Source organism: Arachis stenosperma, chromosome 6 (assembly GCF_014773155.1).
Source record: "Arachis stenosperma cultivar V10309 chromosome 6, arast.V10309.gnm1.PFL2, whole genome shotgun sequence".
NCBI classification, from domain to species: domain Eukaryota; kingdom Viridiplantae; phylum Streptophyta; class Magnoliopsida; order Fabales; family Fabaceae; genus Arachis; species Arachis stenosperma.
Window position 1 is genome coordinate 134,728,918 of NC_080382.1, and position 72,089 is coordinate 134,801,006.

General features: G+C 32.3%; 2 protein-coding genes and 2 long non-coding RNA genes across 11 annotated transcripts in view; 2 read left to right on the forward strand and 2 right to left on the reverse strand.

The window, feature by feature from the left end:
* Nucleotides 1-6,795, reverse strand: part of LOC130933237 (transcription factor UNE10) — a 7,975-nt gene extending 1,180 nt beyond the window's left edge. The window contains exons 1-5 of the mRNA XM_057862791.1: nt 6,457-6,795; nt 5,584-6,325; nt 4,897-4,998; nt 4,735-4,800; nt 1,840-2,250 (exon numbers count right to left, since the gene is read on the reverse strand). Of these exons, the coding sequence (XP_057718774.1) occupies nt 1,840-2,250; nt 4,735-4,800; nt 4,897-4,998; nt 5,584-6,325; nt 6,457-6,560 (1,425 nt within the window). The 5' untranslated portion in view covers nt 6,561-6,795. The remainder of the gene's footprint in view (nt 1-1,839; nt 2,251-4,734; nt 4,801-4,896; nt 4,999-5,583; nt 6,326-6,456) is intronic.
* Nucleotides 6,796-15,587: 8,792 nt separating this feature from the next.
* LOC130934705 (auxin efflux carrier component 6-like) lies at nt 15,588-37,722 on the forward strand. The gene is given in 7 exon segments (XM_057864247.1): nt 15,588-15,902; nt 15,904-16,025; nt 16,662-17,095; nt 17,098-17,157; nt 36,247-36,454; nt 36,584-36,669; nt 37,643-37,722. Coding segments are annotated over 7 exon segments (1,305 nt in total).
* Nucleotides 24,832-30,726, forward strand: LOC130934968 (uncharacterized). Of its 8 annotated transcripts, none has more exons than XR_009067772.1 (11): nt 24,832-25,297; nt 25,719-25,784; nt 25,916-26,048; nt 26,130-26,456; nt 27,048-27,141; nt 27,944-27,993; nt 28,131-28,179; nt 28,507-28,639; nt 28,849-29,020; nt 29,922-30,048; nt 30,469-30,726. It is a non-coding gene; the product is annotated as an uncharacterized LOC130934968 (long non-coding RNA). The 8 variants fall into 8 exon arrangements; XR_009067771.1 differs by lacking the exon at nt 25,719-25,784 and having other exon boundaries at nt 26,130-26,244; nt 26,317-26,456; XR_009067774.1 differs by lacking the exon at nt 25,719-25,784 and having other exon boundaries at nt 26,130-26,486; nt 27,048-27,859.
* Nucleotides 37,723-41,622: 3,900 nt separating the features above from the next.
* LOC130934969 (uncharacterized) lies at nt 41,623-45,766 on the reverse strand. The gene is made up of 4 exons (XR_009067776.1): nt 45,309-45,766; nt 45,009-45,157; nt 44,076-44,186; nt 41,623-42,740 (listed from the first exon to the last, which is right to left on the reverse strand). It is a non-coding gene; the product is annotated as an uncharacterized LOC130934969 (long non-coding RNA).
* Between the last annotated feature and the right edge of the window lie 26,323 nt (nt 45,767-72,089).

The following is a 72,089-nucleotide window of genomic DNA, read 5'->3' on the forward strand; positions in this document are numbered from 1 at the left end:
TAGATAAGTTAGTTATAGATACGAATAACTTTGAACAAATGTCATCGAATGTCGGTATCAATAATGTATCTGATACTAGCTAGCTAGTTATATCAACTTAACAGAATATATGTACTCTTATTCTATGGGTTGCAATGAGAAAACCCCCTTTATAGTAGTAGTCTATATGTGATTCCTTTCAAAAGAGTGAAAAGGTGTATGTTTTCTAACTTTAATGTCGAGTTGTTTGGGATTTGAAATCAAGGGATGCTATTTCTAACTCTAGTGATCAATAATTGTCTTAACTACTTTAGTGAGTGAAACTGATTTGTTTTAGGTTTAATAAGATTTAAGAGTATTTTCTAGCTCTAAGTCGTCATGGGGTTGAGATCACTTAAAATATTCTCCACCAAAAAGGCAAAAGATTTGCCTTTGAAATAAAAGTTCACCACAAAAATTGATGGTACAATTTTTAAAATATAAACGTTTTATGTATTCTTTTTTTGTATATATACTTTTTTATATTTTTTATATAAAAAATGAAAAAATAAAAAATAAAAAATCTATACATAAAAAATGATACAAATATTATTTATTTTTATAAAATTTACAAATTAACATCTTGTGTGCATTTTTTTGTTTATATTTTTATTATATAAAAGCAAATTTGTTATATTCTTTTATTTTTCATACTAAAATATAAAAGATTTAAAAATAAATATATAAAAATACTCATGTAACTTTTTTTCATATGCAAGAATGCTAGAAAACTGGTCCTTAATTAATTAACTTTGTCGCTGTCCTAAAATCTCAAAACAGAATAGTAATAACGCTATGAATTTGATTTGACTTGTATGCATAACTTTATCACTAGTGTCTCTCAAGTTTCAGTGTCCAGTCAGTTCGCAAACAGCAATGAACCACCATGTTATTTTCAACCATTATTCGAATTTTGAACTTTCCACCCTTATCCCCGAAATAAGTCCCTAAATTTGACTACTAAATCAAAAATCAGAGTTGATTATTCTAATCGAAGCATAGGCCAAATAATGAAAAAACACACACATACACATATGATGTTATCATCATCAGTTCTCATGCATATCAATTTTTTTAAACAAAATTAACATTAATAGTTGAAAATTCTAATTAGAAATTAACTAAAAAATACTCTAAAAATACTTATCATAATATCAAATATAAGAAGTTTGTATTAAGAAAATTTAATAATTTTGTTAAACATTATATACAACTAAAAAAATTGTCTAAAAAGAAGAGCGTAATCTTAACTAAGGTACTAAGCAAAGCCATTCTGATAATAAACATTACTCTATTTTTAATAAAATTATGGATAAAAATTAATATAAATATTAAAGATATAATTATTAGTATGTCTATTTTTGTTAGTTTAAAATTTTGAAAAAAGTAGTTTATAACATAGTATCAAACTTCTATCATTAAAAAATTTAAATTTTGATGTGTATTATTCTTAAAAAAAAAATAAGACAAATAGAAAAAAAAAATTGATTATATTATTTGTACACTAAAATTAATCATTAAAATTAATCACAATATAAAATAAAGTATATATTAAAATATAAATATACATTAAAAATAAATTAAATTATGTATATATTTATATACAAATATATTGGTAACTAATTTTAATAATTAATTTTAGTATACGAATAATATTTTTAAAAGAACACTTATACGAAAATGTCTGAAAATTCAAAAGAAACTTATATGAAATAACATGTTAGAATATAACAATTTATGCGACTCATTCAATCCATTTAAACTTGGAGAAAAATAATTTTATGGCAATAAGTATAGATTAATTATGGAGCATTTGCTCACCTGCGATGGACATCCGAAAAATGAGGATAAATGTTCAGGCATGGCGGAGGGTGTAGGTCCTTGAAGTCGGTCGGCAGCTCCAGTTGCGGCGGCAGCAGTGGCGGTAGCAGCAGCATCCCAAGAAGGCATAGGCATGAAGGGAGAAGGGTGGAGGACTGGAGGGATTCCAGGAGGGATATTAGTGCGACTAAGGGTGTTCATATCCATCCCCATGCCCATCCCCGCCATGCCCATGCCCATGCCCATCCCCATTCCCATGCCCATGGGAGCCATCATTGACATTTGAAGCTGTTGTTGCATGGTCATGGGAAGCATCATGGATGACATGTTGATCCTGTTCACCATCTGCACTTGTGCTTGCAACTGTTTAAGATATTCTATCACTTCATCCAACATTGAAGCTTTGTCCGTCTGTTACAAAATAGTATCAACTATTCCATAAAGCTAATTTTGTCGTCATGTTTTAATGTCTAATCATAATTAAATAGGTCAATTATGTACATATATACATACACATGAAGAAATTCCATATGGTAATTATTGCATATAAAAAGTTTTAGAATGTGTGCTACTTGCAACTTGCTAGTTGATATTACATCTTTTGACTTATTGATGATATATGTTTGATTAAATAAGTAGCATCGAATTAGGTTTATGGTTTGAATCTTTTAAGTAAGGAAAAGTATGAGGAGCCAATGAAATATTTATACAATGTGTACAATGGAGGTTTATGGAGTATTAAAGATATAATCATTAGGAAAAGTATGAGGAGCCAATGAAATATTGTTTAAATTTAACTAGTTTAACGAGTATAGTTAGGAATTTAATTTTTTTTCAAACAACGTCAATTAATTTTTTTAAATTTTTTATTTATTTTAAATTTTAGATCTTAAATTATAAATTTTTAATTATAAATTTTTAATTATAAATTTTAATATAAATCTAAATTTTAAAGTTAGTTAACTAAAAGTTATTTTTTTATATTTTCTTTTATATATATATATATGTCTGTGTATGGATGTGTTATGTGTACGTACTTTTGCTAATGCTACTACTGCCATAACTGTATTCAAATTCTAGAAATTATAATATCTTTCAGTTTGGTGGTTTAATTCATGGATGAGCTGTATCGAATCTGCAGGAGGCAGCTACTGTTGAAATGTTGACTTGAAAACTGAAGTCTTTTTCCTTTTACATGCTTCTTTTGGAGTTCTTATCCAAATTGTGAATATCATTTTCTTGAATATAATTTTTTATTTATATCCAAATGATTTGGAGTTTTGGCAATTAATTTTGCTGCCTGATGAGTTGAGGCATTAAATAACATAAGGCCCTACCATCACTGGAAAGGTTTTCTCTTGGAGCAGTTGTGTGTCTCCTCACTAAACAGGCTTGTGATATGATATGAGAAATAAAAGTGTCACAATAATTGTGTAAACTTGTGTGGATACAGATACATATGGTTGCAAGCACACACTCTGGAATTCCTATAGCCATATATATATATATATATATATATGATTGGAAAATGCTCCTTAAGCTTCAATTATTCCTTTATGAAGGATCATTTTCAAAAATAGAACTTGAATTATTTAGTTCAGGCTAGCTAATAGCTATAAGGTAATCTAATAATAATAATAATAATAATAATAATAATAATAATAATAATAATAATAATAATAATAATAATAATCAAAAGTGTCTTAAACACTTTAAACCTTATAAATAGAGTTTATATAAAACAACGCTACATGTATTAATAAAATTTATTAATTTTTTGTTAATATATAAAAGTATTTTTATACTAAATTTTAAATTTTAAATTTTAATAATAAAAAAAGAGATATTCATTTAAAATTTCAACTAATATTAATAAAATGTGTTTTTTTAATATTTTTCTTTTTTAATATTAGAATATTTTTCAAAAATTAATTTGATGTATTGGCAGACAAAAGTTTTGGTAAATTCTCACATACAGAATAAATATATACATAAAATACAGAATGCGAATATATTTGATAGTAAAATTATATTTTATTTACAAAAATGATAAAACTTACTTGATTTATTATTAATGTTTATTCTCTCTATACTCTTTACACAGATTTATTTGGCTAAATTTTTTTGATATAAAGAGAGTTAGTGTATAATGTATAGTTATTGAAAATATTGGTGTTTTTTTAAATATAGAGTTAATCTTTTTTAAATTATTATTGAATAAATCAGACTAAATTTGTTGAAAAGTCAAAGTAAAGAATAATGGATTTAACTTAATAAGTTTTGTTTTAAAAAAGAAAAGAAATTATTTGAAAATCATTTTATCGTTACTGGAAGGTCCAAAGAACTCGAGAACAAATACATCAACTCAAAGAGACCCTATGTGAACTGGGTTTTGTAGGGTGGAATTTCATGGGACCGCTCTATCAACTATAGTAAAATAAATGAAAATAAAATTGGAAAAAAATTCTGTTATATCAAGTGCCACTTGCAAGTTGCCATGCATTGAAATCTTTTAACTAAAAAAAGTAATATCTTATATTCTTCAAAAACAAATGTTCTAAAAAACCCTGATGTCATAATATCATGTATAGTTTAACGATGATGTTATATGTATATTTAGTCATTAAAATCAGTCACTAATATAAAATATATGTTAAAATATAAATATACATTAAAAATAAATTAAATCATATATATATATATATATATATATATATATATATATATTATATATTGATGATTAATTTTAATGTATAAATAATATTTTTGATAATTTAATTATTTATTGGTATTATTGGAACCATTAAATAGATACTAAATAACTGGCTCACAAATTATTAGGTCAGCAAGAAAAGCCACTAGCTATAGTTGCAACTACTGTTGTATATTACATACCTTGCTAGAATTTGGGACCAGCTTTTGCAATGTCTTCATCCTTTGGTTTATCTTATCCCTCCTTTTCTGAAAAGCAGATACACAAGGAACCAATGAACATGGAAATCTTGATTTTGTTGATAGAAATGGCATCGTAGACAAGTTGCTGCAATAATGTCTTACCCTTTCAGATTGGTTGTGTATAGCTGCGGCTCTACTCCTTTTAGTGGACAGAGAAGATTTTCCAGTTTCTTTCTTCTTCTCCTCCTCATCTCCATCCTCTCTCTTCACACAATTTCCATAGCAAAATTACAAATCATAAAATTGAAATATATATATAATATGGAAAAAATTTAACTAAAAATAGAGGTACAAAAATGTATAGTTTTTTAGCTAAAAAGTACCTCTCACACATTTAGATACATTTTATAAAATAATTAATTAGATATCAAAAAAGAAATAAAAATTTCTGTTTTTAATTTCTTTTAACTATATAATCAATTTTTTTAGAGATATATTATTTATGTATTTTTTATCATTTTAATTTAAAAAAAAATAATTTTGTAATATAATATTAAAATTTTTATGATTCAAAAATTTAGAATTTAATTCTTATTAACCTAAAAATAATAATTTTATGTAACACTACTAAAAAAAAAGAGAAAGAGTAATTAGTTTTTCTTTTCAAGTTAAAACTACAAGATTTTAATCAACTCCTTGCAAGGATTAAGCTCATTTTAACTTTTGTTTATAGCTTAATAAATTCAATTTGTATTGATTTATATGTCTATAAAATAAGTGAAAATGATAATTATTATAAATAATGGGACATATTAATGTTAATTTTTACAAGTGAAAAGGCGTACGTACCATTGATCTACTGTGGCAAACGGAATCATGGTCGTCAATGGTGTTGGTCTTGGTGCACTGCTTTGCAGAGCTTGTATTTTCCGGCGACCCCATCGACGTCGAAGTAGTGAAACCCACTCCGAACTCCCTCTCGCACGTGTCAAGTGTCACGTGCCGGCTTTCCCTCCCAAAGGTGGCGCTGCCACTCACACTCTGATCCCTGCTACTCATCTCATGTGCCGACACCGTCGGTGCCGGCACACGTCTCACCATGGCGGCGCGCTTTTCAAGGGCGCCTCCATCTTTGGCATCACCGCCGCCCATACGTGTGGTGCGACCCGCCATGCACGGTCCAAGCCCTCCGGAGATGGAGTCCATAACTTGCGGCGTTCTTTGCTCCTCTACCCGGTTTGAGCACGGTACCAGCGCGTCCATGGTCATGGTGTTTGAAGTTCCCGGAGAAATAACGGTGGCCGGGACACGGTGGGGATCAACCCATGGGACTAATAGATTTTCATAGACACCGCCTCCGTTGCCAGCACCGCCGAAACCGTGGAAGGTTGTTGATTTGGCGTTTTGGGGTGTGGTAGTTGCTTGGTTGACTATGGATTCCAATGTGCCACTTGCACGAGGCTTTTCCCATGTGTACTTATTGGCGGTTGTTGTAACCGCCGAGGATTTCGTCGGCACTCGCGGGAACCCTAAGCCATGCATTGATAGCTGTCCATTTTCCCATGTTAGTTCTGCCACTTCATAGTCTAACCTGTGCGATTCACATCAAATTTAATAATTAAAAATTATTAGATGACAATTTAGTCAAAACAGTTATTTTTATTGAATAGGTATCTAGACTTTATGCTATTTATGAAGAGAGAAAAGAAGAAAAAGTAATACATGGGAACGTCAGGGATGGTTGAGTTGGAGTTGGAACGTAGAGAGGGTCTTGGGGGCGGTGGATTGGTATCCTCCACCTCCCAGCTGGGAACACACTGGCTCATCTCTTGATGAAGAAAGAATAAGAATTGATGAACACAACTGTGTGTGTTTTGGCTTTGTGCTTTCTCTTACATGATGGAAGGGGAATAGTAAGTAGTGTATGTGTAGTGGTGGGTGTGGGAGAAAGAAAGAACGAAAATATTGATTGGTAAATGATGGGATACGATGTGATATAGTGGCGAGTAAGTGAGCCCCCCTTAGATTATTAATAATATGGGAAGGGAATGAATATAATGCAGTTTGTGGATTTTATTTCACAATAGGAAAAGAGTGAATCTAGTCCATATGTATTGGAGTGAGAAGAGGCGCTAAATTTTCTAGGCATAGTCACTTTTGTTTTGTCGTTTCAATGATTCACGATTTGTCCGATCCCTTGCACTGTCAGATACTCGTATATAAGGATATACTACTCTATCGTATGGCAAATTTAATTTCATCAACTTTTTTAAGTCACTATGTATATCATTACCTGTTAACAAAATTTTTTATTTGTATAATAAAATTAGCCACAAAATTTAATTATTAATATTAAATAATAAATTAAATAATATATTAAATACGTCTAATAATTAATTTTAATGTATATTTAATATACTTATAAAAAAAATTTTAATTTTGATGTGTAGAAAGTATAAAACTTTGTTACTACACATTTTAATAATGGCTTATTTTGACATTCCTACAATATATTTGATTACATAATTTTTAAAGCTACTTTCTTTAATTAACAACTCTTTTGTTATTCAATAATAATAAATAAATAACACACAATTAAAAATCTTTCAGTTAAATATTATTTTTGCTAAAATTTTGTCAAAAAATTTGGCAAATAATTATGATTTTCTATAGATTCTGTTACAAAATTTAAATCAACAAGATATATTTTGTAGATAATATATAATGCTTGCCATATTTTTTAAAAATTCAAAGACAATTTACGAAAACAACAACAAAACCTAATTATCTTATTAGGTGATATCGATTATATGGATTAAATGATGTCATTAAATTTTTATATATTATGTCTAGAGTAAAATTATTTATACACATAGATCAAATTCAAAGACAATTTACTGTATATTTTTCCAAAAGTATCCCAAAAAATTGGCATGTACTTTTGTAGAAGATGGGAAAATTTTTTGCATGTACAGAATTTGCAACAAAATTTACAAATACACTTCGTAACAAATTCCTCATATTATATATTCAAAGATAAAGTTGCAAGTCCTCTTTAATTTGCAACAAAAATTATCGTTAAACATTGTAACAAGATTCACAAGTAACAAGTTCGTAGTAAATTTTGAAAATAAATTAAAATATAAAACATTCTAGTTCACGTAGCTAAAACATTCGTAGTAGAATCTATGAAACAAAATTTGCAACTATTTTAGGGACAAAAGAGTCTTAACTATTTGCCTGGTTGATATTTCTTCCCTCACAAGGAAACTTTTCTTGGTGTCTATTCATTAAAGTTGTAGATGCTTTTTTTTTTCTCTTCAAAATAGAAACCTAGTTTGCTTCTTTTGAACATGAAATCATGAAGCATGTTATGGTTGGAATAGATGTTTCTAAATCACTCTCACAACTTCCATGCAACGTTTGACTTACTTTCAGTCCAATTCAGATGCAGTTATGTCCATTACAATTCTAAATAATGTTTTTAGCTTTCTTACGAGTCAAACAGAACATGATTCAGAGCACTAAAACTCAAGCTATATGATCCAAACATGAAAGCATAGTAAATTGTACAATTTTAAAGATATTTCCACCAAAACTCAAATTGAAGTCAAACTCAGTTGTCATGTAATAAATAACATATAGTTAAGCATAACAAAGGATTAGGAAACTAATTATGAAGGATATTGCTTGTATATAATTTCAAGACACGCTTGACTTATCCCTGTAAAGCCTAAAACACTGTTAAGTACTTATTACTCACCCACTTTAGTACACAACAGAAGAAAAGGGCAGTTCATAGGACTTATTCACTCTCTCTGCACTAATTGAGATGTTGGAATTTGAAATAATTTTATGTAATATATGTAAATCAATAGCCAACAACTTGGTTGGTTGAGTGTTTCCCATTTTATGGATAAACAACTGTCTTAAAAGCAAATGTTTGTCAGGTCCTATTAATAACACTATTTGACAAATCTACCAAATCTTTTAATAGTAATAACAGAAAGAATATCATTTCTACCAAGGATAATTTTATCAAACATTATTTACTATGTAATTTTTCTTTAGAATATCGATTTGGATTAAAAGAAGGAAAATAAAATTCTAGAACAAAATATAATCTATCAATTAAAGGAAAGTTACCAAGTACTGGTATATGCCAAGAGGCTAGTTTGGGTTAGATCTTAGATTAGTTAATTTAACCTTTCCACTTCATCAATTGAAATTAGAGATCAATGGAAACATTCAATTTGTTGCAAATCAATCCTTCCTTGCAGTGGCGGAATTTGAAACGAAATTTTGGAGGGCCAGCTAGAAGATAACTGTCAAAATATTTTTGATATGGACCCATTTAAGATAAATTCGTCTAACATCATCTCTCTGATTTGGGTAATATTGCCAAATTTGAAGCCATTTTCAGGGCATCGTTCCAAAGAATTAAGGTCAAACTCATCCGATACTACTCTTTAAACTTTTGAAGGTTGTATCTTACTTTCTTCGTGATTCATCATTAAAGTAGAAGAACTATCTACAGATGTTGATATTGTAAAAGTTATATGTTTTCCTTCTTAAATATTAGCCTTCTTCTTAAAAAATGCATCATCAACTCTTTGATTTTTTATGATTATTTTATATAAAAATTTGAATATATATCCGGTAAAATATGTAAAAAAGAAATTAGAAGGACAAATATTAAAATTTATAATATTTATTGAATTTTTTATCAATTTATACAAATACAATAATATCAATACTTATTGAATATTCTAATATTTTTTATCATATAAAAAAATTAAATTAAATAAACAGTAAAATATAAAATAATATTAAATTACATAAATAAAAATATCTAATTTTTTATATTTGAACTCAAAGGTAGAGGGAGTGTTGCTTATTGAATAGAGAGTTGTAAAATGCGAATACACTCAATTCAGTCCAAATTCGATATGTTTTGAATGTTTAAAACTAAAAATTATTGTGCAATAAAAGCAAAAGATAAAGATTGAACTTTAATATTTTAAGTTATAATAAAATATTTGAGCCAACTAAACTATTTTTTATTTTTTGAAAAAATATTACTAATTTTTTTAATAAAAGTTTGGGAGGCCGTGACCACCCCTTATCTGAACTAAGTTCTGCCACTGCTTCCTTGTTAAATATGTTAATTTCTTAAGAATGTTTACATAAGAGTTGTTTTGTTTAAATTAGAGATAAATGTGTACTATTTCAAAAAAAAAAAGAAGTTTTTCTTTTTGGCGTCAAAGAAGAAGGTATACCAAAAGGTACCATAGAGATCATTTCTCTTCAAACAAGTAGAATATTTAAGAACAAGTTCTAATTTAAAAATTTCACACAATAACAATAATTATCCATAAATCTTGAATATCATGACATGTGCCTTAGAGCAAGCAGCACATTATGCACATACACAAATGTGCCCATTCATATATGAACACTACATAATGCCTATCATAGGCCAATTCACAATTAGCTCTTGACTTAGAAAATTGTAGATACTGAAAACCAAAAAGCAAAATCACTGTTAAGACCGTAAGTATTTTGTGAAAGTTCGAGGTTTTTAAACTCTTCAACTTCTATATTTATATACTAGCTACTAAAGCGAAATACTGATTCTAATTTAACTAATTGATAAGACACTTTACTGAATATAATACCAACATTCTTTCTCAGTTACAATGTTACATCATATACACAATTTGTTATAAATATAATTTTTACAAGAACTTCTGAAAAAATTTATAAAAATATCAATCAATTGATTATTAGAATTAATAAATTGTGAAAACTTTTTTAAATATAATTTTCTGCCTTATGAAATGACAATTCACATCTATGTATGTAGTTCTTTTATGGAATACTGAACTAAAGTTAATATGAAGTGCTGCTTGATTAATATAACTTCAATTCTAAAAGGAATTGTTTAACAGAAGCCACTAATGCCATGGCACGATGCTCAACCTCTACACTTGATCCGACAATAACACTATTTTTACTTTTTCAATAAAAAAAAGACAATATCCAAAAGTAGATAGTCTATGAATAAGAGTACTTCCATAATCTGCATCCCAATATCTGCTTACTTGAGTATTTTTTGTTTATCTTTATACAGTAGTTTTTGGTATGGAACTTTTTTGATATATTTAACAATTCGTATTATAGTATCCCAATTATCAGGATAGGAAAACTGCATAAATTAGCTCACTACACTAACTGGATATAAAATATCTGATCTAGTAATAAGGTAGCTAAAACAATTTGATAAGTCTTTGATATTTTCTAGGATTAGAAAAAGGTTTCCCTTGATCAGATAATAATTTGATACTAGGATTCATTAGACTACCAACATGTTTGGAATTCAACAAATCTGTTTCTTCCAATATATCAAGGGCATATTTTCACTGAGATAACATCATCTTTAGATTCAGCAACTTCAATACCAAAGAAGTTTTTAGAATTTACTTAAACTCTTAATTTGAAAGTGATGAAATACATATTTCTTTAATATTGTTATTCCCTCGTGATTATTACCATTAATGACTATATCATCTACATAAAAAAATCAGATAGATGCATTATCCAAGTGAGTTATATTGATAGAATACTTAATTTTAACGTATATTTTATATTGACAGTTGATTTTAATGGTTAATTTTGATACACACTTAATTAACATAATTATTTTTCTTTTTGGTCAATTGAGCTTAACTTATTTTGTTTGCCTTACATGACATACATACCAACTCACACACAACATTACTGCTAGTACATGGATTTTATATTCTTCACTCAAACTCGAACACTGGTGCAGTTGTCAATGAAGTAAGTCTGCCATTTGTCCAAGCCTCACTTGCAAGTCTTTTTTGTTTTTGGTCATACATCTTAACGCACACTAGCACACACTCCTTCCCTCTCCATGGGTTCCCTAATAGCTACTTTGTAGTCGTAGCTAAGATTAGAATCCTATGCACTCTCTAGCAAGACATAGATAAATGTCACTAGACCAAGTCTTAGAGTGCTCATTTAAGATCATGTGTGTCTCATTTACTAATACAATAGCCTAAGGCCTAATTATATTGATGAGAAAGTCTAGGAGGCCACAGAATTTGTGGTTTTTAGCCATTAATTAACTATCAATAATATTTTTAGTAGTGTGAAATTGCATTTAATAATGTAGAATTATTCAATTTTCTTTTAATGGTTAAATGGTGGCCAGAATTTAATAAAAGTACTGACCTAGCACTCTTCTTATATTGATTGCTGATCGATCCAACCGAGAAAAAGAAAAATCTCTCGGCTAAAAAGATAGGAAAGAAACAGAATTGTTGGTGTTCACACGTAGATCCATCCCAACTTTCAAGCCCAATTGATATATTCTCTAACCTGTCATAGTTAAAATTATGTCTCACCATGTACAAAAAAAAAAAGAAAATATGTCTCACCACACCCCTCATAAAAAAATGAAAATGAAAAAGCATGCATAAAGGATTCAAATTATGCAGAATTTTATAATTTGAAAGTAAAAATTGATATTTTTAAAATAAAATAAAAAATATTTTCACAAATTAATGGGTTTCTAAGTTTCGAATTCAAACTAAAGAGACCAATATCTTAGCTATATATATTGTTTAAATACCAATGTTATGAGCATTAATTAAAATTTATCCAAATGCCAAAAGAAAAAAAATAAATTAAATTAAAGTGAGTTACAAGTGTTTACAAATGAATAGTACTGCGACATATCAAGAATGGTCCCTGCAAGCCAAACCATTATAGAGCAGACAGAAACATAAATAGATAAAGTTTCTGTCCTTTCGGATTTAGAATGTTTACATATTTATTAGAGAATAGAACTCATACAGTTTTGTTAATTATTAGCTTAAAGCTCTTCTTATTTTTATCAGTTTAGGTAGAGGAGTTTTATTTCAGCAAGCATTTTAGTATCAAATAAAGTAAACATCTTATCCTGATGTTGATGAGTTTAGGGAGAAAGAGTAATTAGAATAATAATTTTTGTTTTTTAAGTTATGTTAAGTACACAAACAAACGGAATGAGCAATTACTGATGATTATTCAAAAATGACAAAATAAGAAATGACAAATTAAGATAACCAATGGTCTAGTTTTGTTTAATTTATTAATTACTTTACGACTTTATTAAAGTGTGATTTAAACAGATGATGCATACACAGACATCCTTAAATAAAATTGGTATTAATATTTATTACTAGATGAATGATATTTTGTCTACTTTTATGCACAGCTTTTCTTTTTATCCGACAAAGTAGAAAAAGACAAACTTCACATGTATTTCCTCTTCTTAATTATTATGGTTTAGAGTCATATATATACACAAAAGTAAACAAAACATCATTTCTCTATCTTATGTTTCTTTTGGCAAAGAAAAGCATCCCAGGAAAGAAATAGAGTGGGAAGAAGTAAAAATAAAAAAGGATTTTGATTGGAAATTTAATTTTCATAAGCCTGTTTGGTTGAAAAGAAATCAAAAGAAAAGAAAGTACAAAACTGATAAACTTCTCTTTTTTTTTTGTTTGAGAAAACAGTGTAAAAAAGTTATTTTATCTATAAAAAGGTATTATTTAATATTAATTAAATTAAATATATCCAATACAGTTGACATTCTATATTTATATAAATTTTAATAATGCAATTATACAATGGAACTATTATATATTTATTTGAATTTATTAGAAATAAAATATTATTTTTATTAATAAAATATTCATAACATATTTTCTTAGAACAGAAATACATAAAAATGATATTAATATTTTTGTTACAAAATAAATAAAAATAAAATAAAATAACATGAAAGTAAAAACAAAAAACTTCCTTCCTTCATCGATTTATGCCCTATATATATATATATACACTTTTTTTTAATTAATTAAATCCTCTATATATACACTATTCAGATAGTATTTAATTTTAGAAATTAAAATTAAAATTTTAATTTTAAAATTAAAATACAAAATTTTAATTTTTTTAATATCTCAATAAATTAAAAAATTAGAAACAAAAAAATTAAAATTTCTTAAAATAAAAATAAAAATTTTAATAAAATTTATTTTTAAAAATATTTTTATTTAATTTTTTAAATTTTAAATTTATTCTTCTGTCTTTATATTTATCTAACTTCTAAATCTACTTTTTAATCTTTATATTTATCTATATCTTCTCCAAATTTATCCTTTAATTTTTATATTTATCTTATACATAATTCAATTTAATATATTTTAAATCAAATCCAATATAAAAACTTAGTCACCAAAAAATCCAATATAAAAACTTAATTTAGCTTTAGTTCCTCTCCCTTCTAAAACGCGGCCTCAATATCTCTCCACATTTCTGTCTCTTTTTCCTGCACAGTATCCACTATCCACACAATATAACTTAATGATTAATTAACCCGAACAACTCCAACCACAAATTGCACTACTAAGCAGTAAGCACCAATAATACCCTTCCAAGTAAATCCCTGGTTCTGGAAAGGGCAAAACTGTCAAATAATCCTTATAAAAGACCTCCAACCCCTCCCCACCCCTTTAATATTCCCTCATTCATACTGAAACATATTATATAATAGGAAAACAATAATAAAAGAACAATGCTAGGGAACTAAAAGGGTATTAGCCAAAAACCAACCAAATATTTTTGGGTGAATTTAAAATCTCTACGAGTTAATATATATGGATGTTTCTTTTGTTAAGTATCAAAATGTTTCTTTTTTCATACTAAATGAATGTTTTTTTATATATTTTTCAAATTTTTTTGTATTACAAACGTGAATGTTTCTATTTCTTTAAGAATTTCATTTTTTTATTTTATAGATATTTAATTATGTTTACTAAAATATAATTAGATGTTTCTTTTATTAAGTATTAGGATTTTTTTTTTCATATTAAATGAATGTTTTTTTATAATTCTGTAATTATATAGTTTGCACTCTCTTACTTTAATCATCAAAATGTCACCTAATATCCCAAAACACAGAGAGCAAAATTCTGCAACAAACCCCCTTCTACAACAACACAAAGTCTCACACACCACTAAAATCAAAATCCAAATCAAATCTCTCGGCCAACTAAATTCCGTTCACCGTTTTCACCAACCTCTACAAAATAACCACTCCACAATTTTGGATCCATCCGTTATCGCCTTGTTCGATTCGATATCTGCATTGCTGCTCTAACACGTACGCTGTCGTTTCAACGGTTTGAATTTTGATCTGGGAGGCTTTTACGTACCTCCAAAGCGCTGCGTGGTTGCTCCCACTTTCTCAACTTTTTCATGCATTGCCTCTGCAACATATCTTTGCGCCGATCTGCTGCATTTGCTTTTCTTGGTATTATTTTTATCTTGTTTTCATTTCTTGAGGAATTAATCGATGGAAGGAGAGGTTTGTGTGTGTAATTATTGGAGGTGGATAAGTTAATGTGAGAAAGGAGAGAACGGTTTTTATAGGTTTTAATTAGGTTTAATTTTAAATTTTTTAAATTTTAAATTTTAAAAATTTAAAATTAATTATTAATATAAATTAATGTAGTTTTGTTTAGTTTTTGACTGATAACCTTTTGGTTTTATATACTTTTTCATAATAAAATAGTAAAAACTTAAGTAAAGTCGACTTTATGTGAAGTTAATATATCCGTTAAATAAAAATTTAATCAAATCAGTCAAATCATCTAACAACTTTCAGATATTAACTTCACGTGAAATCAACTGCACTGAATTTTCACCTGATAAAATACATATCCTCAACCTCGCTAATCCGAAAAACATTCCCTTGCATATATTCAAGAATAAAGAAGATGATAAGAGGAGATGATTTATACAAGGTAATGTGCGCCATGGTACCTCTATATTTCGCAATGCTAGTAGCCTACGGTTCTGTGAAATGGTGCAAGATCTTCACACCAAATAAATGTTCAGGGATCTACCGTTTTGTGGCGGTTTTGGCGGTTCCTGTGCTGTCCTTTCACTTCATCTCCCTCAACAACCCGTTCCAAATGGACTCCAAGTTTATACTAGCTGACACGCTATCCAAGGTCCTCGTCCTTGCCGTCCTCTCCGTCTGGGCCATGTTCTTCAGAAGAGCCTCCTTCGATTGGGTGGTGACGCTGTTCTGATCTCGCTTGCCACACCTTGCCCAACACACTCGTCATGGGCATCCCCTTGCTCCAGGCCATGTACGGTGACTTCACCCACACCCTCATGGTGCAACTTCTTCTCCTCCAATGCATCATATGGTATATTACTCTCTTAATACCAAGTTGATAATTAAAAATAATTAAATAATAATTTAATCAACCATGTCTCTGCTGTTATATAGTTATTATATTTTACACAATTTTTATGAGTATTGACTATATGTTGTTGGACAAGATTTAAATAGCGAGCTAATAAAAAAATTGAATGATATTTTTGTTTAACCGGAGTACAATTAGATGTATTTTGTTGTGTTTACAAATTGAATTTCTACATATTTTAACTTGGTAAAAGAATGGATTATTCTATAATAAATATATTTTTCAACCCTTATAGAAAATTATAAGTACTATAGAAATGCCTACATAATTAACATTCTTATTTTCAATTTCTTCTCTTACCAAATAATATAAAACATTTTTGGTTGATTGTTTTCCGTTTTTAAATTTTAGATTGATTACAAAGTTTATGGCCGTGTAACATGACTCATAATATAAACATAGTTGGTGGCTATGGAGCAAACTACGACTTGAAGCGAAACATTACTTGCAGTGTCAAGAATTTAAATCTTTACTTAATTATTACCGGATTAGATTTTATGACCAACCGAACAACTATGAAAGTTACCATAACAGAAACAAGAAAATCATGATCCCAAATAGCTGGTTGTTCATCAGGTACACTCTTCTCCTCTTCCTGCTGTTGGAATACAGAGCCGCAACGCTTTTGATCAAGACGCAGTTCCCGGGACCCACCGCAGCTTCCATCACCAAAATCGAACTTGATGGTGACGTCATCTCCCTCGACGGCCACGACGTGCCGCTCCGGACGGAGTCCAAAACCGACAACCACGGCCGCATTTGCGTCCGAATTCGGTGCTCTATTTCCTCAGCACCGGAATCCGCATTCTCAAACTCCGCCATCGGCGTTACTCCAAGGCCCTCCAACCTCTCCAGCGCCGACATCTTCTCCATAAACACTCCCATCCGTCTGCACGAGTTACCCGCCGGCATCGACGGCGGCGGGTACGCCTCGTCCAATGCGCATTCACTGCAGCCGACGCCGCGGGCGTCGAATTTCAACGAGGCGGAGAGGAGCATGCCGGTGTGGGGAGGTCTCCTGGAAAATGGCAGTGGGAAGAGAGACAAGAATGCAAAGACATTGGTATGTCAGGTACGTCGTGAGCCCAGGCTTTGTTTCCTTCTATTCTTTTTGGTCAAACAAATAAAGCTTTGAGTAGGGGTGTGCATGGGCCGGGTGAAGCCGAGTTTGATGTGACCCAGACCCGGTCCGAAATATGTACCGGGTCCATTTATGAGACTCGAACCCGACCCTAAACCCGATGAAATCTATACCATTTCGGGCCACAACTATACCGGGTGAAAATCGGGTGAAAAATGGGCCGTTAACATTATATTACCTTGATACCTTCTTGTAAGTTAGCATGTAAAAATATCCAAATTTCCAAGACTCCAACCATTATTTGACATGGTAAAATTCACTTAGAAAAATATAACAAGAACCAACTCTTATCTAAAATTAAAACATAACCATAACCAATACTAATATTGCCTAATAACACCAAATATTTAAATCAATATAAATAACACAATATTATGCATTAGTTTAAAGTCTTATGTATTTTAAATATAAAACATTAACTTATAGTCTTATATATAATGACTAATAACACAAAATATTAAGGTTTACAATACTTAAATTCCACATAATAATAGCCATCATCCATCACTAATAATACAAAATATTTATTGTGTATGGTGACCGGGCCACCGGGCCGATTTCGGGTGACCCGAGCTATGGCCCGGACCCGACCCAAAATAATGACCGGGTCTATTTTTGAGACCCTAACCCGACCCTAGACCCGATGAAATCACACCAAATTAGCCCCTAAAGTGTTCGGGACCGGGCCGGGTCTTCGGGCCGGGCCGGGCCATGCACACCCCTAGCTTTGAGAATGATGTGTAAGTTTTAATACTTTCAGAAAGTATATTTTTTTTGTGATTGAACATAACACAAAGAAAAAAGAACTAAGAGAAAGAGTAGCACTCTTCTCTAATAATAATGTCTAAATTATTAGGGGGCAGTAACCACTCTAGATACACCTGCTTGTTTAAAGCAGCAGTCTTATCTATTAAATCAGCCGCTTTGTTTGTTGTGCGCTGGATGAGAACTAAAGTAGCTGTCCAATTGCGCTGGAGCATCTCTTTGATTTTGTCAAGCAGATCAGAGTCATTCCTAATCATGCTGGTTGTGCCTCGCGAAATAAGAAAAAACGCATCAAGATTATCAGTTTCACAGATGACCTCTTTGCACTCGCAATCCCAAGCCATAACAAGCCTTCTCCAAATAGCATGAAGCTCACAACAGAGAACACTAGAAAGAGGTATACTGGCAGAACAACCTTTTATCCAAATTCCCATGCTGTCTCTAATAATACATCCAAAGCTAGCTAATTGCTCATTTTCAAAAACGTTTGCATCGCAGTTCACTTTACAAACATTCATTGGAGGTGGTTCCCAGTTATATTTCAAAGAAGAAGGAATAATATGTTTTTGGTTGGTAACAACATTAGAGAAATCTTGAACAGCATGTTTAACCAAGTGAACAATTTTTTCCTTACTCCATGGATCATCTTGATGAAAGATGTCATTGTTCCTATCCCTCCAAATCCACCAAAAGGCCGCTGCAAAGAGAAACTCATTGTTGTTGAGGTTAGAACGAATCCAAGACACAAAATCCAAACTAGAGTCCTCAGCGGTCATTCCCAAATTTAAGCTAATCCAAATCTGACGAGCTTTTTGGCAAGTCCTAAAGTAGTGGTTAATATCCTCTTACGCAATATAACATCTCTGACAAAAATCAGAAGTAGCAAGACCTCTTTGAAATCGGTACCTAGCTGTGGGAACTCCGTTGTTGAGGCAAAGCCAGAGCAGACACTTTATCTTCTCCGGTATTCTCAAGCGCCAAAGCCAAAGCCAATTTTCATTATCATTCCAGCCAAATTTCTTCTTCAATAGCCATTCATACCCGCTTTTAGTCGAGTAGGTGAGAGTATTTGAGTTTGTCCAAAACCAACCTGTTTTATCTCCTGCCTGCTTGATAGGATCAAAGAGCATCAACTCAAGTTTAACTTCTTCCGGAATAATTGTGCAAAGAATATCCACCGCCAATGCCCATGGTGCCAGACATCTTCTAACTTCAAGTGAGAATCAGAAATGTGCACAAAAGGAACCAAAGGAGCTAGCGTTCCACATGGTCGCCAAGCATGATACCAAAAGGATTGAGACATCCTGCTTGTACACCAATCAAAATTATCACGAAGCTTTTCTATTGTCTTATAAATCGCCCGCCAAGTGCTTGAAACATTATTAGAAAAATTGGGTGAAAAGCAAGAACTCCCAGATAAATATTTTGCCAACATAATTCTTACCCAAAACTTATCTTTATTATGCAGTAATTGCCAAACAAGCTTTTCGAGTAAAGCAAAATTTACACATTGGGTATCTCTAATTCCCAAACCTCCATATTTTCTTGGAGTGACAACTTTGCTCCACTTGACCAAATTTAAGCAACGCTCCCCCACCTTTCCCTTCCACAAGAATTGTCTAAGTACAGAATCAATCTTTTGACAAATCGAAGTAGGAAAAAGAGTCACTTGCATCTGATAAATAGGAAGAGAAGAAGAAACAAATTTAATTAAGCAAAGCCTGCCTGCTCTGTTAAGGAGCCGACCTTTCCAACTAGCTAGCCTATTCTTGATCTTCTCTAAAGAGTCCGAAAAAATAGATCTAGCAGCTCGAGGATGATTAAGGTTCACCCCCAAGTATTTGCCCAAGTCACTAGTAAAGGGAATATGAGAAATACCAGACAACATTTCTTTCCTTCTATTAGAGATATTTCTAGAACAAATAGCTTTAGATTTTTCAATGTTAACCTTCATACCTGAAGCTTTACAAAACAACTCCAAGGTGTGCATAATATTCTGAACTTGACTTTTCTTCGCTTTACAAAAAAAGGAGGAGATCATCTGCAAACATCAAATGAGAAACTCTAGGTCCCCCTCTAGAAATAGCCACACCATCCTAAATACCCTTGTCAACTTGTTTGAAAATGAAGCACGCCAATCTCTCCATACACAAAACAAATAAATAAGGAGAAATTGGATCTCCTTGCCTGAGCCCTCTGCGAGGTTGGAAGCTATCCAATCTATTCCCATTCCAAAGGATGGAGAGATTTGAGGCCTGAACACAATTCATTACAAGCCGAATAATTTGAGAAGGAAAGCCAAAAGATTCAAGAGTGTGCTCAAGAAAATTCCAATCAACTCTATCATAAACCTTTTTCTAAATCAATCTTAAAAGCCATAGCTCCTTTTCTAGACTTTGTCCGCTTAAGAAAGTGAAGAACTTCTTGGGCGACAATAATATTATCAGGTGCTCCTCTACCATGAATAAACTCTCCCTGAGTTGGGCTAACAATCTCATCCAAAAATGGTCGTAATCTATTAACCAGCACTTTAGTCACTAGCTTATAAATTACATTACAAAGGCTTATTGGCCGAAAATCCTTCAATCTAGTTGGAGGGTCGCACTTAGGGATAAGAACAATCAAAGTTTCCAACAAAGAATGGCTTAACATCTCCCCTAAGAATGCTTTCTGAACAGTACGCCATACCTCATGACCCACCACATCCCAATATTCCTTGAAGAAAAAAACTTGAAAACCATCCGGCTCAGGAGCTTTGAACGAGCTCATATTATCCAGAGCTTCTTTAACCTCCAACATTGTTACTGGTTTAGACAAATTATCACAAGCATCATGGCTAAGAGCTGGCATAGGAATTTCTCCCATGCAATTAATCTCAACAGGCTCAGTAGAACAAAAAATATTTTTGAAGAAATGAACAACCTCCCGTTGTAAAACTTCCAGATCATCAGACCAAGTCCCATCACTGACCAGCAACCCATGAACCTTGTTAGATTTTCTTCTAAGGATGATTTGCATATGGAAAAAGCTAGTATTTCTATCACCATACCGAACCCATTGACCTCTTGACTTCTGGTACCAAAGCATTTCTTCCTGTGCCAAAACTATATTATACTCAGCTCTCAATTCTTCCTCTTTGTGCTTCAGAATTGGATCATCGTCAGCTTCCATTTTTCGTTGAATACGATTCAAATAACCCTCCAATTCCCTCTTTTTAATAAAAATATTGCCGAAAACCGTAGAGTTGAATTCCAACGAAGCTTCTTGGACCCCAGCAATTTCCTATGGATGCCAAAGTCTGTACTATTCCAAGATTTCTGAACAATGGCCTTGTAACCAGGATGTGTTGCCCATGCCGCTTGGAATCTAAAAGGCCGTTTTCCTTTCTTGATAGGAACTCCTTGACATCGGATAAGTAGGGGACAATGATCAGAGTGGGAACGGCTGAGAACTTCAACAAAAGCTTCTGGAAAAAGAAGGCGCCATTCTGTAGTACAGCAAGCTCTATCCAATCTCTTTGCAATTTCTTTGTTTCCTTGAATTTTACGAAACCAAGTAAACCGTCTTCCAGAGGTTGTCAGATCAAAAAGACCACAAGAATCTAGAGTACTTGCAAAGATATTACTGCGATTCGAATAGAAATTACCCCCCTTCACCTCATGAACACTCAAAATATCATTAAAATCCCCAACCACCACCCACGGGTCCTGAATGCACAAACCAATATCAAGCAGATGACTCCATAATTCTACTCTATTAGTGGTTTGAGGGCTGCCATAAACCGCACTACAGATCCATCTTTGCCCACCACCATCAATTTCCAAAGTTACACATTGATTCATAACCCAAAGAATTTTACAAGAAAATTTTAAATTAGCAGAGAGGAACCAAATTCCTCCATTGTGTCCAACAGCATCTACAATCTCTACAGGATAATAGCCTAATCTCTCCCAAAATTCTTTCATAGTTTCAAACCCAATATGAGTTTCCACTAAAATAAAAAAAGTTGGTTGAAATTTTTGTACCAACTCCTTACAGTGCACCAAAGACATCTTATTTGACGCCCCCTAACATTCCAACTAATAATATTTAAATGGTCCCAATCCATAAAAAATAAATTAAATAATTGGAATGTTTAATCATTCTACCTCACGTTGATGGACCCCTGTCTCCAAGTGTCTTCTTGTGGACTTGCGCCGCAAAACCATCATTCTTCTGTGGAGGTTGGTTTTCCAAGTTTGTTGTTGCACTAACTTTATCAAGCTCTTTTTGTACTCGAGAATCCATTGACAATGCTTCAATAGGTGAGTTTTGAAGCGAAATAGGACGTTGCCTTTTGTGCCCTGCTTTAAAAAAGGGAGTACTCTGATCTTTGAAAGCCACCTGAGTTGTTCTCAAAGAGCCAAGCGTGGATGGAGGATCCTTCTTTTCCTTGGGCCCCACCTTTGCATTTGATAAGGACTTCACCTTTGCATTTGATGAGGATCCAGCATGCATGTTATTAGACCCAAAAGAAAATTTCTTACTCACCAAATTGGAGCATATTGCTACATTGGCTTTTTTTGGCACCACATTGGGGCCTTTACCCACTTTTTCCTTGCCCTTTCTACTAACTGTAACCCATTCACCCTCTTTTGCACGAGTATCCCTTTCCATGCGTGAATCTTGCAAATTATCATGCACAAGACTTGCTGCACCATGCTTCTCCATAATTGGAATTGATTTGGCATTAATTCCAAATTCAAAAGTTGAATTTTGATTTTTTACTGGGATTTGACTACCTTCCACCGTTTTCTCTTGTTATCCACAGGAAACAGTGACGACAACTTTTTCTCCTTTACCGTGCTTTCCTTTCCAAAGCCATTGTTGTTCTCTTTCGCACATTCTCTTGTTACATGCCCAAAGCAGCTACATTTTTCACAAATTAAATTCAAGTGCTCATATTCTATATCATACATATGACCATCAACTTGAATTTTTTTTATAACTGGAAGTCCCAAGTTAATTTGCACACATGCTCTTGCATATTTTTCCCTCTCTGCAGACTTGGTGGCTAAGTCGATGCGGATCGGTTTACCTACAGCTGACGCAATCATTTTCATGGTTGTCTCTTGATAATAGTTAATGTTTAAACCTGTGATTCTTATCCAAACCATGGTAGACCCAAAAGTGTTTTCACAAGGTCTGAATGAAGAACTCCAAGGTTTAACCGCAACATAACTACCAGTAATCATCCATGGTCCTCCAAGGAGAACTTTCTCTCTATCCTCCAAGAGATCAAATTTGACTAAGAAATAGCCAAAACCGACATCTAGTACCTCATATCCTCCTTTGGTTCTCCAGACGCCTTTAAGCCTGTGCGTAATCGCCGTATAGCTAAAATTTTTCTCAAGAACTTTGATCACGATGGCATCCTTGTAGGGCTCTGCCAATATCTCTTTTGCTTCTTCAGTGAACGTCACAATTGGTATCTCCGAATCGCCTTGCTTACCAACTACGGTAGCCAACTTATCCCCATCAAGAGAATCAGCAACCTCCAAAGCTCTCCTTGTTGAGGCATCAACAACTTTATCTTTGAACGATATCCGCTGACTTTGAGTCTTGTTACCGTCTCTTTTAAACCCCTCCTTTTCACCTGTTGCATGCCCCCCTCCGCTCTCCCCCTTATTGCTTCCGCCGGCATGGCCGGCTGCCTCGCTATGTGCCACCCTCAAAGACTCTCCTCCGCTTTCTCCACTCTCCATTTCACATACTCTCATATACTCTCTCTCTCTTACTAGGATTTTCTTTTTTCCTCCCTTGGAACACTCCCTTTTATTAATGTGTGTTTGATTGCTTTTTCAGAAAGTATATTTAGTTATTATTAGTATTTTTAATAATATAAAATTATAGAATTGTTTATTTTTTTTGTTAATTAAGTGTAATAAAATTATTAGTCTTATAAATTTTTTCTTTTCAAAAATAATAGTTTAAGAGACTAACACATTTTATAATTTATAATTATTAATTAATTATTATTAATTAATATTTTCAATAATATAAAATTATATTTAATAATGTAAGATTATATATACATTTTTTTATTGATTAACTAAATTTTTAATAAAATACTGATCCCTTATATATACTTTCTTTTTTCAAAATGTCAATGAACGTGAAAAAAAATAATTTGATTAAAAATTAAATTTTTTTAAAAATTAACCATTATCATTCTTATTACTTTATAAGTTTTTGTTTTTTCTTAAGGTCAGTGTTGATAAGCAATATAGCCAGCTTTATTTTAGAAATTAAAATTTAATCTTTAAAATTAAAAAATTATAATTTAAGTTAAATAAAATAATTTTAAAAACTTAATTTATTGTTTCTCTTATAATATGTGACCATAATTACAAGAGGCAATGAGTTGTTTATTGGTTACCGACTTTTAACGTTAAATTAACTGTTTTATTCAATGTATAGCTTTGAATTTAATGGAATTATAATGTATGAATAAAGCTAGTTTAAAAGATTTTTTTATATAAAAAAATGCATCATATATGGTTCTATCGAAAAATACTTGTACCACATTTTTAGATTACTACTTAATTACAAGCTTACGGACACATATACGAGTATAATAATAAAGTACTAAGTTATATAAAAATACTGTATCTACATTACAAAAAATGAAGTTTAAAATGGCATTTATATTATGGAGGTTCTTTAAAATCGCCATAATATTCAAGTATTATGGCATTTTATGATGTTACCATAATTAATTTGAATAAAATAGCAATTTTTGGTAATTTTGGCAGTTAAAACCGCCATTATCAAACACATTGTTAAAAAAAAAGGCCCAAACGCCGAAAAGCAAGGAAAACCCAAATATGTTAAATTGAATGTGTTCCCCAACAACGAAAACCCTAACACGCGTTGCCACCACCGTCAAATCCAAAAACGACGATCTGTGCTCTGCTCCGGCAACGTTCTGCACCAGCGACTGCTTCGGCAACGATCTGCTCCAGCGAATGCTCCAGCGAGATTTTCTCGGCGTTCTCCTCCGACGAGATTGTGTGTTGTGAACTGAAACGCTGTCTCCAGTGACGATCTCCTCTGGCGGCGCGTTCTCCTCCTTCAGCGAGCTTCTATGATTTGGATTTGATATGAAGATTGCCGCTCATCTCATCACCGTCATTCATCTCTACGCCATCGCAAGCAACACCGTTTTCAATCTGGCTCATCTCCTCGACGTGGCAAGCAACGCCGTTGTTGCTGCCTTCAGCAAGCTTCTACAGTTTGGTTTCGCGATCTCTATCACTTCTAATAGGTAACTCTTCGTTCTTTAGATCTACTTCATGCTCTAGTAGGAAGAAACAAAGAATGCTGGTTCTATTTTTATTATTGTGTTTTTAACTTTCATTGATCTTTTGTAATGTTGTTGTTGTTAGCTTGTTACTGCTGCATTTTCTATTGCGTTGTTGTTTTTTTGCTTCTGATTTTATTTAGTTTGAGACCAAATATGTTCTATTGAACTGATTACTCTGCATCATTTGTCCGAAATTAGTACAAAACATGGCATGTGTGTATTTTCTGATGTAAGTGTTTGAATGATGGTTAAATGCAATAATGAAGAGACACAAAGCACTGCTAATTTGTTCCATGAATGTTGTGTTAATGTTTGAATGATGTAAGTGTGTATTTTGGCTTTCAATTTTTAATTTTCTTGCTGATGGAGAGGTATATAAAAGATCATAAAGGTGTTTGAACAATTTTTCTTCTGGATTGGAGACTTTTGCCCCTCAGAAATTCTAAAGGTGATGTTTACTATCTAATTAAATAAAAGATGTTGAGAAAGCTTCCTCATTGTGAATGAGAGCACCAGATTTGCATGTAACTGGTGATATGATGAATTATTAATAATTAAAAAAAACCGTTTTGATTGCAGATTCTGGTCCCTAGGATTGAAACCATGACAGAGCAACAAAGGTGTGCCAGGTGTGGAGTACATCATTTCTGATAGGATCTTTGAAGATCTGCCTGACGAGGAGAAGAAGCTTTGGCACTCTTATGCTTATGAGGTTTTTCACTTTCATTCTCTGTTTTTATTTTATTTCCCTGTGTCATAAATATTTTATCTTAGACTGATTTGGATGGTGCAGGTCAAGTTGGGTCTATTAATAAGCCCAAGAGTTCCAGAGATGATTGCCATGCCTGAGCTTGAAAACCTTGCTAAATCCTATGGAAAATTCTGGTGTACTTGGCAGGCCGACAGAGGTTAACAATCTTTGTGTTATTATATTGTAGGAGTTTAATTAAGCTTAGTTTTGTGTGTTATTATTGGTGCAGGAGATAGGGTTCCACTGGGTGCACCAGCACTAATGATATCACCACAACCACAAGGGGTGAAGCCTAGGCTGGTGAGGCCAGATCTGGTGCATCAGAGGGATGCAAAGTATCATGTTTCCTCAGACAGCTATAAGACCTTAGTTAAGCGCGTTGCACTTTCAAATATTATGGTGCTAAACATTTAATTTATATGTATTTCTTACACATGATAAAGCTTTCTCTGTTTCCATGTTAGATATATCTTAAGTACAAGACACCAACACATTTTGTTCTGATTCTGAATACTGGACATATCACACAATTAACCTAAACACTTATCAAACTTTGACCAGTCATTATCCTTTTGCTTAGTTCTCATTCTGTTAATGTGTTTGAAGAATACAACCTTGTACTAGTGTGATGCTCATAGAGAAAGAGAGAGAGAAAGAAAAAAGAAAAAGAAAATTATGAGAGATAGAGCATTGAAGAGTTGTTGGCATTTGGGGAGGATGCAGTCCTCATTAATGCCATCACTGGTCAACCTCTTCTAACTAATTAATGCGGTCTTACCCTCCACTCTCTCCACCATGCCGCTTCTTATTATCTGCTTCTACATACCCTCCCTCACGCACCTTATTAGTAACAAATCACGCCTCATTTTCCTTCATTCCCATTTCTCATCACTTACCTTGATTACTTATTACTCACACTTTTCATTTTTTATTTTTTTTTTGTGTTTGTCTCTTTTGCAGATTTAGCAAGGTAGACAAGTGTTGAAGGAAAGGACTTTTAAGCATCTACTATATATAGGATCGATGGAGGGGATTTAGATCTATCTATGGCGTTGTATGTTTGAGTTTAGAGTTTCTTCTATCACTTTCCTACTATTATATTATAAAAGATATATCTTTAATTAATTATCTACTTATTACTTGTCTACTTTGTGTTTAAGTATTAGCATTAGGGTTATATGAATATGAGTTCTTTTAATTTCGCCAATTTACTTCTACCATGTAATCTTCTTAGCCACCCTATATTAGTCCAATGAAAACTTTCTTAGCTTCTTGCTATGGTCGTATATATGGCTTTAATTTGTGCCTCTCATCGTTCTTATTATTATTCCCAAGGAAAAATGAGTTATTGTATTAGGAGAAGTTATATATAAAAATCTATATAATGCATTTTAATTAATTTTACTTTTTCTTAATGCTACTCGTGATAAAATGATTATAAGAGATAAGATAAAACGTGGATTATATAACAAATGAGAGTTTACACTCCATTTTATAATGTGATCTTTTGTTTATAATATGTTAGTTTAATTATATCAATTTAGCAGGTTTCAGAAAAAGTTGTATTAAGTACAATAGATATTGAAGTATGCTTATACTATAAATTAGATGAATGAATCTTCTAAATAATTTTTAAATTTGGTACTTTCAACTCTTGAGTGGAAGATGAATCCACCAAAATGCCTCTCTTTCATTGATTACATCACAAGAAGACTTAAAATGTTTTCAGTTCTTCAACACATGTCAATCTCTTCTTCTTTCTCTCTTATTAGGTAATAATTAATCTCTTTCTTTAACTTCTATATATACATTTCTTCAACTTCGGTTATTTATTTATTTATTTATTTTTAATGCAGATTCCAGGTTTATTGGTTATTGTGATTCTAGATCATTATCTTCCTAAGAGGTTCATTGCTAATTTGATTGTACTTATTTATTATATTTTTAATGATAATATGTATGTATATATTTACTTATTTGAACCTGTTCCATCATTGGCTTCTGACATCTATTTGTTGCTGTTTCTGTGTTTTAACTTTTAAGTCTCTAGCAGAGATCAATTTACATTTGACAGAGGCACAGAATACTGGAGGTACTTCTTAACTGTGAATGATATGATGTTAATATTGTTCTTTGATGCTGAAAGGATTTACTATTTGTCATGTGTTTCGTCCGAACAGAATCAGATGGCATTTTATTCCCAAAATCTAGTCTGAGAAATTCTCCTTGTGGCAATGGCACCAATTTCCATACTTCTTTAGTTGCCTTGCTTTGCATGTTTAGAAACTTCCATTCTGATGTTCATTACTAATTTTTTAATGGCACCAATTTTTATGTGTAATTTGTGTGTATGCATTCTTTTATTTATGGGTTCACTTGGTTCTTATTTATCTATGAATCTTGCTTTCCTTATTCCTAGGAGTTTGTTTTTCTTTGGGAAAGGGCATGTACCGTGTGCTTTATATTCCTGAAGATGAAGTTGTTCTCTTGAATTCTAGGGAGAAGGCGCCTTACATGATCTGTGTTGAAGTATTGAGATGTGACATGATAAGGTATTACTTCAATAGTAATCCCCATAAGTTTTAAAGAATATAGCAGTTCATAAAATGAGAAACATTTCTGATATATTCCCTTCACTACAAAACATTTATCATAGCAATTCCAAGGACACGTCCAGTCCTCATAAACTTTCCATTTTGTTGTTATTTTCTGAAGTCATTGACCATTTTGTTGTGACAATAATATACTTGTTGATTTGTAGGTTAGGGACTTAAGCTCTCATCTGAATACTCTAGCAGAGTCAGAAACAGAGGGTGTCCAAGGAGCTGCTGCGGTTTTTAATCAAGCCCCGCTTTATAAACATAAACACAAATATGAAGGCTATGCTATAGACTGGAGTCTTCTTGTTCCCGGAGCCAGAAGGCTTGTATCTGGTAATATTTGGTTATTTCTTTTTCTCTGTTTAGCTACATTTTATAAACATGGAATATTGACAATACTCCATTTGTTGGGCATACTGCTAGTGTTGAAGATCTGCAAGTTATATTGGGGGTTTATGAGACCTCTTAACTATCAAATAGCAAGAGCACATGTTCTTTGTGATGTCATTGTAATTTCTAGTAATGAGAAGAACCGCATTTTCCTAATTTCTTACTAACAGCAAAATTGAGCAGTGTTTTCTCTAAACTTGTGTCTCTTTATCTTTGTTTCAAATTCCAATTACTTAATTTCCTTTGAATTGTAGTTTTCATCATCTATTTTTTTAATTAAAAATAAATAATAATCTCAATTTTTTTCCCGTGAGACTGAGACTTAGATCCACCACTCTCTGATTCAGGTTAATTTAATTAATTTATTTATTTATAATTAAAATAAAATGTGTGAGGAACAGTCACTATCTCATTGGATTCAATACCCTAAAGCAGTAGTAGTTCATGCTTAGCGTTTCAGCTTTTATTATAATAATTATTGGTTTGTTTGTTTATTTTAATTATTTTTTGTCTCTCTTCCAATTAGAAGTACTCTAGAGCAATAGCAATAGCAATCTCTATCTTTTTGGCTATCGTTGAGTGATTATCTTGACCATAAATGCATGACTTTTTGGCTGCATCTGAGAAAGAAGTGTGAGATAAGGGGATGAAAATTGGGACAGAAAGCAGTTTCTGATATTGAATGTCTCGTATTCTTTCTAACTAAGCCATTAACCCTAAACCTCATTTCTAGACACATACATTAAATTTGCATTTGAAATTTGAAGTCTAGATTTCTTTTTGAGGAATCTTCTATTGACATATTTCATTCATTGACTTCTTCGATTTTTTTTCTCTATTATAGGAGTCTGAAAGGGTTGTGAGCAGAAGAGGGTTTAGCTCTCGCCAAAGAGTTGGGGTGTTTGCTTCTCGAAAGTAGTGCTAAAACTCGAGAAAATGTGGAGCAGTGCTTTGAGGAACTTGCTCTAAAGGTACAGTTTTAGATATCTGGTTCAGTGCTGGTTTTCTTTAGGGAACACATAGTTTAAAGCATAAAAAACAAAAAGTTAAGATTGTCCTATTAAGTGGGAGTGGCTATATCATAGGCATTTGTTCTAAATAATTCGATGAACTTATTTGGGTACATAGCATTTACAGCTGTTAATGCAGAAGTACCAAAAAAATGATTGCTACATAAAAGTGACTTTAAAAATGCTAAGAAATGAATGAAAATTGAAATTGCATGCATAAGTGGAAGGGAAAGATCAACTGCTGTGTAATGCTTTTTTACTGCACAATCCTGACAAATAATAATATTATTATCTTGGTTTATGTGTTTCTTTTTCCATTGGCTTTACTATTTCTCTTTAATATTTTGTTTATTATGTTTTCAAATTATATTTTTGTTGTAGGAATTGAATCAAGAGAGTGAGATTTCATCGCCAAAATAGTTAGAAAGTAGGTCTTCTGGAGCAAGCAATAGAGCAGCATGAAATATGATGGAGATTTTATGTATTAAGAGTTACATGTTATGACATTTATAGTTGAAAAATTATGTTATGTTTGATACTTTGTATAGGAGTTATTATTTTTTATTTCTGATACTAAAAAATCATATATTATGTTTAATACTTTGTTTCCGAGTTATATAATATTTTGTTTATGGATTATGATTTCTAATAATAAATATTATTTGTTTAACACGAAAAAAACGAGGGTAAAAATTGCATTTTTAAACGATAAAAAAGTGTCATTGTTAGGGTTAAAATGGCGGTTCAAAAATGACATTTTAACCAATCAAAAGTCAATCTGTAAGGGTAAAAACGACGGTTCAAAAATGCCGTTTTAACCAACTGAAATGCTACTATTAGGGTAAAAACGGCGGTTCAAAAATGCCATTTTAACCGACTAAAATGCCATTCTGTGAGGGTAATAATGGCGGTTTAAACTGTCATTTTAACCAACCCTTAAACCGCCGTTTTAACTTGGAAATAACGGCGGTTTGGACCGCCGTTTTAACCCAGTAAAAAACCGTCGTTTTAACCTGGAAATAATGGCGGTTTGAACCGTCGTTTTAACCCAGCAGAAAACCGCCATTTTAACTTCAGAAAATTGTGGCGGTTTTTAGAAAACCGCCGTAATAACCAAAATGGCGGTCTGAATTATGGCGTTTTTGAAAACCGCCGTACTTGGTAATAATGGCGGTTCAAACCGCCGTAATTACCCAAAAAAACCGCCATTTTTACCCAAATTTTTTGTAGTGCTATAAAACAAAAGAACTCTATATCTAATTTAAGAAATTAAAATAAAATTTGGACAACTAATAGGAGTTCCATAAAAGAATTCTAACAAGAAATTAAAGTTGCGTTTGATTTGTATTTTTATTTTTAATATTTTCTGTTTTCAAAATTTTGTTAAAAAATTAGGAGATAAAAATAAAAAATGAAATTTTATTATTTTTAATAATTCAAAAAATAAAAATATTAAAAATAAAAAAATGAAAACACACTAAATGCACTTTGAAATTGTTAGATAAATTATTACAAGTACAATAGGCCCGTGAACAAATTTCGTCGTGTGTTCTTAATTACAATAGACGGAAGAAGAAGTAGACATGTCATATAAATTTAGATGGTAGAGCAGTGGCATAGTATACAAAAAAATACGTCGTATTTATGCAAAGCGCATGCCTTTTTCAGGTGTTGGGGCGTACATTTTGACATTTTGTTTTTGTGACTTTGTCCTATATTTAGATATTTAATTTGTAATCTGTTTTTGGGAATTATCAATGCCATCTGTTACATGGGATGATGGGAATATAGTAGTTTATAATCAACAGGAAGAAGAGATTTATGGTCTGAATAAATATACACACGAATGATCATGATTGACAGTCATTATGTAAGAAGTTACATAGCTAGATACATGCATGACCCCTTTAAAAATTTATATGATGGTTTGTTTCAATTTTTATTAAGATTTAACGACATAAGTTTTATTTTTTTGGTCTTATTATAAATCATATTGGTCTATCACTCTCTCTCTCACACAGGAGATTAAATAATATTGATATAACATGGTTATAATATAATGCCTATATATATGTGTCTGTGATAATGAAAAATAAACTTTTGTCAAATTTATCCTAGTTATAAGTTATTATATTACTTTAGATTACTTGTTCATGTTATTAAATCATTCCTTCTCTCTTATCCATGATGACACCACCAAAAAAGCATCATAGAAATCATACACAAACAAATTCAATTCAATAAATAGAATAAACTTTTTTATCACACTTTTTTTCATTCTATTATAATTACAGCTTATTCACGTTTCTTTTAAAAACAAAATTAGTTATGCTGCATGAAGAATATACACAATTATATCATTCGTTATATCTTTATCTTTTTGTGTATTTCAAGTTTTATTTATTAAAAAAATATTATTTATTCTTTAAATTTTAGTCTTTAATTAGTCTTTAAATTTAATAATATATTATTTTAATTTTTTATATCCATTTTTATGATATTAGTTGTTTAAAAAATTTAAAAAATTATTTATTTTTATTTTTTTAAAGACTAAATAAAAAATAATTTTTAAAAAATATCTAATTACACCGTATTTATTACCAGCGTTCTATAGTGTTGGTTGCATATGTCTATAATATAAAATTCATATTTTATATAGATGTTTAAATATATAGGTGGGCAAGGTGGCTACTATATATATATTATTTGTCTTTAATTTAAGACGATATTAGAAAATTATTAAATAATAATTTATTTAAATATATTAAACCGTTTAATAATTATCTTTATAAAAAAATAATTTTATTTTAATAACTACTGTTTAAGTAACATATATATTCCCGAACAAATACCAAATAAGTTTGTTTGCACACGCATGTTAGAAACAATTTTCACTGCAAGGAAAAATTATAGTAACTTTACGTCAAATAGAAAGTATATTTATGAAATGCAGTATATTTATGAAATGCAAATTTCTTTCGAAATATGCATGTAATAAAATTGATTTTTTGATGAGACAATTCTTATGGAAAGACCAAGCGACCGATAAAAGACTGTCTCTGGTCAGATGAAAGGTCGTCATAACTCTTAAAAGAGCAGGAAGATTGGATATTAGAAATACTTCCTGTATTAACGTGGCGCTTCTGAAAAAGTTGGTATGGGATTGTCTAAATAATAGTTAGAAGTTGTGGATGCAGATTCTGAAGTATAAATATCTCAGGAATTAATCTGGTATGAACGAAAACGGTAGAAATTTTTCATTGGCTACCTGGAAGAACATTGTTAGTGCCTATGAGCATCTCAAAGAAGAGCTTAATTGGAATATTGGAGATGTCCACAAATCAGTTTGGTATGATAAGTGGACTCCTTTGGTAAGCTTTGCAACCTTGTTCCTTATGTACATATTTTTGAATCAGATTTCAGGGTGGCTGACTTGTGAAAAGGGGTGTCTTGGGAGGTTGATAGTCTTACCACGCCTATTCCACATGAGATTAAACAATTTATTTGTGGTCTGATATATCCTAGTTCGACTGAGTTGGAGTCACAGTGGGAGTGGTGGCCTGCAGCAAAAAAAAAAGTATAATGTAAGGGAGGGTTATAGATGGTTATTAGAGAAAACATTAAATTGGAATGCCAATAGTAAGTGAAATTGGTTGTAGAATACAAACATTCCAGAGAAGTTCAAATTAGTGGTCAAGCCAATATGTACCTCAAACACAATTTACCTTATCATACCCAATACATCAGCAGTATTGGAGTGTGCCACAGTTTGACTCAGGAGATGGAGGTTCTTTTAGCCAATTACTTGGGTTCATGGCTACAGATGCAGACCAATCACAATATGACCATCAGCCTGACATCATGGCGGGTAGGTATTCCTTGGACGCGAGGCATCCATACCGCACTTCTTCATGTGCCTCTGGAGGCTTGGTATCTGGTGACTCTAGTAGGAGTGACGGTGGTCGAGGAGTTCTTAATAGTTAAAACCCTAACTGTATTTCAATGACTTTAATTGAAGAAAATGTCATGACACTTGAGCAAGAAACTGATGAGTATCTAGTAGATGAACCAGATGACGAGGACAACGAAGAGAATGAAGATGAGGACATGGTCGAGGATGAAGAATCCTGTAATGATGCACCTGATGATGGTGATGATGCAGGTCCTATTGTTGCTTTACTTGTTTGGTCAATTCATTATAGTATATTCATGTGTGGTATCTCTGTTGGTTTGATTATATTATATACTTGTTTCCTCAGTTGATGTAACTATATTTATGTTAGGATGGCCTGTCTAATTAAGTTGTAAACAGGTGAGGTACGCACTCCAGATGAAATAGGCAAAGGGTACAATATTAGGGTTGATCCGCCTCGTCGTAGTGCTAATCAATTCACTCCGTCCATGTTCAGAAAGGCCGCCAAGAAATGTAAGAATCTAGTGAAAGATGTAAAGTAGACAATGAGAAAGTAGATGTTGTGTAGTTAACATTTCTATGTATTAGTTAACTTTTTTATGTATGAACTAACTGTTTGAATGTTTGAATGCTCTAATATCTGAATGCTCTAATGCAGGGGTAATAACTCCAAAAAACTCGATGCAATACCCAGATATCACTTACCAAGTCATCGCCTTGGTATGCAGGCATAGTCTTAAAATAGATGATAGCTGTTTGAGGAGTCATCTTTCATGCGAGTGTTGGATTTCAAAGCCATGCATGCTTCGGAGTTTTCGAAATATATGAGCACTGGTACGTAATTGCCTATATTTATAAGACGAATTAAAATTCTATAATAATTTATATTGATTGATGGACCAAATAGTTAAGTGACATGTGAAAATATATTTGATTAGCATTTGTTTATGTAGTTAAGTTTAGGATAATAATATTTTTTGTTAGTTATTAATGTAGTTAAATATTAATTAGTGTTCATTAATCAATATTTTTTATGTTTTCTTTTTTTGTTAAGATTGAGATAATAACCTGATGTAAAGTTTATTTATATTATCATTGATGTATTGAGTGTTGATTTACCTTTAATTTCGGTTATTAAATTTTCGTATGGTTGCCATTGTGGCAGAAGTTTCTCTTGTTACAGATGGTGAATTTGCTATGGGGATAGAATTCAGTTCAAGGGAAGCTGTTATTAAGGCGATGAAAGAGTATGCCATCCGAAGAAGTGTAGACTACCGGGTGTATAAGTCGGAGTTGTTGACATTTTATGCCAAGTGTACACAGTATTGGGAGGGTGTGATTGGCTTATCAGGATTAACATGATCAGCAGAAAGTACTGTTGAGTTATAATGAGGTATAATGATAGTCACACCACAAAGCCTCCCTGCCTTATTCAGTAGGCATCCTTTCCAACTGAAAAGCTTCTTCGAAATTTTTTCAATAACCTCCTGAGCCATCTTCCTTGAAGCTCTGGCATGACCGATGTTAATTCCTAGGTATTTACCCAAATCATTGCAGAACCGGATGTTAGAGACCCTTGAGAGAACCTCTTTTCTCCTCTCTGACACCCTCTTGGAACACTGGGCCTTTGATTTATGAAGATTTACCTTTAAATCTGACGCTCTAGAAAATAAGTCCAGGCAATGTATAACCTCTATTATTTGAGCTTTCGATACCTTACAGAAAAGCAAAATATCATCTGCAAACATCAAATGAGAGAGTCATGGTCCATTCCTAAAAACTGCTACTGGATTCCACAAAAGATCATCTGCAGGACAGATTGATTTGGTATCCAAAATTTAAAATTTTATTTTTTTATTTCTGTTTTGATGCTGTAATTTAATAACAATGTAAATAATTAAGTGTCACATTCACGCCAACGAACACATGTGAAAAATAACGGCGAAAAATTATTTATTCATCTGTCTTCAATTTTCTTGTCAATTTAGATTTTTGAAAAAAGCTTTATGATATTGTATTAAAATTTTTGTAATCTAAAAAATTAAATTTTAATTTTTTTATTTAAAAAAATTAACATAAAAATATATTAAATATATAATTATTTATATATTTTTTTACCATTTTAAATTTTTGAAAGAAGTAATTTTATGATAGCAACTAAATAGTATGTTTGTATTAGACTCAGGTTGGTTTCGATATATTGATATTTTTTTCTATTTATTTTATTTTATTGGCTACAGGGACAGATAAAGAAATAAGCTTCAGAGACTGCAGCAAAGTAGCAACAGAAAATGAAGGTTCGTCGCAAAAAGACGCAGTTGCTGGGAACCAGAAAATGCCGCATGCGTTTGTTATGATGAAGCTTATACTTATCGTAGTAGGGAGGAAACTTTCCCGAAACCCTAATACTTATTCAAGTGTATTAGGGCTTCTCTGGTCTCTAATCTCCTTTAAGTAAGTCTCCTTAGTTTCAAAATGTTTACCAAAAATTGAACAAGTAATAGATACCAAAGTTGTTATATGTTGTTTCAACAATAATGTTATTTCAAATTTTGTTTAGACATTTTATGTGTGAATTTGCAGATGGAACGTGGAAATGCCTATTTTGATAAAATCTTCTATCAAAATCATATCGGATGCAGGGCTTGGCATGGCTATGTTCAGCTTAGGTATTTATCAATTACCCTCTTCAGATTAGTTCGCAATTACCCTCTTCATATTTTATGATTAAATTTGTATTAGCGTAAAAAAATTAGAATTAACGAAATATTTTTTAATAAATTAAAAATACCTACAATTAAAAATTTGATTAGATCTTTGACTATATAATTTTGGAAATAAATATAATATTCTATTAATTTTAATATTTTTATATAAAAAAATTTAATTATAAAATTAAAAATAGTATAAAAATTAAATTAAAAAAACATAAAAATTTATTTATAAATTTAGTAAAATTATAAAAAATAATAAAATAATTAAACTAATTTTTAAATGCATGCCACCTTCCCAAAACTCTGTTATAGTAAATTATTAATTCATAGATCCCGGTTTTCTACAGGGTATAGTAGCATATTTTATTTTTATGTTGTCTAAGAGGCGATGTCCTAGTCAATGATTCAATGTGGCACAGATACAAAAAGAAAAAGCATTGGCATATGATGAATAAATAATTTGAAAAAACAATGGTTTAAATAAATATTTGATTTTGTAAAATAATATTCGATTTTTTTTAAGATTTTATAAGCTTTTATTTACTTAATAAAAATAAAAATATTTTTATTTCAATTTTTACAATTTATTTGTTCTATATTAAATATTAATACGTCAAACGAGCTTAATTGAATAAATTAAATACATGAATTCAAATAGTGATTTATTAAAATTTTATTGGATCAAAATTTTAAAAAATTATAGAAAAAAAATCAGATATTTTATAAAAAACAAAAACTTATTTAAACAAAAAACATTGAGAAAAAATGATAGTTAAACAATTTAGACAAGAAGAAAAAGATGAAAACAAACACATGCATTGCCTTGTACTTATAATTATAGTGTCCCAAAAGGCACATGGATGTTGGATATATAAAAATTAGAACTCTAATGATATTGATGGATACCTACTCATTGCCAAATTTGTAGGGTTGTTTATGGCCCTTCAGCCGCGTATCATTGCCTGCGGCACCAAAATGGCAGCCATGTCTTTAGACACTATAATATGAATAATGTTATACATTCAAGTCTTTTTATAAACTAAGTTCAATTAAGTTTAATAATAAAACTTGAAATAATGTTATTTATAATTAATTTTTATTAATGTTAAACCAACTTAGTTAAACTTGATTAATAAAAATACTTGGATGAGTTAAACTCCAAAGTGGTCCTTGATATTTACGGTTTGCACCAATTAGTCTCTGACTTACCAATTGCACCATTTATGTCCTCGACTTTGTAAAAATTGCACCAAGGTCATCCCTAGCCACATCTCCGGGCAAATTAATGAACGCCGGCAGTGACCTGGCACTGAGAAGTCACGCTGGCGTAGATAACGACAATCTGAGGTGGCAATTGAAACTGTTTGACCCAATGTGGTCTCTATACCTAGTTTTAATCCCAATTTCTAGCATGGCATCGTCACCTTCGTGTGATTGTGTATATGATCATTTATGTTCAACAACTACATAGATACGCAATATCATCAATTTACTTGCTAACTCTGTATGCACTTAATATATAACACCAAACAAGGAATGAAATCCAAAATTTCAGTTCAATTTGGTGTTAAGCAAGAACATTCACCAAGTGCATAACCAAAATTCAATCTCAATCATCATAAAAACTTATAGAAAACTGCACAATATGAGTTACAATACCTAATGAAAATAAAATTTGAAGCCTATGATGATCAGACATAAGATTTAACTTTCAGGCAATTTATCGAACAGGTTGTATGCAGGATTCATAAACAGCAATTTCAGTTTAATGTAAGCATCAATCAACCCAAAAAGTTCAACCAGCCAATACACATTCAGTCCAGAAACACAAATAATCAACTATCCTAAGTCTAACAAGATCAGTAAAAGCAGAATCAAAAGGCACTGAAATAAAAAAAATAATTAGAAAAAAAAGAAACAGACACAGAGGATGGAATGGAACCTGCGTTGAGGAGTGAAAAAAGAAGATAGCGTAAGGAGCGGAGATAGTGTCGTAGCGGCACGGAGTTTCGCCGCCGCTGGTGGTTTTCACCGGAACTGGAAGGTGCAGACAGAGGTGGCACCACGAACAGGAGGAAAGAAATGGAGAAATAGGGAAGAAAGAAAAGGAAGAAGGGAGGAGGGAGGGTTAGCGACGGTGGTCGCCGGCGGTAGGGACGGACGGACTAATGGAAGGTTGGTGTGGAGGTCTGCGAGCTGGGCTGAGTTTCAGAGAAGAAAGAAAGAAGGTTGGGCGGGCGTGGCTTCTCAGTGCCAGGTCACTGCCGGCGTTCATTAATTTGCCCGGAGATGTGGCTAGGGACGATTTTGGTGCAATTTTTACAAAATCGAGGATATAAATGGTACAATTGGTAAGTCAGTGACTAAATTGGTGCAAACCGTGAATTTCGGAGACCACTTTTAGATTTAACTCATACTTGGATGCATAGCATTATTTTAACAGAAAATAGTAATAAGTATTTAATTTTCATGGTGGTGTAACAAACATTTTATATTTTTTATTCAAAATTATCCTCAAAATCTTTTCTTAACAAATTCAATCTTTAAGAGAAGAGTAACTTTGAAAAAAAATTGGTAACTCCTTTTACAGCTATTGAAAATGTTAGTAAGCCAAATTGCATGTATTAAAAGTTTACAGAATAAATAAGATGATCAACTTTATAATTTTACGCATTGGGAATCCATAGATAGCTTATGAAACTATGATAGCCCTACTAGATTATAAAGAACTATGATAGCCCTACTAGATTAATAATAACTAAGAGGCTTTTATAATAGATATCTAAACCTTCTATTTATAAACATATATTCTCTCAATTCTTTCAGCACCGACCATCATTATACATAAAGGTTGGTTGTGGTCGTGTTGCGGAAAAGGTTGACTTTTGAAAGCTAACATTATTTTTCAAACAACAATTCAACATGACGAGCCAATGTTATTATTTAGGTTACCACGATATTTTTTTTTTTAAATTAGAGGTGATACTCGAACCTATAATTTTTAAATGAACTAGTGTAAAATTCGGACTACGTCCGGGCCAAATATTATTTCAATGTAAAAATTTATTGTTATTTATTTATTAATATTAATAATTATTATTTTTAATTTAAAAAAATTTTTAAAATAAAAATTTATTGTATAAAATATAATATTATTGCATTATTTGATAAATTCTATTTATTGTTATTTATTGTAAAAATTATTATGTATATGTGTTTAAATAAATATTATTACTCTGTTATTGTTATAAATCCAAACAAATTAAAACTTTCATAAAAATAGTTTATATTCTAATTATACATATAACAAATATTAACTATAAACAATAAACTCACAAAAGACAGTAAAATTTGAAATGTATTATAATTTAATTTAACTTTCCACCAAATCCATCACACAGTCACACACCAACACCAAGTTAAGGATAATAGAAAGACTTAATTTTTTATGTCCAATTCTAATATACTCACAATAATACCAATGTTATTGGAGCTAAACAATTAGCAAGCAATAATAACAATATACATTGAGACTTGGAATGAAGGTCTATGGGTCACCGTGAATTTATAATGTCAAGAAGATCAAACTTAAAAGCAGAATATATACAATATTAGTTACATCAAAGAATTTAAAATCATAAAATTTAAATAAATAAATAAATCGACAAACTTAGTAATCTAAAATATTAATGTAGGTAGAGTCTCATACTCAATATAAGAAGAAGAAAATCCAAAATATTAATCTAAAGAAGACTTTAAAATTGTCAATTAAGAGTGAAAATACCACAAATCTTTTTAAGCTCATGTCAAGTGTATTTTTGAGGGATCAAATTCCTAATCTGATCTTTAAGTAACTTAGTAATACTCTTAAAATAAAAAGTGTACAAACACTAAACAAAAAAATTTTGATGACCCATTAAGCTTGAAAGCTTTTCAAAAAATAGAATCACCAAGACGTAATTGTTAGCAAAAAATTTCATCATGGAATAGTAACAATCCATACTCTACTTGTTAGTCCTCAATTTCATTTTGGTATTTCTAATAACGATGGGATCAAAATATTATCTATGCATTCCATACAGCTTTCCACTCATGAAGATGAGCCTAAAAGAAAAATACAAATATTAGTCACGAAAGGCTATTTGAAAACTAATTTGAACCAAATGATTTATTAGCGCAAACTGAATTGAACTTATTACTCAAAATTGAAAAATTCAAGCATTTGTTTGGTTTTGTTCTCAATTTTGTTAGATAAATAGTGAAAATAAAAAACAAAAATAAGAATATATTTCAATCTTCCCTTCACATAAACCAATTCTCTATTTTTAAGGTAAAATCAACGGTAGATTTGGTATTTTCTATTGTTATATCATGCACCAATTCTACCCTAAAGTATTGAAAAATGAAAAAAAAGAAAAAAAGAAAAGGGGGGAGGGGGAGGAACCAAGTAGATCTCATTGGTTCACATGAATTACTTTTGAAGAGTATGTAGCATGCAAATTGAATATCGTTATATTAAATTATTCTTAAGGTTCAACGTAATTCATATCTGCAAAAGTTTTTTGAAAGTATTACCTTACTTAGCTTAATTGAAATAGCTTAATTGAAATGCTTATTGACACATCTTACTATATGCCTTGTTCTGTTGGTCAATATTATGAGCAATCTACGACAAAATATAATCAGTTAAATGCAGCTACAGGTAATACCAAAATTTTGTTGCGAGATTTGCAATGTGCTGAAATTTCAAATAATACCAAAAAAAAAAACTATATAAAAGAAACTATTGTTACCTTGTGCCATTTCAATTAGTTAGAGAATATATATGATGAAGTGTTTTTATGAAATCAAGTTCTAGTGGGTTCAATTTGAAAATTTATACACCCTATATAAAAAATTACTGCTAGATATATATACTATATGATGATACATACATGCACAAAAATAAGATAATTGAGAATACCAAAGAGCACTTGAAAACCGATAGTTAAATTAACATTAACAAAAAGAAAGCAACTTTACTAAGGAGAAGCATAATGAATGGCATGAGTGATATTCTTATATGCAGTTCTTAGTTGCTGGACACAAAGCTAATGATGAAGGATTTTTCTACTCTCCAAGATAATTGAGATTTTGTTCCACTGCACAAAAAGACCTAACTCAATTCTCAATTCTCACCAATCAAACATGCAATAATGAAAAATATGGAATCTTATTAAGATATTCCAAATCTGGAATAAAACAATGTTAAAAAATGAACAACTTTTAATGATGATATTAGAAACAAAGAAAAGAAGGAAACAGTGTAGGGAGTTACTTGAAATTGAAGATGGCATTAAAGGTTGCTATTTCACTATTTCTTAGTTAGAGAAATATATAAAATACTTCTACACCACAAATAAAGTTGGAGCTGAAAGGATCATAACATTATATTCAAGTCAATAGAACTATTTTTGCTGAAGATTGCATCACATAAATCAAGTGTTTTCAGATCAGAATTATTGGGCTTCAATTACTTCCTAAAGGAAAATATAGTTTCCATTGCAACGTATATAAAAGACAGACATTCATGCTGGCTGTAGTAGAGAAATGGGTCAAAATACCAGTTATAAAAAATGGCCTACTCAATTAACAATGTATTTGAATACACTGCACTACTCACAAAAAAGGCAAAACTACAATCTAAACTCGGTTTTAATAGATTGTATCAATGTATTATATCCTGAATGCATCTACAAACAGATCAAAGTGTTATTTGGAAAAAAAATTCTCAGACCCAAAGATGTACGTTCTATAACAAATAGTTAAGAGTACCATAGAAAATGAGCAGATTTCAATGTACTAACCTGTGATATTCCTTGAAGACGTTAGATATCTAGCGGTCCTTATTGCTCCCTTGCCGATTAAGGCTACCAATATTTCTGTCCTGGAAAAAATGAACCTGATTTGCTATTAAATGAAGACGGAAAGTGAATGCTTCTTGGTTAATGATTCCTGGTAGTAACCTTTGTCTTTGGTGCGACCACCTGAAAATGCATATTATCTAACAACCATAAGCACAATGTATATATTAGTATATCTAAACACCTAAACTTTCATGTTATCATTTGGTAGTTCATGTCTCCAAGACTAAATTCAGTTTAATTTGGAATGATTCAACTTTAGAATAGTAGTAGTACTACTTAGCATAATCAATAAAACTCAAAACACTTCCAAAGAGCATAAAAGTTTGTCAAGTACAATAAATAAACACTTCCATGATGAAGCAAGATAAGCAAAAACAAATATTTATCTAAGACACTTCTATAGAATGAGGGATAAAAAATAGTGCTGTTAGATAATTTTGTGTATCAAATTTAAAAAAATCATTAAACATTTTATCTGTGATCCTAAGTGTTCCTTGTATAGAGTTATTGAATTGAACATTTTATCCTAAGCATTTTATATGTATTTTAACTATTAGTAAAACAACATGTCAATTGAATTGAAGCCTTAAATATAAAATGCTTGAAAGAAAAATTCAGCTAGCATATGGACTAAACACAAATAGAATAGCTGCAATGCATATTTATTTATTTATTTATCCCAACAATATAGTTTAAACAGAAACCATGAATCGGATAGAGTGTAGGAACGCCTACTCAAGAAGACATGCTTAGTTATCATTTCTAGCTTATTTTTAAAACAAATAAAATAAAAACAACTAAAATGGTTATGTTGTCACGAAAACAATTCTAGCATTAAAAAGGATAAGGATATATGGTATAGTTAAATCCCACAAAAGACAGTAAAATTAGAAATGAAAAATTTCCAACGTCTAAAACAAAGATGTTGTCTTATATTGTTAAAACACCGTGTTTTATTTTCAAGTTTACTGGGGCAAGCAAAAGCAATTAGAATCCTAAAAGCTGCATTTCTCAGAATCGGTTTCTCCTCAGTTTGAAGTAAAAAAGCCAAATGAAAATCTTTAGTTTAGAAGGGATAATTTTCTTTTGAAGCAATACAGTTATTATGAACTCATATAATGATTCTTCTTCACACAAACAAAAGCATACTGCATAAGTGCATATGAAAGAAGTAAGGAAACACCAAACATTATAAGATTGAGACTAACACCAAATTTACCACCCTGATTTTTTAGCACATAATTATCATTACGTTCTTTTTGGTGGTAATAGTAATAAATGTCTTGCTTTAAATTTAAAGATAATATAAAATTCATTATGCATTTCAAATAAAAATCCTTAATTTTTTAAAATTCCAGAATAATAATAACACTAACACTGAATCACTGATCTATGGTTCAAAATTACATAAATTAAAAGAAACAAATGTAACAAAATTAAAAGTAATGTTCGTACCTGATGATTGTTAGGAGAAATAGATGGTGTATTTGTGGTGCTATCATCATTCTCACGCAAGGCCAAAAATTCAAAAGCTTTGGTCCCAGAATCAATTGTACTAACTGTCATCTAAGGTAAAAACACACAATTAAAACAACATAGTAGGACATATACATAATAAAGGTAGGAGAAGAAAAGAGTCCAATTAATTTTCCTGTTTTCTTATATTGTTATCTTAAATAAAAATGTAACTTTCCAATGTTCAACAGCAAGCCAAAGCAGAATTATATAAACTTTCAAAAAATATATAAACATAGTTGAGAGGCTAATATTTAAGTCTATGAATATTTATGTCAAAGATGACTGTACAATAACTAAGTTTTCCAGCAAAAGAGAAGAGAATTAAGATCTACTTCAACAGACACAACATGGATGCCATCTACTTCTAGTTCCTTTGTAAGGAAAAGTTTTAGAAAATTAAAAGGCAATAATAAACCCAGAGATGAAATCATTTTGGCAAGCACATAAAGAGCATTTCAGCCAATTTTTGATTTTCGGCAGTCACACACTTCAGATCCTCTTCCAAATAATTAGTATTGGACTGAAAATAGCAATACAAATTGGATCATTCATTAGTTCTGGTTAAGAAACGTATACAAATAGCCACAACTTGTAGCTACAATGATGCAGTGGATACAGAAAGGGTATCAATTTCTAAAGTTTACATGTTTACTCACCGAATCTATTTTGAATTGAGTTTTACTATTTAAGTTTACCTAAGTTCCACAATTAGAAACCACAACTAAAGATCTATTTTACATCTTCCTTTGAAAGAGTCATGGTCTCATGGACAATCCCAATCTGGAAAAGATTGCTTTCAACCTGTTTTTCCTTATTTCAAAAACATAAAAACACAAGGAATTAGTCTTCATCTCAAGGCATTGTTCTTACCAAAGCAGTTCACACACAAATCAGCGAGTGTTCAAGTAACTGCCTAAACCAAATGCCTCCATCTGTGGACTAAGCATTTTCTCTTCTCTTCTTTCAGCATAAAAATCCAAGGGGTCGCTTTTGTTCTGCAACAACACCCGGAGAACTTCCTAAACAAATTGTTCATACAAACAAAACAAAACAATTTAGAGAAAGACACCCCATTTGTTCATACAAACAATCATAGAAAAAGAAAAAATAAACTCAAACAAACAAAACAAAACAAAAATAATTTAGAGAAAACGGTGAGGGCAAACAAACCGAAACCACTTGTCCAACGTGGTCGAATAAATCGTAGAGGTTCTCATCGACCTCAGGGTCCAAATCCCCAATGTACAACGATGTCGTAATGAACTGCTTCGACGCATTTGCAGCACCCGCGCCTCCATCAGTAAAGAAGCGACTGTGACACTGCGTCGTGGCCTCCACCACCGTCGTCACCTCAATCCTCTTCCTTTCTCTCTCGACGTAGTCTCCTTCTTTCTCAATCCATCACCGTCGTTGCCACCTTCTTCTCCTTCTTCGGTCGTGCTTCCTTTTGTCACTCTGTTGTTATCATCTTCTCTGCTTTGTTCTGCATTTCTCTGTCTCTCTCTCCTTTTTGTATTAGCAGCAGTCACCGTTACTGCTTCCATCAGCAGCGAGCTCTTTGCTTCTTCCTCGCTTGTGATATCTTCATATATTTTGAACCACCATTCCATTTGTGTACTCAATCAGAGAGAAAGAGAACGCAAGTATAAAAGAAGAGAAAGAGACAGAGAGAGAATCTAAAAAAGAAGAGAAAAATCCAAATCGGCCCTTGACAATTATTTCGAAACACAACGAGGTTCCTAACAAAAAAAATCTCAATCCGGCTCCTGACAAAAAAAATTCAACCCGGTCCCTGACAATTACTTCAAAAAGATAACGAGGTCCTTGTGTAAAAAAAAAAAAATCAATGTTATTTTTTTGACACGGAAGTTAATCAGTCCCAAAAAAATTATCAGAAATCAAATTGAGTGTTTTTTTTTTTTGAGGGTCTCGTTGTCCTTTCGAGATAATTGTCAGAGACCGATAGGGTATTCACTAAAAAAAGAATTGATTTTTAAACCTAAATGAAATCTGTGCACTCAAGAAAGAAAGATGGCGCTTAAAATTTGTTTTCAATTTTTGATATCAAAACCAGAACAGAAAGATTGCGCTCAACTTGATCATTCTTTTTACACAACTTATTGAAAACAATCCAGCAAATAACCATTTACAGCATTAATTTTGAATTAATGTTAAAATAATAAGAATAACTGAAATGGCTTTTAAATTTTTGTTTTATCTATGTCATTTGTCAACTAAATAAAATTGACACTTATCAAATATGTAGCTATAACACTTGTCAAATTAACTAACCATCTACTACATACATATTAATAGATAGATAGATAGATATGGAAAGATTATGTCATTTGAGTTATAGTTTATTGGCATGAGTTATAGTTTCCACTCACATTTATAAAAATTTATACACATAAATTAATAAAATTTATTTATTAAAAATAATTTAATATTTGTACTAATTAAATACTTATTAAAATTACTAAAAATTACTTGATTTTAAGATTTTCTGTTTTTCAAATTAAGAGTCAGTCACACGCAATAGAAAACATGGTTAATGTTCAAATTGGTCCCCGAAAGATTGCACGATCGTCAATTTTGTCCCCGAAAAAAATTTTTAATCAAATTAATCCTCGAAAGATTTGACATCAATCACGTTTGTCCTTCTGTTTATGGGTTCACAGATTCCGTTAACGGCAGCACACGTGGACCGTTAAGTGACACCTAGGTTCATCAAAAACGACGCCGTATAGCCATAATCCCTCTTACTGAAGTAATTCTCCCATTCCCCTTCTCCCTTTCACTTTCAGTTACACTCCCCCCCTTTCACCCAAAACCAACGAAGAGTCACCGAAACAGAGTGACAAGAAGAAGCTACTCTGATCACCCATGAAAGCAATAACCAGCGACGCCGTTCGCATTGCGATTGGTCCTCCTCATCACGATCTGAAGGCCACCAGTCTTCTGCGGTGGCAGGCGCTATCTCCGGTGAGAGGTAAGTTCTCTTGCATGGTGAGTTTCTTCTTTACTTCTTTTTCCTTTTTTTATATGAATGTGTGGTATCATATTCGATGATTTTGAATATTAGTTGATTTTGGGTTAGGGTTTTTGTGCTGGGGGTAGTTGCTGCTAGGGTTTTGTAATGGTTCAGACATTGCGTATGTTGAAAAAATGTGGATGCTCTCCGTTTTGATATGGCCGAATGCAATGTGTGTGGATAGATTAAATTTTTTGTTTTGTTTAGTTCTTGTAAAAGACAGGGTTTGATTCTTTGCGGTGTTCATTTTAGATGAAAGTAGTGATTGAAATTTTGTTGATGAAACATAAATAAATTGTACTAAAAAATAAAAATAAAACAGAGTGCACTCTCATGATTCATTGTTGCTATAAATTTGTAGATGGAAAATCATCCAATGACATTTGTTTTCCATCATGATGGAAAGTTTAAGAATGATGAAGGTGGATTAAAAATTTATGAACTAGACAATACAAAGGTGTTAGCGGGAGTTGAAGGGGATACGATAGATGTTTTCTTTGTAAATGGATATTATAAGGAGTTGGAATATTCAGAGGTGGACGGTTGTTGTTGGAAAGTACCCGAAATGTCGCTTGAAGTTGGGTTGAGGAAGTTAGAAGTAGATGCTGATTTGTTGGAAATGGTGAAGGATTGTAGAAGGAATCACAATTCGATCAATATTTATTTTGTGCATAGAGTCTCAGAGCCACACATGGTGGAGTGTATGAGTGAGGATGATGATGAGTTAGTTATATTAGAGAACCAGAGCACCTGTAAACCCAAGGCCACAAATACTTTCTATTTGAATAAGAGATACTGTTTAAGGCCCAAAACATAGCCACTGTCCTAACCCAAACCACAGCCCATGTTTACGCCCAGCAATACACCACCACAGCCCAAAGTCCAGCCCAAATCACCGTCCATGTGTCAGCCCAAATTCCAACCCAAATCACAGGTCATGTATCAGCCCAAATCACAGCCTGAAACACAATTTATTCTTCATAACCAGCCCCTGAAATTCTCATCTCAGCCATCAAGGTCATCTACCCAACCCTTAAAAGTTCTGTCCCAACTATTGAAGACTCACAGCCAACCCTCAAGATCTCAGCCTTTCAAGAAGCATATTGTTAGAGATAAAAAGAAAGAACCAGTGAAGGAAACCAATATGACAAGGAGTGGTAGAGTTGTTACCCCATCTCCACTTCAGGAGGATAATGACTCTCATTATTTATACGAGAGTACCGAAGATAGTCTGTATAAGCCTCCGAAGATCTTGGGAGATGGATATGAGAGTTCTGGTGATAGTGGGGTTGTTGTAGGTAAGAATTCAGGTTAAAAGAAATATGGAAACAAGGAGAAGTCTAAGCATGCAACTCACAAGACCACTGAAAAGGCAATTGATATGGATGACTCTAGTTATGAGGATATTGAAAATGATGAGATATCGGATTTAGGTGAGATGCAATTTACTTTGTTATATTATTTATAGTGTTGTGTTAGAAACTTTATTTATGAAATTCTATAGTGGTGTGTTGTGTTACTTTGTAAATACTGTTTGTTATCAATTTTTTAGAATCAGAAAGAGGTGTATATTCTAACAGTGAATCTGATTGTGGATCCTGGCACTCAGAAGATATGAATCAAGCATTGGATTTTGATGAGAAAGATTGTGCGGTTTATCCACCATATAACGAGAAACCCAGGTTTGGAGAGCTGAAGCTTGAGGTAGGTATGATCTTCAAGACAAAGCGTGAGTTTATGAATGCCACTAGGGACTACACTATACAGTAGAGTAGGAATATTGTTTTCAAGAATAATGATAATGTGCGGGTTAGGGCTGTTTGTAGGGGAGAAAATTGTCCTTGGGTAGTGTATTGTGTTTTGAAGAAGTCCGATATGTCTTGGCAGATTAAGACTTTAGTGGATAAACATACATGTCCTAAGAGTAGGAGTAATAGGGCTGCTACTCAGGAGTGGACTTTGAAGAAGCTTGTTCCTAAACTAAGAAAACACCCGACAATGAAGTACAAAGAGGTGTATGAATGGTTTATGAGAAAATGTAGCATACGACTGAACTGTACATGTATCACTAGGGCATTAAGGAAAGCTAGAAAGGTTGTTGAAGGAGATGAGATTGCATAATATAGTCTGATTTAGGATTATGCCAATCAACTGTATACCATTAACCCAGGTTCAACAATTCAGGTTGGAGTGATTCCGATGCCCGAGAGCCCCGCACAGTTTCAGAGATTCTATGTGTGCCTCGACGCTTGTAAGAAAGGGTTTAAGGCCGAGTGTAGACCGTTGATCGGATTGGATGGGACATTTTTTAAGAATCTACATGGGGGACAGATTTTGACTGCATGTGGACAGGATGCCAATAATCACGTTTACGTGATTGCTTATGCAATTGTGGGAGTTGAGAACAAAGACAATTTGAGTTAGTTTTTGGAACTTCTCCACAATGACCTCGGTGATACACAACATGGCTGAGGATTTATCTCAGACATGCAAAAGGTGAGGACTATTTTGATTTTCGAAAAGATTTTTAAGGACTAAATTGATTTAATGATGATCATTTAAGGACGATTTTAACTCATTATCTTTTCGAGTTTTGATGTTTATACAGGGGCTAATTCCAGCTATGAAAGAAGTCATGCCAAATGCTCACCACAGATTATGTGTTTGGCATCTATGGAGGAATTTTTCGAAGCAATGGGGCAGCATCGAATTGAAGGATATGGTATGGAAATGCGCTAGATCAAGAACCGTGTCAGAATTTGAAAGAAACATGAGCAAGGTAAAAAAGATTAGTGAGCCAGCTTGGGTATACCTTAATAAATGGCCAAAAGAAGCATGGACAAAGGCACACTTCATAGAGGAGCCGAAGATGGACACAATATGCAACAACGCGTGTGAGTCGTTCAACACAAAAATAAAGCATGACAGGGCAAAGCCCATCTTGACACTAGCTGAAGAAGTCAGGAGGATCATCATGAAGAGCATGATTGAGAATAGGCGAAAGTTATTGCACTATCAGGGAATTCTTACTCCAGTTCAACAAAGCCGGTTAGAGGCAATGACAAAGCTGTCAAGAAATTGGTTTCTTCAATGGTCGGGTGATGACAAGGAGGTGTTGTATGAAGTGCAAGGCTGGTTTACAAATATGGTGGTGGATTTGGGAAGTCGCACCTGCACATGTAGATTCTGGCAGCTGACAGGTATAAAGAATACTCACCATAGCTCCTGAATTTAGGTTGTTAAATTATGTTGTTATATTATGTTGTCGCTCTCTGTGCATTTAAGATCCTGAAATATTATGAATGAAAATATGTTTCTTTACTGTTTGTAAATTATGTTTCTTTACTTTTTGTAAATTATGTTTCTTTAGTGAATTCTTTTAGATTTGTAAATTTGTGCTAAAAGATTGTTTTAATGCTGTTGTGCTTTTGTCGTATTATCCAAAGGTATGCCCTGCATACAAGCCATGGCTGCAATTCAAGACAAGAATGACAAGAGGCCTGAGGAGTATTGCCATGAGTTGTTAACGATAGATGCGTATAGAAGAACATATTGCTTCAATGTGAGTCCAATAAAAAGGCAAGATCTATGGGAAAAAACAGGGTCGCCAGCACCGGTTCCGCCTCCAGTTAAGATCAAGTCGGGTAGGCCCACAATAAACAGAAGAAAGGACAAAGATGAGCAGCCTGTTAGTTCTAAGACACGGATGAAAAGAAAGTATCACCCAATACGGTGCTTGTATTGTGGTGAACTTGGGCACAACAGAAGAAAGTGTAAAGTGAAGAAACAAGAGGAAGCTACTGAACAAGCAAGGCTTATGCAACTTCAACTTGCATTAGTTGCGGACCCTGCTGATGCTAATGCTGAACATGCACCCAATGGAACCCCGATTGATCCTGTTACTCAAGATCCTACCAATCCACCAGCAGCAACTTCAAATGCACCAACTGAGATGATCATTGACCAATCGGATGGAGTTCCAGTTACACAAGAATCTTAACCTTTATCTGTTTTCAGCCAAGTATAATACTTTATTTGTAATCTATCTTTTATTATACATTATAATGTTCCATAATGTGAACATGATTAGTCAATTGACTTGATCCTTCATGATGATAAAATGCAGGATAAAGTTAGTGTAAAGCCTCCAAAGCTTCATGTTAAAAAAGGAAAAGCAACAATCTCAGCCTCACCTCAACCGGCTGCAGCTACAACAATTCCGGTTTCAGCTGAAACAATCAAGGGCACCAGTTCTGCTACTGCGAAGAAACTTGCTGAATTCATGACTTTTGTACCAACTCCTGGATTCAAACACCTGAGGAAGAAAGACAACGATGTTTGAGTTGTGTTGTTCACTAAGGCCTAAATTATGTATTTTATAAAGGGCTGCTACTTTAGAATCTTTATGCAATATAGACATATTGAAGTATTTTGTACAACTTTGTTCATATTTTGGTATAGCCCAAAATTAGGTAACTTATGTTTGATATTATGAAGACTTCATTAATAGGTTTGGTATTATTGTGAAGACTATATTAGCATGCTTATATGGACATGCAAATGCTTTAATTTTAATACATATGGTTAGACTTAATTTATCTTATGCAAAAATGTTTAGACTTATTTTTTATTCACTTGTTTTTAGAATTGTGTAAAAATTTGTTAAGCTAATATCAAAATATGCAGGTTACATGATTGTTAATGGAATCCAAAAATGTTCAAACTGATTTATTATATTTCACCAATACTCTTAACAAGATCCAACAAAACAACAACATCATCAATGCTTTTACAAGTTTTTCACTTTTCCATCTATTTGACACAAAATGCTCCAACCACTAATATAAGCATTATTACTAGGACACACATGAAAAAAAACAACATCTTTACTACTCTGACTTCAACTTTCAAACTACCCATTCTCCAACCAAGTTTCACTTTCCAATCTTCATAATCACTTTCAACTTCAAACTCTGCTTCTGCCCCCACCATTTGCAACTTCAAAAACTTCATATTCATTATCATCTACCCAAATAAAGTAGTTATAATGGCTGCCTTTCTGCATATGTGAAGTGAAAAAATTGAATCTCATATTAACGGTGAAAGAGGGGGTGGGATTCAAGAAACTATGGTTCATACCAATTTAAACTCACCCGATATCTTGGACAAGTGTGAAACAACCTTCCTGGGTTTTCTTGTGTTTTGGATTTCTTGATCACAGTTTTCAGCCCACAGAAATAGGTTCTGTCCATCATCATCCTCCTTTTTCGCATGGAGGAGCTAGAGCCGAAGCTACCAACCGATCGCGGTGATAATCCAGCACTTCGTCCTCCACCGGCGCTCTGCATCCTAGCTTCTAAACCTGGGTGATGTCTTTGCACTACTACAAAATCACTCCTTAATGTTTCCGTTCAATTTGGGGGATTAGGGTTATAAAATGGGAATAGGGATTATTTTGATATAATAAAGAGAACATATCTTGTCAACTTCTAATTGGGTACACACCTGTTAAGTTATTTGTCACTTAACGGTTCACGTGTGCTGTCGTTAACGGAATCTGTGAATCCATAAACAGAAGGACAAACATGATCGATGTCAAATCTTTTAAGGATTAATTTGATTAAAAATTTTTTTCGTGGACAAAATTGACGATCGTACAATCTTTCGAGGACCAATTTGAACATTAACCCATAATATAACTGAGTAATAGATAGAGTATATATATATATATATATATATATAGGATTGCTTTTTTTCCCTTTTTTTTCTTGTTGGAGGTTGGAAAAGCTTGTGAGAACAATAACTATATATTTGTATATAAATTATTTAATTTATTTTTAATATATATTTTATATTTTAATATATTTTTATATTAATAATTAATTTTGATAATTAATTTTAATATACATCTAACGTGGTTGAACTTTGATTATGATATAAAATTTTATTATAATAAAACTTAAACTCAAGATCATAAAAAAGAAAAGAACTTGCCAACTATTTAACCACCAACCTCTTTTACAATTTTGTTTTGGCTTAGCATGTTTTGGAGTCTTTGCCATGAGATTGGCGTCTGTATCCGAGAGAATGGTGGTGGTTTTTTTTCCATAAGATGGCATTAATAATGCCATTGAGGTTGGCAATAATATATTAGTATGGTTAGTGTTGGTGAGTAATAGAGGAATGGTGGTGGGTTCACGATCAAGCTAAGATCTTTGTAAGAGATTTCAATAATTAAGTCAATAAAAGTTAAAGTAAGATAAAAATTAGGATAAAATTATTTCTATATGGAAAAAGATTATACTTTTTTTTTATAGTATTTCCAATTCAATAAATTAAAGAGTAATTCATCACGATAGATAGAATTTAAATTTTTTACGATACTTGTATAAGTATACTAGTAAATTAACTTGGACAACACACAAGTTGATTAGAGATGATGATCTTTATTTATAACATGAGATGGAAAATTTAAGAAAAATCCATTGTGAGGATTATGCTATAGAGTTGACGCGTGTTAGTACTAGTATTAAACCCATATAAAATATGAAAACAGACCAAACTAAAGATACTAAGCGTAACAAACATTTTATTCTTTAAAATTTGTACAATTTTTATTTATTATCAAAATTTTTATTGTATATTTTTGTACATATAAAATATATATTCTAATATATTAATAAAATATAATATTAAAATTATTAAAATAGAAAATATTGTTTTTTATGAATATATATAATATTTTATATATTAAATTATAAATATATTTAATAAAATTAAATGAAATAAATATATTAAATATATAATATATATATAATAATAATTAAAATTAGAAAAAATAAAAAAAATCAAATACAATTTTCAAAATTTTTATTTTATTTGAACTTAACTAGTTCAAAATCCTTCCGGTCTGAAAAAAAAAAAAAAGAGAAAATGAGACTTTCATACAATATCTTAATTGAATTCTATGTAATAATCAATAATTCTAGTTTTATTCTATTCTATATCTATATGGATATTAAACTCCCAGCAACAATCACTTTTTTGAGATGGAATTGATGAACAACTAATACCATCGCATGAGTTTATATTTAAATTTGACATATTAAATTAAAAATAATATTTTATAATCATAAAATTTTTTAGTTTAGTATAACACGATCATCGTTATTATATAATAAACATACTAAATATGTTGTTTTATCTTTATTCAAAGTAAAAAAGCAAATAGAAGAGTTTGAAGTCTATAATATTCTTGAACCATAAGGAGGGAGACATGAAAAAAATAAGAACATATATAACTGTAATAATAGCATGTCAATTTTATACTAAATTTTATATCAAAAGGCTAATAAAAATTTATCGACAACCTAGTATCTTACTAACTTCATTAGGAAAGCAATTGCATATGATGTTGTGCTCCTTGTTACACATTTCATCTCAAATCTGAAAATAGAGTTATAGATAAATTAGTTATATCTACAGTAAATATTTATACAAAAGTGTAAATCATAACATGCTATTAAAATGAAAATAATATTATTCTTACCTAAATATTATTAAAAACTTCTTTGAACACGACATTTGTTGTTGATGACTTTGGATTGCCGTCTTCGTCTAGAATTAAAATCCTGAGACCACTACGACTCTTAACTCTTGACAAAGCAACATAAAGTTGTCTATGAGTGAACACTGATTTTAGTAAGTAAAGTCCTATATGTGATAATAATGATTGACACTAACTCTTGTATGTTAATGATCATTAAGCATACCGTTAATGGAAATTGTCTCCATTAGAACTTAAATAGCAATCTTGAATCTGAAGGAATCAAGTTCAGCCTTGGAATGTACACTTTATCTCCAATATTTCTACCGGTCACTACCGTCGCTCCAATTACGTTGCTGTCAAGTTCGTTAATTATTAATCTTGTCCCATTGCATAAACCTGAAGTCTGGTCTATGTTTCGCAGTAGCATTACAACGACTCCTGACTTCAAAATCAACTTGTGATTGGATAGTCTCGAACATTTGATGTCATTTAGGAACTCTGGTGTGAACCACTCTTGTTGTACATCTTCATTCTCATCAGCTTGACATGTTGTGTCAGAACTCAAATACTCCTTTTTCATCCCTGGAAAGATTGTCAAGACAAAATTGTTTACCTTCTCGACACTCTCAAGCGTGGGTTCAAGAATTGCCCTACTCTAAAAATACCTATAATATGACATGTTTTGCAACAAATTTGGATATGCAAAGTCTACCAAATGAGAGAGAGGATCATCAGTAGTTGTAATCAATAGATTATCTGAAATTTCAATTTCTGATTCATCACCAACAACAGAACCAATATTTCCATTTCCAACATCAAGTATCCAATTAGCAAATCTCTTCATTTCACCTTCATTTTGATTTGAAAAAGACATTAGAAGTTTCATGATTAAGAATATAGGAATTAGTATTAGAATTTCAAATTTTAAATTTTTAAATAGAGTTTCCTAATTAGCTAGTGCAAAATTTAATTTTTTAAATAAAATTTTCTAATTAAACGTTTGTTGTTCATTAGAAATATAAGAATTTATTAATTTAAAAATAATTTTTATTAGTTTTGTCATAAATAGTATCAATCCTATTATTTGTCGATAAAAATAAATAAAATTAAATACAATCTAAAAATTAACAACCTTATAAATTACGTAAATTTAGAAAAAATATTTAAAAAGAGAGAAAAATGAAAGTACTCCTATTGTAGAAAAATAATCTAAAAGATAACAATGTAAATTGAGTAAAGAGAAAGTTTATAAATGTGGCAAGTAAAAAAATTTAAATTTAAAAATTGAAACGGTTAAGGAGTCACTTAATTATGAATTAGTATTAGAATTTCAAATTTTAAAATTTTAAATAGAGTTTCCTAATTAACTAGTACAAATTTTAAATTTTTAAATAGAATTTTCTAAATTAATTCAATTTTGTCAAAACAACATTAGAAACAGAATTCAGTATAGAAGAATGTCAAATTAATTTTTTTTTAAATAGTATAAATAACCTCACATTTTAATCAGACTAATAATTCTATTTACTTTAATATAATCTTTTGTAATTAGCATAGTAGCTTATAAATTATATAAAATTTTAAAAAATATTCTCAAACCTAATTACTTACTTAAAAATTCAAAAAAAAAGTTTATTTGAATTTAAATTTAAAATTTTAAGCATAATACTTTAATTAAAAATTATAATTAGATTCTTTTTAAAATAAGTATACATTAAAAATTAATAACTAATTTAATTGTATCAACAATAATTCATATGAGAAATTTATAACTTTATGACATTAAATACTAAATTAGAAATTAACAGAATATCAACGGTGTGAATCGAATTAAAAATAAAACCACAAGTAATAACCAATTAACTTCAATTTATATTTAAAAAAATTCTAAATTCCAAACATAAAAATCGAAAAGAACAAAAAAAAAAAATAACAACTCAAAAAAAGACAATGCTTCCACCAAAACAAACATATACTTGACATTATTCTATTAGATAGACTCTAAAAGGGATTTCAAAATATGTGCATCCAAATTCTCAAGTTTTATCCTCAAGCTTGATCTTCTTGCAAGTTGAGGTATCTCCTTGCACCTACGAATCTTTCGACTCCGAGGATAGTCGCTTGGTTGGTGTAATAGCATTTTCCAACACTTAGGATTTATCATTGTCCACAACTTCATTAGAGAATTCAATCATCAAATTCTGTACAAAATACTACGTTAAATTAAAGACTTCCTTCTCACCTTTGATTTCATCTCAATAATATTTTTTGCATAAAATAAAGATCTAACTTTAAGAAAACAAACAAACAAAAAATTTATTTTTTGGACAAATATCTTAACACCTACTTTCTCCCATTCAATAACTAAGGATGCCTTTAAAGTTGGAAGTAAACCACAGATATAGTCAACATCCTAAAATTATAATTAATTATTAATTATTATTTATAAATTAGATACTACTAATGACCTAGGAAGAGAAAAATAAACTGATTTTTAATAGAAAGGACACTTATAACTGTACTCACAATTTGAATACGGTGAGCCTTTTTGAATTTATTTATGAGGTGCACATTATCAGTCATCTTCTTAACTTTATAAGAAGGTGAAAAATGTGGATTATTAGATATTTGAACTTCAACAATAAAGAGGAAGGTCTTATCAATTAGGTTGAGTAAAGATGTAGGAATATCCGATAAATCTCCTTTCTGCAGGATATTACATAATATATTAATAATAAATAATATAAAAATTACCATAAAAATATCTTCACTAATGTTTTTAAAATAAATATTGGTTAGAACTTACCAATAGGAGTGAATCACGTATGTCTACACAACTCTTTTGCAAAATTTGTTTTGTCTCCTTGTCAAAGACTACGAAACATGCACAGTCAGAGTCATCAATGACACCAAACTTTATTCGATACTTACTTAATAAAAAAGTATAAAAAAATGTTAAACATAGACTTATTCAATATCTAATCCATTATTGTTATTAGATTTTAAATTAAAAAATAAATAAATAACCATGGAGTTATGGATAAAAGGAGACGGCCACAACTTGAATATTTGAAAGTTTTTATAAAAGCATATGTGAACCTGTTGCATTCATATTGGTCGTACCACCAATCTGGAATATCTATAATATGACTTATAGTAGCCAAGACAACACAAACAGCATTCTGAAATAAAAAAAAAATTTAATGATTTAAATTCCTTGAATTTGGTGAGTTTTTAAATCTAAAAGATATATCTAAATAAATAAGATGAATAAACAAAAATAATCAATATACAATAGATTTAAATTAATTTTTTCTTCAACTTTTCTACAGAAAAGAAAATTACCGTACCTGATTCTTTTAACTGCTCAATGATTTTGTCTTGATAAATTTTTAAGAATGCAGCCTCATTTGAAATTGCGCCGATATTACCCCTAGATTTTTTAAATCTTACAAAACTAGATAAATAAAGTAAAAAAAAAAACTACATTAGATAACACATATAATTAATATGAAACTAAAGAATTAAAAATATATATATGTATCCACCTATTTTTAAATTGGATGACATTTGCTTCTTCAAGATTAAAGAACATCTTTGTGCCATACATGAAATTCTGTAAAATAATTTTTTCTGTAAAATTTAATTTAATATAAAATGAATAAAAACTCAAATAAAAAATAAGTAAAAGCTCACATATAAAAATTCACATAATTATGGATAAATATTACCGTTATATAACTATATTCTAACAAATTGTAAGACGACAACAGCTCCATCTTTATTGCCAGATCCCAAAAAAATATTTAATTCATGTGCATAGTTACCAAAAAGTGCACACTCCATTATTTTTCTATGTCAAATAGAATATTTAATGTTAAATATATTTTTTATAACAATAAACAAAAAATAATTACAACTAAAAAAGTAACTACCGATAAAATAATATTAAATTATATATATTTTATATTTTAAAATTTAAAAATTAACAATAAAATTAAAACGTCGAACACAGTTTAAAAGAATTAATAATTAGTTTATTAATTATTTTAAACTCATAAAAAACTAACTACGAAAAGAATGCTTTCTATTAATTAAATTCTTTTTAAAAAGAGATTTAAACACTTTCTTTCAAAATCAATCCGAACTCATTTTTCAAAAAATTTAAATACTATTAATCAAAAAACGTTGCTTTTGAATAAAAATGTTTGTTACCTATTAATAATATTAATAAAAATATTCATAATAAAATAAATTAAAATAACAATTTAAAAAGATGAGAATATCAAAATTTTTAAATTTATAAAAATAAATATATAATTACCTATCATCAATCTCTAATTCAATAATAGTATACTTGGTAGATTTGTCATTCTTTTTAAGAGTTTTCTCACTCCCAATTCCAACAAGATATCCAACAACATCTGAAATGATTTAAAATAAAAAAAAATTGTTGTCAATAAATTTGTTAAAATAATATAGCCAAAATAATCAATAAAATAAATAAATTTATAAATAAATTATACTTTTTCTAAAAGAATAAACTTACCTACTAAGTAGGTGTAATCGTATCCAGGAGTATTAAGAGTGTCAAAACTCACAAAATTAAATCTATATCGTGAGATACTTGACGATTCTGGAAGTCTGTGCACATCGGTACGTTAGTTTAAATTAACCACATACTCATGATGTGTTGTCTTGAAGTTACCCTTATTGAGTTCGACACCAAAATATCTTATTTGGTAAGATATTCCTTCTTTTAGCAAATTCACGAATCGAGACACAAGAACCCTCTTAATCGAGGCGTGTATTTTTTCTCCCTAGAATTGATAAACAAAAATCAAATAACAATTAGTTGGGGATAAACAAACAAATTTAAAATAAAATATAAAATTATTAGTAGAAAATTCACGTCTTCATCGAGCCAAACCATCTCAATTGAGTATGGCAATGAAAAATTTTCGTAGCTTAGTAGTGTTCATAACCGTATCACTCATATACGTACACACAAATTATCGATTGTAGGATTGGTTTCTGCAATTTTGTGAATACCATCCATTGGAATAAGTAGAAAAATTTTAGATTTTGGATGCATGTAAAGAAAGAGTTTGATGTACTTTAAATTGTGGTGCTATACATATCTCATAACTTAAACTTTTATAGTTGACTCATAACTAAAATTTTTTAAATTTGATTGACTTTAATTTAAATTTGAATTAAATTTGTAGATAAAGTAAATAAATATACTAACAATTTTAAAAATTTTAAATTAACGTAAATATATTTAAATTTACGTATGGAGCTGCAATTTTTGAAAAAAAATTTATAAAAAAATTTAAAAAATAATACTAAAAAGAATTAATAAATTTTTAAAAAATAGTGTTAAAATTTAAAAAATAACAACCTAATAAAATAATTTAAAATTTAAAAAATAACAATCTAAGTATAACAATCCAAATAAATAATTTAAAATTTAAAAATAATAACCTAAGCAAATAAACTCCTAGACTTAAACGTATGAGACCCACGTCAGCATATGATCTCTCCATTTGTATTATTGAAAAAATCTACAAAAATTTAAAAATAATGCTAAAAAGAATCAACAAATTTTTAAAAAATAGTGTTAAAATTAAAAAAATAACAACCTAAATAAAATAATGTAAATTTTAAAAAATAACAACCTAAGTATAACAATCCAAACAAATAGTTTAAAATTTGAAAATAATAACCTAAGCAAATAATAATTTATAATTTATAAATATAAATCTAAAAATTTATAGTGACGATACCTAAGCAAATAAACTCTCAGGCTCAACATATGAGCGTCACGTCTGAGCTCCTCATTTGTATTGCTGAAAAAATCAACAAAAATTTAAAAAATAATGCTAAAAAGAATCAATAAATTTTTAAAAAATAGTGTTAAAATAAAAAAAACAACATAAGTATAACAATTCAAACAAATAATTTAAAATTTGAAAATAATAACCTAAACAAATAATAATTTATAATTTATAAATATAAATCTAAAAATTTATAATGATAACACCTAAGAAAATAAACTCCCAGACTTAAATGTATGAGTGCCACGCTATGAGCTCTCCATTTATAATTTATAATATTGTAAAAATTTGTTGTAGAGGCAGAGATAGATTCTGAAATTATCTAATAAAGTGAGATTAATTTACACTTAATAATGATAATTATGCTATTGGACTTTTTTCTAGCCACGAATTTTGATATCTTTTAAATATTATTTTTTATTTAATTTAATAAATAAATAAATAAATAATAAGTAATTTTTAAAATTTTTTAAACTATTAATACATAAAAATAAATATTTAAATTGATTAATAAATCACATTTTTTAAAAAACTAATCAAAAATTAGATTTTGAAAGATAAGTAGTATTTTTAATAATAATAATAATAATAATAATAATAATAATAATAATAATAATAATAATAATCGGCTTTAGCCCACATTGCGTGAACGCTACTTTTCACTCATCAGTCAAATTTGATATTGATTCTAATTAGTAATTATCTAGATACTCAGACGACTTTAATTCATTGTGGTTAATTTTAAATTATTAACTTAAATTAATTATTTACCGCTTAGTATTTGTAAAGATATATTACATATCCTATATTAGAATGAAATAAGATTTCATTTAAACTAATAAATACATTTCCAATATACACATTAAACTTAAAGCACTAACCACTTCGACTCAATATACATTCAATCAGGTTTGGAAAAAATTTTCTATACATAATTATGTTAAAAATACGTTATCAGTATGGAAAACATTATCATTTTTAACAAAGTTAATTAATAGATAACTAAAACAAAATTTCTTTTCTTAAAACAAAAATTAACCCTATCTTTTATTGAAACATTATCTGCCCTTATCTATAATCTAAATAAAACTTCAAATTCTAAACATTATCTAATTATCTATATACTATAAATAAACGGAAAAGCTCTGCATACAAGCCATTAGGGCTTGTATGCTTTACAAGTTCATTAAACAATAAAATCAAAATACGCGCTGCTCCACGTACGTTGATTACACGCGCTATATAACATCCCGCGTATATCTAACTACCAAATTTAAAATATTTGTTTCCTTCTTCGTTTTCGTTATTTTGAGATTTTGTTGTTCTTCTTCTCGCGCGTCTTCCCTCCTTCTTTTCCATCGTTCTTTTCCTCTCCTTTTCTCACTGGTATGTTCTTCGTTTACGTTACCTTTTTCTCTCTCTGCAACTCGAGCTTCGTTTTCTATTTTGATTTGTTGTTTTCTGAAATCAAAATTTGAACTCGTTTTGAAGATAATGGATCATTCAACCTCAGATTGTCAGCTGAATCCAGGCGAAGTGGATTATGAATTTGAATCTAACGAAGTTCCTGAGGTTTGATTTACATAGGATTAGTATGAATTTTCTTTCAGTAATTTGTATAGCATTGTGTAGTTGAAAAATTGCTGAACATTGACTGTGAAAGTAACACGTTAACATGAATCTGTCGATTCAATGTATTAGTTGCGATTAATTACCTGGAATTTATAGCAGACGCTTGGATGTAGATCAATTCTTCTTTGGGTGTATTTTAGCTAGAAGTGTGGGTGTATCTACATTTTACTGGTTTTTTGTTATTTTAATTGAGTTGTTGTTGTTCAGGTGTATTATATCAGACATGATTGGGTGTGTTTATAGTTTTTGACATGGTGTATTCTGCAGCCTGTGTATTTACAGTTTATGGCTTTAAAGGTCATTCTGTAGTTGAGTTGTTGCGGTTCGGGTGTATCATATTAGACATGATTGGGTATATTTGAATCATATCTATGGGTGTATTCACAGTTCTGACACGGTGTATTGTGCAGCCTCTCTCGGTTGTTGATGACGAGCTTGTTCCGAAGGTCGGAATGACCTTTACCACCATTGAAGATGCTGGAAAATTTTACAGGAACTACGCCAAGGCTACAGGTTTCTCTACAAGAGTTCGGTGCATAAATAGGAAGGGAAACGAGATTAAGAATCAACTGATTACATGTAGCAGAGAGGGAAAATGGAAATCTAAAATATCTCTGACCGAGAAGACCAATCCGACAACCGGTTTGAACTGTCCTGCAAGAATTTATATACACACATTGAAGGATGTCGGTGCTTGGATCATTTCAAAGGTTGTGCTGGATCATTCACACCCCTGCTGTCCAAGCAACGCAGAGATGCTCAAACAGCACAGGGAACTAAGCATGTCCATTCGTCGTATGATAGAGAATAACGAGGAGGCCGGTATCAGACCAAGCAAAACCTACCAATCATTTGTTGCGGCTGCCGGGGGTCACCGCGACTTAAATTTTATCGAAAAGGACGTGAGGAATTACATTACCAGGGAAGTGCGGAATGTTTCCGAACAAGAAGATGCAAAGGAATTCGGGAAATATTTCTTAAGAATGAAAAAGAAGAATCCGAATTTCTTTTTTGAGCTCGAACTCGAGAAGGATCAATCGATTAAGCTGGCTTTTTGGGCCGATGCAAGAAGCAGAGCCGCCTTTGAGTATTTCGGAGACGTCATTTCGTTCGACACCACCTACAATACAAACAGGTAACAAACTGTCCCTGTTTATGATGCTAAATTAATTTATTTTTACGAATCCGCAGTAGAGGTGTATATTGGCTGTTTCATTGGGTGTATTCGAAGCATTTGTTGGGGTGTACCTAATGATTTTGCATTCTGGACCATGGTAATTTGTTTCAGGTATAATTTGGTCTGTGGTTCTTTTGTCGGGGTGAATCACCACGGTCAGTCAACACTTCTCGGATGCTCTTTGATGAAGAACGAAGAAATTGAATCATTCAAATGATTATTTCAATGCTAGCTTCGTTGCATGGGAGGAAACACTCCGAAAGGGTTTCTCACCGATCAGTGCGCATCAATGAAAAGGGCTTTAGAGGCCTGTATGCCAACAACAGTTCACCGCTGGTGTATTTGGCACATCATGAAGAAGATTCCAAGCAAATTAAACGGGTACAAGGGACATGCCGATATCGAACAAGAAATGAGCCATGTTGTTTGGAACTCTCATAGCAAAGACTCATTCGATAGGAATTGGAACGATTTTCTGCTGAATTTTGGTCTTGCGGACAACAAGTGGCTTTCAGGTAATGTGTTTTTAAAATCTGCATCAGATGTGTAAATTGTATGTTCTCTCGGGTGTATTTTACAGTCTGTGTTTGGGTGTATTATGCAGATCTGTACGAAGACCGTCACATATGGGTTCCTATCTATCTGAATCACCACTTCTGGGCAGGGATGAGAAGCACACAAAGGAGCGAGAGCATGCATTCATTTTTTAACAAGTACATCACCTGGAACAGCTCGCTTATTCAGTTCGTCAAACAATACGATAATTGTCTCGGAAGTAAGGAGCAAGCAGAGGGAGAATCAGATGCTGCAGATTTTCATACGGTCATACCGTGTGCAACCAAATCCTCCATTGAAGCTCAGTTTCAAGATGCGTACACTCAAGCAAAGTTTAGGAAAGTCCAAGCGCAATTCAGAGGAAAGGCGAATTGCATCACCAGATTAAAGAATTCCTCTCTAGGCTATTCAATATACGAAGTCGGAGAACAAGTTTCCAGCTCAATATTCAACAAGTTCGCGGTTACCTACGACTCAGTTGCAGCCGAGGTAAAATGTCAATACTTATTATTCGAGTCGAGAGGGATACTGTGCCATCACGCACTAACCGTGTTAAGCTTTGAACAAGTAAGCCAAGTGTCCCCTAGATATATACTGGAACGATGGAGCAAGAAGGTAAAGAGGCGACACACACACATCAAGAGCAGCCACGACGAGCCACTAATGGAGCCAAGAAGCAAGAGGTTCGACCAATTGGTTTTTCGTTCGCAAAATATTTGCGAATTTGCCTCCGAATCGGAGGAGCTGACTGCAATTCTACACCGCGCGTACGATAACGTCATGGCCGAGATGGAAGCATTAAAAGCCAAAAGGAAGGGGAGATCTTCTTTATCCCACGAAAACGCCAACTTGGAATCCGTTAACGAGCTTCAAAGCCCGCCAAGGATTCGAACAAGAGGACGTCCAAAAAACAGGCTAGGTTCAAAGCTGGAGAAATAGATTGCAAATGCCACAAAGAAGAAGAAGCCGAAAGTTTTAAGCGAGGTACAAGGAAATGTTCTTTAAATTTGTGGCGATTGAGTTTATTTTTCTCGTTAATAGTTTAGCTAATGTGTGAGTGTTATATTCAGATAAACGTGTTTGATGCTGCATCAGCGGCGCATTCAAATTCCAACTAATATCAAGGACACGTTATGAATTATCAGCTCAGGGTACCAGCAGCAGGGGATAACTCTTTGGGTGTATAGTTTTATAGAATATGGGTGTAAAAGCACTGTTTCTTTTGGGTGTATTTTTGTTAATTAACGATTTACATATAGACACATATATAGATACATATAGAACAAAAGCTGTAAAAATTCGCAGGTTATGGGTGTATATTTCATTTGATGTTTTTCTTCATATTTTAGTACATGTAATTCATACATTTTGAATACAGCACAGACAGTTGGGTGTATTATTAGACTTGCGTTGGGTGTAACATTTTATAATTTGCGTTTATATATGCCTTGATTTTTTGCTTTCATATTTACCACCTGTAATACAGTTTTTGAATACATCACAGATAGTTTACCAGCACAGATAGTTTAACTATGGGTAAAAATATACATGGAATAGAAGTTGTTGATAAATGGCAAATATTTACATCATTTGTTCAATTTACATACTACCCAGTGATGAGCGGATAATTTATACACTTTTTGACATTATTTTTAGTATGTTTTTAGTATGATCTAGTTAGTTTTTAGTATATTTTTATTAGTTTTTAGTTAAAATTCACTTTTCTGGACTTTACTATGAGTGTGTGTTTTTCTGTGATTTCAGGTATTTTCTGGCTGAAATTGAGGGTCCTGAGCAAAAATCTGATTCAGAGACTGAAAAGGACTGCAGATGCTGTTGGATTCTGACCTCCTTGCACTCGAAGTGGATTTTCTGGAGCTACAGAAGCCCAATTGGCGCGCTCTCAACGGCGTTGGAAAGTAGACATCCTGGGCTTTCCAGCAATATATGATAGTCCATACTTTGCCCAAGATTTGATGGCCCAAACCGGCGTGGCAAATCAGCCTCAGAAATTCCAGCGTTTAACGCTGGAACTGGCATAAAACTTGGAGTTAAACGCCCAAACTGGCATGAAAGCTGGCGTTTAACTCCAGAAAAGGTCTCTACACGAAAATGCTTCATTGTTCAGCCCAAGCACACACCAAGTGGGCCCGAAAGTGGATTTTTCTGTCATTTACTCATTTCTGTAATACCTTAGGTTACTAGTTCACTATTAATAGGATCTTTTGACATTGTAACTGTACCTGATGACACTTTACACGTTTTCTTTGTGTACCTTCCACAGCATGAGTCTCTAAACCCCATGGTTGGGGGTGAGGAGCTCTGCTGTGTCTTGATGGATTAATGCAATTACTGCTGTTTCTTATTCACTCATGCTTGCTTCCATTCTAAGATATCACTTGTTCTTAACCCGGATGAATGTGATGATCCGTGACACTCATCATATTCTCAACTATGAACGTGTGCCTGACAACCACCTCCGTTCTACCTTAGATTGAGTAGATATCTCTTAGATTCCTTAACCAGAATCTTCGTGGTATAAGCTAGAACTGATGGCGGCATTCAAGAGAATCCGGAAGGTCTAAACCTTGTCTGTGGTATTCTGAGTAGGATTCAATGATTGAATGACTGTGACGTGCTTCAAACTCCTAGCAGGCGGGGCGTTAGTGATAGACGCAAAAGAATCGATGGATTCTATTCCGGCCTGACCGAGAACCGACAGCTGATTAGCCATGCTGTGACAGAGCATAGGAACATTTTCACTGAGAGGATGGGAGGTAGCCACTGACAACGGTGAAACCCTACATACAGCTTGCCATGGAAGGAGCCTTGCGTGTTTGATGAAGAAGACAGTAGGAAAGCAGAGATTCAGAAGATGGAGCATCTCCAAAACCCCAACCTATTCTCCATTACTGCAATACAAGTAACCATTTCATGTTCTTTTGCTTTTTACAATCAATCCTGATAATTTCTGATATCCTGACTAAGGTTTACAAGATAACCATAGCTTGCTTCAAGCCGACAATCTCCGTGGGATCGACCCTTGCTCACGCAAGGTATTACTTGGACGACCCAGTGCACTTGCTGGTTAGTTGTGCGGGATTGCAAAAGTGTGATTGCAATTTCGTGCACCAAGTTTTTGGCGCCGTTGCCGGGGATTGTTCGAGTTTGGACAACTGACGGCTTATCTTGTTGCTTAGATTAGGACTGTTTTATTTTTGTTGGTTTAGAGTCTTTTAGTTGAGTCTAGTTTCATATTTTAAGTTTGGTGTCAATTGCATGCTTTTGTTTTTCTTTTAATTTTTCGAAATTTGCATATCTTTAGTCTCTTTTTGATCCGTAAAAATTCTAAGTTTGGTGTCTTCTTTGTGTTTTTCCCTTAAAAATTTTCGAAAATTAGTGTTTGATTTTCTAAAAGTTTTAAGTTTGGTGTCTTTTTGTGTTTTTCTCTTTCCTCTTTTCAAAAATCAAATCTTTTTCATAAAAAGTTTTCAATCATATCTTTTTAATTGTTATTTTCAAAATCTTTTTAATTAACTAATTGATTCAGTTCTCAATTGCTTTGATCTTATTTTCTTTTTGATTTTCGAATTTTTATTTTAACTTTATTTTATTATTTTTTTTCGTTAATTCAAAAAAAAAATTTATCTATTTGCAATCATTATCATTTCCCTCTTGTCCGTTATGGACATAAGTGGGATTGATCAGTCCAAAAGGACTCTGGGGTCATATGCTAACCCCATTACAGCTGCATATGGGAGTAGCATCTGCACACCTCCCATCAAAGCAAGCAGCTTTGAGCTAAATCCTCAACTCATTATCATAGTGCAGCAGAATTGCCAGTATTCCGGTCTTCCACAGGAAGAACCTACTGAGTTTCTGGCACAGTTCTTACAAATTGCTGACACAGTACATGATAAAGAGGTGGATCAGGATGTCTACAGACTATTACTGTTTCCATTTGCTGTAAAAGATCAAGCTAAAAGGTGGTTGAATAACCAACCTACAGCAAGCATAAAGACATGGAAACAGTTATCAGACAAATTCCTGAATCATTTTTACCCTTCAAAGAGGATGACACAGCTAAGGCTGGACATCCAAGGCTTTAAACAAGAGGATAATGAATCCCTTTATAATGCCTGGGAGAGGTATAGAGGCATGCTTAGAAAATGCCCCTCTGAAATGTTTTCAGAATGGGTGCAGTTAGACATCTTCTACTATGGGCTTACAGAAAAAGCTCAGATGTCTTTAGACCACTCAGCTGGTGGATCTATACACATGAGGAAGACAATTGAAGAAGCTCAAGAGCTTATAGACACTGTTGCTAGAAACCAATATTTGTACTCTAGCAATGAGTTCTCTCCAGAAAAGGAAGTCATGGCAGTAGTCACTGACTCTAATCCTCAAGAACAGATAATTGAGCTTAATCAACAATTACTCCTGATGACAGAATAGTTAGCAGAATTCAAGGAGATGCTCTATGAAACTAAAGTTGCTAACAAGAGCATAGAACTACAGTTGAATCAGGAAAAACAGCAAATATCTAAACAGATAACAGAGGAGTGTCAAGCAGTTCAACTAAGGAGTGGGAAGACACTGAATGCCACTGCTCAGAATAAAAAGCCAAACAGGGAACAATTGACAGAGGATAACCAAACCACTATTCAAAATCCCTCTGAGGACAGTAAGAGCCCAGAGAGGAATGTTATTGGCGTTCAAACGCCAGAAAGGGAAGGAAAGTTGGCATTAAACGCCCATTCCTTGCCCAGTTCTGGCGTTCAAACGCCAGAAAAGGGAGAGAAGTTGGCGTTTAACGCCCAATCTTCACCCATTCCTGGCGTTTAAATGCCAAGGGAAGATCAGACACCTGAGAGTGCTGACAGTAATCTCTCTAAAAAGGCTTCTTCAACCACTTCTGTAAGGAATAAACCTGCAGCATCTAAGGTTGAAGAATATCAAGCCAAGATGCCTTATCCTCAGAAACTCCGCAAAGCGGAACAGGATAAGCAATTTGCCCGCTTTGCAGACTACCTAAGGACTCTTGAAATAAAGATTCCGTTTGCAGAGGCACTTGAGCAAATACCTTCTTATGCTAAGTTCATGAAGGAAATCTTAAGTCATAAGAAGGATTGGAGAGAAACTGAAAAAGTGTTTCTCACTGAAGAATGCAGTGCAGTCATTTTGAAAAGCTTACCAGAAAAGCTTCAAGATCCTGGAAGCTTTCTGATACCATGCACATTAGAAGGCGCTTGCACCAAGACAGCCCTATGTGATCTTGGAGCAAGCATCAATCTAATACCTGCATCCACTATCAGAAAGCTTGGGTTGACTGGAGAAGTCAAACCAACCAGGATATGCCTCCAACTTGCTGATGGCTCCATTAAACATCCATCAGGCATAATAGAGGATATGATTGTCAAGGTTGGGCCATTCACCTTTCCAACTGACTTTGTGGTGCTGGAAATGGAGGAGCACAAGAGTGCAACTCTCATTCTAGGAAGACCTTTCCTAGCAACTGGACGAACTCTCATTGATGTACAAAAAGGGGAAGTAACCTTGAGAGTCAATGAGGATGAGTTCAAGTTAAATGCTGTAAAAGCTATGCAGCATCCAGACACACCACATGACTGCATGGGCGCTGACATTATTGACTCTCTGGTAGAAGAGATCAATATGGCTGAAAGCCTAGAATCAGAGCTTGAGGACATCTTCAAAGATGCTCAACCTGATCAAGAAGAACTAGAGGAAGCAAAGGAATTTTCAAAAATTCCTCAGGAGGAGGATAAACCTCCCAAACCTGAACTCAAACCACTACCACCATCCCTGAAATATGCATTTCTGGGAGAGGGTGAAACTTTTCCAGTGATTATAAGCTCTGCTTTAAATCCACAGGAAGAGGAAGCACTGATTCAAGTGCTGAGGACACACAAGACAGCTCTTGGGTGGTCCATAAGTGATCTTAAGGGCATTAGCCCAGCTAGATGCATGCACAAGATCCTGTTGGAGGATAATGCCAAACCAGTGGTCCAACCACAGAGGAGGCTAAATCCAGCCATGAAGGAGGTGGTGCAGAAAGAGGTCACTAAATTACTAGAGGCTGGGATTATTTATCCTATTTCCGATAGCCCCTGGGTGAGCCCTGTCCAAGTTGTCCCCAAAAAGGGAGGCATGACAGTGGTTCATAATGAAAAAAATGAACTGGTTTCTACAAGAACAGTCACAGGGTGGCGTATGTGTATTGACTACAGAAGGCTCAATACAGCCACCAGAAAGGATAATTTTCCTTTACCATTCATAGACCAAATGCTAGAAAGACTAGCTGGTCATGATTATTACTGCTTTTTGGATGGCTATTCAGGCTACAACCAAATTGCAGTAGATCCTCAGGACCAAGAGAAAACAGCATTCACTTGCCCTTCTGGCGTGTTTGCCTATAGGAGGATGCCTTTTGGTCTGTGCAATGCACCTGCAACCTTTCAGAGGTGCATGCTCTCTATCTTCTCAGATATGGTAGAGAAATTTCTGGAAGTCTTCATGGACGACTTTTCAGTATATGGAGACTCATTCAGCTCTTGTCTTAATCACCTAGCACTTGTCTTGAAAAGGTGCCAAGAGACTAACCTGGTTTTAAACTGGGAGAAATGTCACTTTATGGTGACTGAAGGAATTGTCCTTGGGCACAAAATTTCAAGCAAGGGAATAGAGGTGGATAAGGCAAAGGTAGATGTAATTGAAAAATTACCACCACCTGCCAATGTTAAGGCAATCAGAAGCTTTCTGGGGCATGCAGGATTCTACAGAAGGTTTATAAAGGATTTTTCAAAAATTGCAAAACCTTTAAGTAACCTGCTAGCTGCTGACACACCATTTGTGTTTGACACACAGTGTCTGCAGGCATTTGAGACCCTGAAAGATAAGCTGGTCACAGCACCAGTCATCTCTGCACCAGATTAGACATTGCCATTTGAATTAATGTGTGATGCCAGTGATCATGCCATTGGTGTAGTGTTGGGACAGAGGCATAACAAACTTCTGCATGTCATTTATTATGCTAGCCGTGTTCTAAATGATGCACAGAAGAATTACACAACCACAGAAAAAGAATTACTTGCAGTGGTCTATGCCATTGACAAGTTTAGATCTTATCTAGTAGGATCCAAAGTGATTGTGTACACTGACCATGCTGCTCTTAAATACTTACTCACAAAGCAGGATTCAAAACCCAGGTTAATAAGATGGGTGTTGCTTCTGCAAGAGTTTGATATAGAAATAAGAGACAGAAAAGGGACAGAGAACCAAGTAGCTGATCATCTGTCCCGAATAGAACCAGTAGCTGGGGCGTCCCTCCCTTCTACTGAGATCTCTGAGACCTTCCCAGATGAGCAACTCTTTGCCATTCAGGAAGCTCCTTGGTTTGCAGATATTGCAAATTATAAAGCTGTGAGGTTCATACCCCAGGAGTACAGCAAGGTGCAAAGAAAGAAATTAGTTTCGGATGCCAAGTACTACCTCTGGGATGAACCATATCTCTTTAAGAGATGTGCAGACGGAGTAATCCGCAGATGTGTACCCAGAGAAGAGGCACAAAAGATCCTATGGCATTGCCATGGATCACAGTATGGAGGGCATTTTGGAAGTGAGCGAACAGCCGCTAAAGTCCTCCAATGTGGTTTCTACTGGCCTACTCTCTATAAAGATTCCCGAGAGTTTGTGCGTAACTGTGACAGTTGCCAAAGAGCTGGTAACCTGCCTCACGGATATGCCATGCCTCAACAAGGGATATTAGAGATAGAATTGTTTGATGTATGGGGAATTGACTTCATGGGTCCATTCCCACCATCATACTCAAACACTTACATTCTGGTGGCAGTGGACTACGTATCTAAGTGGGTAGAAGCAATTGCTACACCCACTAATGATACCAAGACCGTGCTAAAATTCCTCCAGAAACATCTTCAGCAGGTTTGGTGTTCCCAGAGTACTAATCAGTGATGGGGGCACTCATTTCTGCAATAAACAACTATACTCTGCTATGGTTAGATATGGAATCAGCCATAAAGTGGCAACTCCGTATCATCCACAGACAATGGGCAAGCTGAATCTCTAACAGAGAGCTAAAAAGAATCCTAGAACGGACTGTAATAGCCCGAAGAAAGGATTGGGC